Raw genomic sequence first — 72,089 nt, forward strand, 5'->3', positions numbered from 1 at the left:
TGTGACTGTGATCAGCTCCTCACACACAACTCCTCTCTCGACTCTTGTTCATGCACGCCTGCTCAAATTAGCAGCAACTGTTTGCGTAAATGTAAATGATGTTGAGAGTCAGGTTCGGTGAGGCCCGGTCGTGCCGTCTCACACCCCGGCCCGGGCCAATGTTGTTCCGCCACTGATGCTACTCTATGGAGCTATGGGTTTTTTTGGGCCCAATGACAGCGCCACAACAGGCCATTATATGAACTTTCAGGAAGTCCCGATTTCCTTAGTGGATTCACGAAATATCTGTCTGACTGCCCCCCTGATTTGAACAAATACTGTACACTGTTTTGAAAAGAAATCTTCCTCCTTATATAATAATAATACATGGTGATCATATTTTATGGTGGAAAAAGAAATCTTAAAAAATAAAGTAGGCTACTAATGGAAATATTTAAGGATCCATATAATAATGATAATTTAGAAAGGACTGTATAATTTAACTTCGATAGCCAGAGCTGAAACTCCGGAACTGCAAAAATACTTTTCAAGAAATACTCTGCACCAAAACCCTTAGGCAGAGAGCCTGTAACAATTTACAGAAATGGTTATAAACCTTTTAGACTATAAAATTAATACTTAGCTTTAACCAGAATACTTTAGGAGAATGATCAATATGAAAATGTTACCTTAAGCATGAAATACTTTTAGAAAAATACCTTTAAATACCCAAAGATGAATAAATTAGTCCATAGGAAGAATTGATTTCCAGTCAGAGCATTAGGTTTATAGCCACTTCATTTTGATTCAGAGAGACAGAATATGGATTCACATACAGCCAATATACAAAAAAGATTCTCCCATGTCCCACAGGACATGGTGGAAAAAGGTCTCTCCTTTCCCCAACGCAGGGAAACTGGAAGTACCCTCACTAAAAACGCCGGGACAACGCTCCACACGTCCCAAACTCTTCTCCCTTCTGGCTCCAAAACTGTGGAATGCACTTCCCATTGCAGTCAGAACTGCAGCATCACTCCCAATCTTCCGCCGTAGCCTGAAAACCCACCTTTTCAGACTCCATCATGGCCCATAGCACTTACCCTAACCCCTTAGATAGCATTTCTGTTGGCTTAGATAGCATTTGACACAGACTTATAGCATGTTATGTAGACAGCACTATAATTGTATTGTATATAGTCATAGCACGCCATAGTACATATGTATAGCATAGTAGTGAATATGTATAGTTTATTATGTATAGTGTATGTATAGCTTCATCATATAGATATTCCACTGTTACCTTCTTAGCTTACGCATGTTTCATGATAGATGCTTTTATGTGATGTATTCCCATGCTTTTGTTCTTGCTTAAATGTAAGTCGCTCTGGATTAAGAGCGTCTGCTAAATGCCTAAATTGTAAATTGTAAATTGTCTCTCAAAATGGAGACGGTATATATATCCTTTTAATCAAGATGGGAATACTGCACAAATCCACGTGTCAGACTCAGACACCCATGGGATAATTCACTGTCACTTCCTAGCAAACCAGGAAGCATAATGTAATGGGATATGTGGGATATGTAGTTTAAAGGTGAATTGTAGTTCATAAATCAACCAAGTCAATGACAAGCAGCTAACCAGTTAGTTGGAGCCTGGCTGTCTGCTCTGGGCAGAATAACATGTTGTTCACAGAGACGCTGGGTGTTATGAGAATCGGGGGAAAAAAACAATAATTTATCTACCCGCTGACTAGAGGAGAAGTGAGATGTGAACTCAGTGGGACATCGTGACCGGAGGCAATGAAAAATACATCACAGGGAACATAAAACTTCACTCACAAAATAACAGATCTACCGAAATACCCAACAGCTACTCCCAATGTCTTCTCCCACATGCGTGTGCACTGTGCACGTATTATTATTAAAATGATTATTTCCAAATGTTTACAGCCAGACGTAAAACAAAAAAAATTATCACTTACAAACCATATTTCAAAAATAGTCATGTAGCCGTTCTGCTATTCTCGCTGTTTTATATATTTGATTTGATTACAATATTCTTAATTTTAGAAAATGTTTTAAAAAATGCTCAATTTCATAGGCCTAAGCGTTTTCGTGAAACGTTACGTAAAATGAAAAGAGAAAAGAAAAAAAAAAAATTCAGGTAATTAATTATATTCTTGCGGTGTAGGAATGGTAGAAAGAAAACCGTTGGGTAACGCTGGTGTAGCAACCACATCTTCTCCAATACCTATCACCTCACCGGCACTGCTTTTCACCAATTCAATAGATAATATTTCTACTAATTCGATTTAAAGTAGGACAAATTTCCGTGACTGCAAAGGCAAAAACGAAGTACGAGGAAATGCGGAGACATCAACTTTACAGTCTGTGCCTTTTCAGAACTGTAAGGTAGGCCTATATGGCCGAAGCGTTTGTAAATTTAGCCACTTTTCCAGAGCAGTGGTTCTCAACCTTTTCTGGATTAGGGCCCCACTTGAAAATCTTGAAAGCATTCACTGCCCACCCATCAAATGAAATCTTCAAAAAATAGCATAATAGTCGATCTACAAGCTCCCAATGTAGTAGACCCATACAATATGTTGCTTGTATAACCACGTCCCTACCAGTACCAACATACAGCTGTTTAATTCTCACACCGTTTACAGTGGACATTGTCCCTTGGTGTGAATGTGCAGGTGCTTTTTCAGGTCTTGTAAATACGTGTAACTCTCGTGACACTCTTTACAGTAACATGTATGGTTTTTATCCCGTGTGGACACGCTGGTGTCTGGTCAGGGTACTTGACTGACTAAAACTCTTGTCACAGTGACGACACTGGAATGTTTTTTCTCCAGTGTGGACACGCTGGTGACCGTTCAGGTGGTTAACTGACTAAAACTCTTGTCACAGTGATTACACAGATAAGGTTTTTCTGCCGTGTGGACACGCTGGTGATTCTTCAGGTGGTGTTACCGACTAAAACTCTTGTCACAGTGAGGACACTGGAAAGGTTTTTCTCCAGTAAGGACACGCTGGTGACTGGTCAGGTTAGCTGACTCACTAAAACTCTTGTCACAGTGAGAACACTGGAAAGATTTTTCTCCAGTGTAGACACGCTGGTGTCTGGTCAGGTTAGCTGACAGACTAAAACTCTTGTCACAGTGAGAACACTGGAAAGGTTTTTCTCCTGTGTGGACACGCTGGTGTATGGTCAGGTTACCTAACTGACTAAAACTCTTGTCACAGTGAGAACACAGATAAGGTTTTTCTCCCGTGTGGACACACTGGTGTGTCTTCAAATGTTGTGACAGACTAAAACTCTTGTCACAGTGAGAACACTGGAAAGGTTTTTCTCCTGTGTGGACACGCTGGTGTCTGGTCAGGTTAGCTGACAGACTAAAACATTTCCCACAGCATTTGTAAATTTAGCCACTTTTCCAGAGCAGTGGTTCTCAACCTTTTCTGGATTAGGGCCCCACTTGAAAATCTTGAAAGCATTCACTGCCCACCCATCAAATGAAATCTTCAAAAAATAGCATAATAGTCGATCTACAAGCTCCCAATGTAGTAGACCTATACAATATGTTGCTTGTATAACCACGTCCCTACCAGTACCAACATACAGCTGTTTAATTATCACACCGTTTACAGTGGACATTGTCCCTTGGTGTGAATGTGCAGGTGCTTTTTCAGGTCTTGTAAATATGTGTAACTCTCGTGACACTCTTTACAGTAACATGTATGGTTTTTATCCCGTGTGGACACGCTGGTGTATGGTCAGGGTACTTGACTGACTAAAACTCTTGTCACAGTGACGACACTGGAATGTTTTTTCTCCAGTGTGGACACGCTGGTGACCATTCAGGTGGTTAACTGACTAAAACTCTTGTCACAGTGATTACACAGATAAGGTTTTTCTGCCGTGTGGACACGCTGGTGATTCTTCAGGTGGTGTTACCGACTAAAACTCTTGTCACAGTGAGAACACTGGAAAGATTTTTCTCCAGTGTGGACACGCTGGTGTCTGGTCAGGTTAGCTGACAGACTAAAACTCTTGTCACAGTGAGAACACTGGAAAGGTTTTTCTCCTGTGTGGACACGCTGGTGTCTGGTCAGGTTAGCTGACCGACTAAAACATTTCCCACAGTGAGTACACTGGAATGGTTTTTCTCGGGTGTGGACACGCTGGTGACTGGTCAGGTTACCTGACTCACTAAAACTCTTGTCACAGTGAGAACACTGGAAAGGTTTTTCTCTGGTATGGACACGGTGGTGTCTGTTCAGCTCCCATGACTGACTAAAACTCTTGCCACAGTGATTACATGGATATGGCTTTTCTCCAGTGTGGACACGCTGGTGATTCTTCAGGTTAGCTGACAGACTAAAACTCTTGTCACAGTGAGAACACTGGAAAGATTTTTCTCCAGTGTGGACACGCTGGTGTCTGGTCAGGTTAGCTGACAGACTAAAACTCTTGTCACAGTGAGAACACTGGAAAGGTTTTTCTCCTGTGTGGACACGCTGGTGTCTGGTCAGGTTAGCTGACCGACTAAAACATTTCCCACAGTGAGAACACTGGAATGGTTTTTCTCGGGTGTGGACACGCTGGTGACTGGTCAGGTTACCTGACTCACTAAAACTCTTGTCACAGTGAGAACACTGGAAAGGTTTTTCTCTGGTATGGACACGGTGGTGTCTGTTCAGCTCCCATGACTGACTAAAACTCTTGCCACAGTGATTACATGGATATGGCTTTTCTCCAGTGTGGACACGCTGGTGATTCTTCAGGTTAGCTGACAGACTAAAACTCTTGTCACAGTGAGGACACTGGAAAGGTTTTTCTCCAGTGTGGACACGCTGGTGTCTGATCAGGTTAGCTGACAGACTAAAACTCTTGTCACAGTGAGGACACTGGAAAGGTTTTTCTCTTGTATGGACACGCTGGTGTCTGGTCAGGGTACCTAACTGACTAAAACTCTTGCCACAGTGAGAACACTGGAAAGGTTTTTCCTCCTGTGTGGACACGCTGGTGACTGGTCAGGTTACCTGACTCACTAAAACTCTTGTCACAGTGAGAACACTGGAAAGGTTTTTCTCTGGTATGGACACGGTGGTGTCTGTTCAGCTCCCATGACTGACTAAAACTCTTGCCACAGTGATTACACTGGAAACTTTTTTCTCGAGTGTGGACACGCTGGTGGTCTGTGCCTCCTGGTTTCTGCCTGGTAACAGAGCCATGGCTTGGCTGAAGGGCTGCTGAGCTGATGTGTTCACTCCTCAGCGTTTGGCAGTAGACGTCGTTGTGGCTCCTCTTGATGTGTTTACTGAGGTAGACCTGAGACGTGAAGGCATATGGACACTCAGAACAGGAGAAGACCTCAGTCTGAGGCGATGCTCCTGAGAGAGAGAGAGAGAGAGAGAGAGAGAGAGGGGATAAAGGGAGAGCAGAAAGAGAGAGCAGGGGGATAAAATCTAACTAGACATTTTGTGTTCTGGACCACCGCAACCCTAGCATCGGAAACCCAGGCATTTTTATTTCCAGGGTGTTACAGAACAATTAGTCTAGGGGTAAAGGTACGCATAACATATACAATGGACAGGAAACCCACTGTAAATTTGAAAATGCTTTTACTTTCACTTAAAGATAAATGATTACAGAGTTACAAAAGTGTTTTTTTTTTTTTTACTTTCAAGTACATTGGCTATCATTTATAATAGAGATAACTATAGTAGGCAATTTGTAAGTAGGCTAGTAGACAAACAAAACAATAACTTCACCTAACCAAAACCCTAACCAATAACAGAGGGTCAAAACTATAACTTAGGCCTAACACTACTTTCCGAAGTGAGCTACAAATAAACCAAAGAATAAGCTAAAGTTAACTAACAAGATAGTAACGAACAGCTGCAGTTAGATAAGCAATGTTCAGGCGATATACATGTATGAATACAATAACCGCGCACCGTGCAGGTTGTTAATTAAGGCCGTGGCTGAACTCCGATGCAAAGGGATAGAATTACTTATATCCGTGACAATAACCAATCCTACAGTTAATAATAATATGGGGAAAACAAAATATGATTTATCATTATTATTTTTTTAACTTTCGACTTCTCCTAATTTGAATCGACTTGTGTTTATGAAGTCGGTGCATCGATGCATCGATTTTTTAATGAATGTCCTAATAGATATATACTGTAGATCAGACATTCCAGTTCCTTTGAACAGACAGAGAGATGGGCAGCATCCTACTACCTTTAGTTCCATTTAGCAGACCTCCTACCTTTAGCAGTGCTCTTGTTGTCCCACAGCTTGTCAAAGATGATTCCCAGTTCCTTTGCGTACTCGTCTCCGTACCAGACCAGCAGTTCTTTTCCAGGGGCCACAGGACGAAAGGTACGATACAAGACACGTCCTCCATGCTGGAACGCTATCAGGTTCTGCTCCTCCTCATTAAGAGCACAGTTCACATACCTGACGCACGCACGCACACACATTTCAATTTATAGTTAGTATAGTTAGTACGTATTTTAGGATACTACTCATATTACTGATAGTTGACAAGCCTGTGTGCATCTAGAGCATGGGGAGGGCAACTTTGACGATGGAGAAGGCCACTATATTTCCACACTCACTCCCTAAGGCCATATATTACTAACCTGACGCTGCCAGATGGGGGCGGTATTGGGTAACCATGTTCCCCAACACAGCACTCATCTGGGATCTCTCAGGGAGTTGAGCTGACACAAATCCGTTCCGTACCGAACCAATCAGCGTGAGCTAAGGGCGGGATATTTGCGAAACCGGATGTGAAGCTATATAGACACGTCAATATGATTGGTTGTGTTTGCACGCCCACACGGTGATAGACAGATGGTCCCATCCAATCATCTACCAAGTATCTTGAAAAAAGGAACAGCCCCGTCATCGAATTTGCTTCCGCGATCCCAGATCCCAATAAGCTGTGAAACAAATTTGTGTAGCAAGCTTCTTGGATCTGGCAGCGTCAGGTTAATATATTACTGTCGTAGCAAAAATAGCCGATGTAATCTTGTAGATCGGCTATTTTTGCTATATTCGAATTGAAATCCTGAAAATTAACATTTTGATGTCATTTCAAATACCTTTAATTATACTTGTGCTGAGCAATGAGCTACTAATTTGGACTGAAGTAATTAAAGCGGGTCATGTTTGCATGTTGTGGAATTGTAACAGCTGAAAACAATATATCAGTATTCTGACATTAACCTGCAGGGCCACATTAAGTGAAGGTGGGGGCCGCATGTGGCCCCCGGGCTGCCAGTTGCCCACCCCTGATCTAGAGGTAGCTCTACAATATGTGTAACTATAATCTAGAGGTCTACACACTGCATAAATATAATGTATAATGTATAGGCAAAAATTAGGTATGTAAACTAACAGTGTGTGTGAGAGAGCACTGATCTACAAGAGTTTCCAAACAGATAATGAATGATGTCCTGTACCTCATCCAGTTGGACCGAGTCTCGTCCTTAGCATCAATGTACTCGTAATGCTTTCTATTCTTGCGGATCTAAAGAAAAAGAAACTTGTGATTTATATTTACGGATACTGACACTGACATAGCAGCTCAGTGAGAAACAGGAGCCTCAACGCTATACTTACATGGCTTGGTTGAATGCTTGATTCTGATTGGTCAATCGCTGAATTCAGTGGTCTGTTATTTCTGGCTACGATCTTGAAGGTCTGCTATTTTTGTAAAATGTGGCGCAAATCTTTATATATATTCTTTCAGAGCAAACGTTTTTAACTCAAATATTTGCTTCTGGGGGGGTACCTGGAACAGCATATTTTCAGATGCGGGTCGGTGGCCAAATACAAAAAAAATGAGAACCACTGATATAGAAATAGGTATTTCAGAAAACGTTTAGGATTTAGAAGGCGTTTTTTAAATTTCAAAGTCAGGCCTAAATGGGATAAACTCAAGATGAGAAGGTGTTTAATGATCCTGAAGGGGATTCAGTCTTTAATTCGCTGAATTCAGTGATTGAATACAGCATAAAACCAAGCAGCGCAGCAGGTGGTGCTCTGTGTCTCTTATAGAGCTCATCGGTCACTATACACAAATAACGCAGCTAAATTAATGATTGACCAATCAGAATCAAACATCCAACCAGGCCGTGTGTAATAAACTGATATTATTATGTACTGTCAATCAATACACATAGTATGACATACAAATATATCATATACATACATACATACACATAGTATGACATACAAATATAACATAGCTGACCCAGTGGTGTTGCCTCAAATTTTACCGCACACACACACACACACACACACACACACACACACACACACACACACACACACACACACACACACACACACACACACACACACACACACACACACACACACACACCACACGCACCGCACACACACACGCACACGCACACGCACACGCACACGCACACGCACACACACACACACGCACACGCACACACACACACACTCGCCTGGAAAGGAGCCAGCTTAGGTGGTTTGGGCATCTGGTTAGGATGCCTCTCGGGCGTCTCCCTATAGGGAGGTGCTCGAGGGACGTCCCACTGGGAGCTGACCCCGGGGCAGACAAAGGCGCAGTTGGAGGAAACACATCGACTCACTGGCCTTGGAACGTCTCGGGATCCCCCAGGAGGAAGTCACTAATGTTGCTCTGGAGAGGGAAGTCTGGAGCTCTCTGCATGGTGGAGCTGTTGCCCCCGCGACCCGACTACGGATAAGCGGTTGAAGATGGATGGATGGATCATATAATTAATTATTCAAACTTTTTTTCTTCTTCACAGAATCAAAGGTGTTTCACCAGCATCCTGGATGGCTGGATTATATAGGCTTAGATTAATTCATAATCATATTTGTGTAAATATCTATGGGAAAAATGAATGGCAGATTTTTCAGTGGGTCTAGAAAACCACGCTCACTGTTACTCTCTGTAGTTCATGGTTTCTTGTGAATACATTTTTTTTTACCTCATCCATAACGCGTTTCACTCTGAAAACAATCGGCTCTCATCAGTTGAAATCAACTTATTCTCAAACACTTCCTGTACACTGTGTGTGTGTGTGTGTGTGTGTGTGTGTGTGTGCGTGAGTGTGTGCGTGGGCCCATGCTTCAAGGCCACTGCCAGGGCAGACAACAGTGGACATTATTATTAAAAGTTGTGAATGATCTAATATGTAGCTTTTTGTAGCGGCCTACAGCAGGTCTGAGCGGCAACAGCAGATAAGAACATGCCTACTGTTGCATGACTGTATTGTGTATTACATTGAACAACACATTTGGAGATGAGGGTCAGCAGTAAAATGAATATATATTCATGGTGGTCCAGGAGAACATTTTCCTGTCTTGACAGGAAAATGTTTGAGAATTAAGCACTAACTATTATTGCAACATAGATTTTTCAGAAAACAGATACCGGTAAGTAGCCTATAAAATAACCTGTACTCTCTCAGAGAGAGAGAGAGAGAGAGAGAGAGAGAGAGAGAAAGAGAGAATTTACAGAGATAAGAGAGTCAAGAGAGAGAGAGAGATGGTGTGTGTGTGTGTGTGTGTTTTTTGGATCCTAGCCCTGCTGTTTGCATGAAGTATTCATTCATGCTATTCCACTTAAACCCTATATTCTTTCGTCAAACGGTCCTTTAGACAACAGCAGACCAACAACAAGCTCACAACACGCGACGTGTTGTGAGCTTGTAGATCTGCTATTTCTGGCCAATGTAACCCACAGACACAATGTTACACCACTTTCAAAATGTTTCAACAATAGCCGATCTACAAGCTCTCAACTTAAGACATCACATAGTTAGTGGCACGCTGTGAGCTTGTAGATTGGCTATTGTTGTTCCTTTTGCCTGACAAAGTAAGGGATTCATGTACAGGTGGGGATACAAAATAACAATCACATGTCAAGGTTTGTGCCCAACAGCAACAGGTTCCATGTGTTTCTCCAGATGATTGGACTGTAGTGTATTGGCATATCCACCAGATGGCGGCATAACTTAATAAATGATGATGTGTAGACTAGAATACATTATGGACACGGTTTGCTCAGGCTATTTGAATGTATCCAATCACAGTAAGCGTACAGTATAGCCACAATGGGGTCTAAATGCTGGGTCTCCTGCATTGTGTACTGCATCTTCAAAAATATAAACAAACAGTATTCGTTGCTGTAATTAAGTCTATATGGCAGCAAATAAAACTAAAGGAGAATCGGGTACAAATGTGTTCTAAAATAATTGCAAAGTAATAATAATAATAATAATAATAATAAAACTTTATTTGTATAGCACCTTTCATGACATGAAATGCAGCTCAAAGTGCTTTACAGAACAATGTAGAATAAAAGAAAAGCAAGGCAACGACAGTAATGCAATACAGTGAGGACATGAATAACAAAAAATAAAATAAAAACAACTAAAAGATCAATTAAAAGCAATGTTGTAGAAGTGGGTCTTGAGCTGAGCTTTAAAAATGTCTACAGAGGCTGCCTGACGAAGGTACAGAGGGAGCTTGTTCCATGCCGACGGCCCGTAGAAGCAAAAAGCTGCTTCCCCGTATTTTTTAGTTGCCATTTTTTTAGGCAAAGCGAGCAGGCCGGCAGTGGAAGACCTTAGGGGGCGGTTTGGGACATATTTAGGCAGGCAGTCATGTAGGTAGGAAGGTGCGAGACCATTGAGGGCTTTATAGACAAGTAAAATAATTTTAAAATCAATCCTAAAAACAACCGGAAGCCAGTGCAGTGATGCCAAAACTGGAGTCATCTTAGTTCTAGTTAAAACTCTGGCTGCTGCATTTTGGACAAGTTGTAATCTTGGGCAGTCCTGAAAAAAGTGCATTGCAGTAATCAAGCCGAGAAAAAACAATGGCGTGGATTAGCGTTTTTGCATCGTCCAAGGACACATAGGCTCTGATTCGTGCAATATTTCTAAGGTGAAAAAAGGCAATCTTGGTAACATGATTAATGTGTGAATTCAAATTCAATTCGGAATCGATAATAACCCCCAGGTTCTTTACTGTACTGTTACTTTCTACAGTCAGGTTGCCAAGTCTGCTTAAAAGTGATGATGATGATGACCATCGGTGGTCATGTGGAGTTGGTGTGTGTTACTGTACTGTGATGATGACCATCGGTGGTCATGTGGAGTTGGTGTGTTACTGTACTGTGATGATGACCATCGGTGGTCATGTGGAGTTGGTGTGTTACTGTACTGTGATGATGACCATCGGTGGTCATGTGGAGTTGGTGTGTTACTGTACTGTGATGATGACCATCGGTGGTCATGTGGAGTTGGTGTGGTTCAGGTTCAGGTTCAGGTTTATTTGTCATTTGTATAGATACAGAGTATACATACAATGAAAATTATTTTGCTCAGAGCACTCTCAGTCTTACATACACAGGACATAAACAAACATCTATAGTGCAAGAAAAGACGAAAACAGGAAAAGAAAAGTGCAAGTGAAGTGCAATACAGTTCAAGGTCAGCTGTTCAGCAGCCTGACTGCACTGTACTGTGATGACCATCGGTGTCATGTGGAGTTGGTGTGCGTTACCGTACATTGGATAAAGAAAGATGTGTTGGGAAGTCAGTTTTGACCCCTGAGGACTGAACAATGTGTATGAGCTCATCACATTTGTGATGACGGCTATGGCCGTTTTAGCCCAAGGAGTGTTTTTTTGTGCAAAACTAATGCTTCAGAATCATGAAAACCACCTTGTTTGACCTGTCAAACAAGGTGACCTGTCAAACAAGGTGCTTACTTAAAGCATAAGGATATTTAGATTTTTTTTGCCTTCTATAGGTTGTTAATGGTATGGGTCACATATTATGCCAATTATGAAAATTGCTCAACATATGCAAGTTAGCATCCGGCAGTGGAGTAGGAGTAGAAGCAAAAGTATTGGAAATACAGTCAAGCACAAATAACCTCAAAATTGTACTTAAGTAAAGTACTTAATTACAGTACTGTGTAAATGCATGAGAAGTACCAGAACCAATGGGGCTGAGATAGTTCATCAAACTAATCCATTTAGTTGATTAATTTCGGTGAGCTTGCTATTTCTCTGTAGCAGTGGCCGGCAAACTGTGTTCTTCTGGATCGGACTAGTGAAGAAACACGGGGAAGGTTGCCCTATATTAGATCAGTCGATGGGTGGCTCTTCCAAGAGATATTTTGCTCTCATTGTAAGTGCCATCCTACCGTTTCTCTAGTTTCTTTGAAAGTGTCTCAGAGCCATAGAGTAGAATCGGCTCAACGGTTGTCCTAAACATTTTTTTACTTTAAACATCTTACTAAGCTGGGATGACCAGATCTTATGCATGTCATTGCAGGCTGACCAGACCATACCCTTCCCAGTTTGAAAGTCCTTTTGGGAAGAAGATATATTATGAACCCAAATACTTGTAGTCATCAACCTGTTTCAGAGGAGTGAGTGTTAAGTGTTTTTATAATGTGGCTATTGTTGGATTTGCATATATTTACGTATTCAGTTTTGGTCTCGTTGAGATAAAGACCAACACAGTTGGAGGCCTGCTCAAGAGACTGAAGGAGAGCCCGAGCGTATTCCAATGATTGACTGATAAGCGCGATGTCATCAGCGAAGTCAGTGTCGGTTAGGTATTTAGCAGGATGACGAGGGCTTCTCCTAGGGTTTAGTTGGTAGCCCTTATCATTGATAGTATCAACTGATATACGAAGAACATAATCAACAACAATAAGTAACAAACAAGGTTTAAAGTGATTCAATGATTTGTAAAATTCTCAACGGGTTACTTAGCACCCTCATCCCTTCACTGGGTTACTTAGCATCCTCATCCCTTGCAGAGTGCAGACCTCATCTCAGATTACAAGCCACCCCGAAGTCAATATCGGTAGTAGAGAGCGCTAGGTCCACAGGTCCATGTACTTTTTATTTGCATTGTAATCCCCATAGGGGGGATTTTTAGATCGCCTCATGTAAGTAACTGTGATTGGAAAATAAGCAAATCATCCAGGACGTTTCACTCGTACGGATATGAAAAATCAACTGACTGATATGAGAGAAAACGCTATTATTACTGCTGCTGAATTAGTTACATTTTCACTAGAAACAGACTGTAACAAATATGAGGGACTGACTGTCATAACAGACAATATAAAATGAAAAGAAAAAAAAGTTCGCTCTCAAATATATATTCAATGATTTGCGCCACATTTTTACGATTTTTCAAAAATAGCAGACCTACAAGCTACAAGCTCAAGCTATGAGATTGTAGATCTTCTATTTCTCAATAGCTAAAGCATAACATAATGCTAACACCAAAAGGGGTTCCCGCCCAGAATGGGTTAAGATCCACCTATCCTCCGTGGCCTTTAGTGTCAGCGGAGGTAGCCCTGTTCCCCTCTGCTTTGTTTAGTGTCAGTGGAGGTAGCCCTGTTCCCCTCTGCTTTGTTTAGTGTCAGCGGAGGTAGCCCTGTTCCCCTCTGCTTTGTTTAGTGTCAGTGGAGGTAGCCCTGTTCCCCTCTGCTTTGTTTAGTGTCAGCGGAGGTAGCCCTGTTCCCCTCTGCTTTGTTTAGTGTCAGTGGAGGTAGCCCTGTTCCCCTCTGCTTTGTTTAGTGTCAGCGGAGGTAGCCCTGTTCCCCTCTGCTTTGTTTAGTGTCAGCGGAGGTAGCCCTGTTCCCCTCTGCTTTGTTTAGTGTCAGTGGAGGTAGCCCTGTTCCCCTCTGCTTTGTTTAGTGTCAGTGGAGGTAGCCCTGTTCCCCTCTGCTTTGTTTAGTGTCAGCGGAGGTAGCCCTGTTCCCCTCTGCTTTGTTTAGTGTCAGTGGAGGTAGCCCTGTTCCCCTCTGCTTTGTTTAGTGTCAGTGGAGGTAGCCCTGTTCCCCTCTGCTTTGTTTAGTGTCAGTGGAGGTAGCCCTGTTCCCCTCTGCTTTGTTTGTGCCTGTTTATTTTTCATGTTTTTACTGTATTGTTTGTACTTTGCTTTCTTTTAACCTGTACAGCACTTTGGTTGACCTGGTCATGTCAAATGTGCTCTATGAATTAAGTTGAGTTGAGTAATTCTACAAAGGAGTAAAAATAAAGAAACATTGAACCTTGAACTGCATCTTTACTTCTTTTAAAACAAAGAAATACAGGCTGAAGTGTCCTTATTTGTTCCCTGCACACAAGAACCCACATGCACGCACGGACATACGCACATATACACACGCACATACGGTATGCACACACTTGACCCGGCATGAAAATGTCCCCAAGTATAAATAACAAAAATATGTTCAAAAGGGATTAGGGGTGCAAAGATTAACGTCGCATCATTTAACACCCTTAGCGCCCGGGGGTATTTGGAACCATTAAATCATTGCGCCCAGCGATTTGCTGCTTCAGAGGCTAATTCAAGGTTGCACCGCGCCATCTTGGAAGGTGCTAGATGTAGCCAAAACACCCCCGAGGTAATCGCCAGGTGTGATTAGACTTCTTCAAACGCAACAAGCGACGGGACCGCGATGGGCCGTCAAAAAACATAATCGTTGGTTAGAATTGGAATCGTTGATTTAGATCAAGAGTTATTCACGTTTTTTCAACCCATCCATTAAAATGGAGCGGTGACCACTTTGGATGATGTCCCAACCGGAAATGACATTGAATGTTGCCCAACAGGCGCTCCCAGCCTGTAGAGCGGTGCGCTCCCGGTTATGAAATAGTTAATGTTCCGTCTTTTGATTAATCTCCGTCCCTGGCGATGAGCGTTAACTATTTGATAGAGCGTAGATCTCCGTCTAGAGTGTTAATCTGCTTTCTTCTGCTGCGTTTTCCTGCGTGCGTATTGCTCCGCCCACTTCAGTGCCTCTGTGATGTCATCGCATGTGCCCGCCCCCTTGGCAACCAGCGCGGAGCCCCCGGCACTCCCGCCCAGGTGACGACACACGGCCAACGCCCAATCACTGGCCGAGAGAGACGTCCCGCCCTGGGAAACAAACAAAACACGCACGCACGCACAAACAGAAATGTCATGCTGCGTTTACCTTAGCAGCCTCAGAAGCTACAACATAAACAAGTTTAGAAAAAGTGCAATTCAAAGTTTTTTTCATGTGTTTATTAGAGCGGAACCACAAGGGTGTCAGTGTGTGTGTGTGCGTGCGTGTGCGCGCGTTTGTATTACCTTGGGTACCTGACAGGCACACAGAACCTTCCCAGAATGCCGCTGGTGAGCGAGCAGCATTACGAGGCAGCCTGGAACCCTGTCACTGAGCTGGTTCACCGTTTTCATCACCATCTGTTCATTAAACACACGATAATAATTATACTGTAATTAACACTGTTAACCATCTGTTCATTAAACACACATGATAATAATTATACTGTAATCAACACTGTTCACCATCTGTTCATTAAACACACATGATAATAATTATACTGTAATTAACACTGTTCACCATCTGTTCATTAAACACACGATAATAATTATACTGTAATTAACACTGTTCACCATCTGTTCATTAAACACACACGATAATACTTATACTGTAATTAACACGTCAAAATATTCAGGCAGAAACCTCCATATTTCAGCTTCTGTTATTCTTCTATAAATGAGTCCCACGAAAGCAGTGAAAACAGCAGATCTACAAGCCCCACCCCCCAGCAGGGATGTGGGACAGTCTGATCTACAAGCCCCACCCCCCCAGCAGGGATGTGGGACAGTCTGATCTACAAGCCCCACCCCCCCAGCAGGGATGTGGGACAGTCTGATCTACAAGCCCCACCCCCCCAGCAGGGATGTGGGACAGTCTGATCTACAAGCCCCACCCCCCCAGCAGGGATGTGGGACAGTCTGATCTACAAGCCCCACCCCCCCAGCAGGGATGTGGGACAGTCTGATCTACAAGCCCCACCCCCCCAGCAGGGATGTGGGACAGTCTGATCTACAAGCCCCACCCCCCCAGCAGGGATGTTGTGGGACAGTCTGATCTATAAGCCCCACCCCCTCAGCAGGGATGTGGGACAGTCTGATTGTGGGTCAAAGACATGAAACATTTCAGTGTGAAATATTTAAAAAAAAAACATTAAGTGAGACAAGAGTCAACTCACTGAGATGGAGTCAGCATCAACACAGTCCACCAACACTTCTCTGTCGCTGTGCTTCTGCAGCAAGAGCTGGGCTTTGTCTGCAGCCTGGAACACACACACACACACACACATACACACATGCACGCACAGTCGCACACACAACATTGTCAGAATTATCTCCATGTTGAACAGTGTAGCGCAACCTCTTTATTCTCCAAATATTTTTGGCTGTTATTTTCCACAGTTTAATATTATTAAGTACACACAGTAGCGTGGCATAGCATTGTGTTACCTCTTTATTGACAGCAGTGTTGTGTAGCGTAGCGTAGCATTGTGTTACCTCTTTATTGACAGCAGTGTTGTGTAGCATAGCGTAGCATTGTGTTACCTCTTTAATCTCCAGCTTCCTGATAGCGGTGTTGCAGCTCCTCTGGAGAGACTTGAGTTGTGTCTGGAGTTCTCTCTTCTGCCACTGGGGGGCAGCAGTGCTGCCCACCACCTGACAATAAAACCAACAGCAACATGTCAGGTTGATGACAGTATTAGTAGAGGTTCACAAACTTTTTCATGTCAAGGACCCCCAAATTCACACTAATTAGCCAGCGCACGCCCATTTGAAATGATATGCCAGCCTGCCAGGGACCCCCATAAGAGAAGATTTGACATGCATTAGTCTATGGACCACCATTTAATGGCATTTCTATCTCTGCGACCCCCAATTTATATTGTAAAATCGATATTAATGTAACTCTGAGAGTGTACTAATGGAACCAAATGGACCCGTTGGTCCATTTGGTTCCATTTGTACACTCTCCATTTGTACACTCTCAGAGTTACAGACCCACAAGTGTCCATTTGGTTCCATTTGTACACTCTCAGAGTTACAGACCCACAAGTGTCCATTTGGTTCCATTTTTACACTCAGTTACTGATAGGGGATTCACACTGAGACGGACTGAATCCGTTTCATTGGAACCGTTTCCGAATACGCACCCGGGTACACTTGCATAACACACTTTAATCCTCCAGATGGCGGTGTGCTTGATGGCTGGCGCGCACAGACACTGACCATCAACTCTGCGACATTGTCTCAAATAAATCCAGACACACTGCATTGCATTGCCTCTTTGGCTTTTTGCCGTTATACTACTTCACTGTCAGCCTGCCTGCTATTCACTGTCAGTCAGTTCTGTGCTCCAGTGTATTAGTTTACTATGGATTCTACTTCAGCATTATTATTATTTTGTTTTACTTTGGAAACTGTGCCAAGCAAAGCCCAAGAGCCATGTGTAGTCCGCAGAATAAGATCAGCGCGTACTGCGGTGCTGCGCATATACGCAGATTCAACAGGAGACGGGCGGCGTTGAGAAATGCGCTGGTGTTACGCGTCGTGCAGCGGTTGTGTTTTTTTTTGTTGAGGCTTGGCTCGTCGACTAGAGAATATGTCACGTTCTTTAAAAAAAACCAGTCCACTTCCTTCTTTAGGTACGCATTAATTCACATTGGAACGATCCGTATCTGAATACACTTCAACGGTCCAGAGACCCTCCCCCCATGCGGTCCCGGGGACGGTTGGGCGATCCGCTCCCGGGAACGGTACGCATCATTCACACTACCACAACATCTGCCAAGTGGTCCCGAGTACGCACCCGGGACCATAGTGTGAATCCCCTATTACAGACCCACAAGTGTCCATTTGGTTCCATTTGTACACTCTCAGAGTTACAGACCCACAAGTGTCCATTTGGTTCCATTTGTACACTCTCAGAGTTACAGACCCACAAGTGTCCATTTGTACACTCTCAGACCCCTTTTCCACCGGTTGGTTCCCAATGGGAACCGGTTCATTTCTTTTTGGTTTTTAGTCCATGAGCCAGAGCTCCAAAATTGGTGGGCAAACTAGACCTATATTAAATTATTTATAGGATCAATACAAGTAAATGAATACATGATAACCCTTCCACAGTAGTAGCTTTTTCATATTTTCGATTATTTAGCTTATTTTCCTACATAATGCCTCATTTGCATATTTAAAAATGTAAAATTTATAATACAACAAATCATTGTCTTCGTGTAAGTACTCAATTAGGGAAGTTTCATGGAGATAATCTAATATAGGTATGGTTTTGCCCACTCCAATTCATAATTAACGTTCCAATTTTGGAGCTTCTGGCTCATGGACTAAAAACCAAAAAGAACTGAACCGGTTCCCATTGGGAACCAACTGGTGGAAAAGGGGCCTCAGAGTTACAGACCCACAAGTGTCCATTTGTACACTCTCAGAGTACACTCTCCATTTGTACACTCTCAGAGTTACAGACCCACAAGTGTCCATTTGGATCCATTTGTACACTCTCAGAGTTACAGACCGACAGTCCATTTGGTTTCTAACTATCATTTAGCTGCATTGGGGACTCCCTGGAACTCCCCCAAGGACCCCTGGGGGTCCCCGGATCCCACTTTGGGAACCACTGACTCATACAGTATAAACCTACCAATTCACCCATCGTCAGCCTTCTGATTGGTCCCTGACTGACTAACCAGCAGGCTCTTTCTGCCTTGTTCCGACCTGTTTCCGCCATGTTTATGTTGAATTTGCTAAAACATCTTGTTTGGAAAAAACAAAAAAACAAAGTCACCATGCATGCTGCACCTGTGATGTGCCTTTTTACTGACACCAAGTTTAAAATAGAATTGAGTGCACAGAATATCAATATGAAGCAACTAAAAAAACCTGTTATTCCAATGGTATAGTGCAGGGGTCCTCAACTAGAAATGCTGAAGGTCCACCAATATCTTTTGAAAAAGACTAATTAATTAGTGACTGATTAATTAATTAATTAATTGTATTAATTAATTAATTATATTAATAAATTAAGTATTATTGTATTGTATTATTGCTCTATTGCTATTGGAGACACTGGGGAGACACTGGGGGGACACTGGGGAGGCACTGGGGGGGACACTGGGGATATAATAATGAACTGGGTGTCAGTTCGGGGTGCTTTCGTCAAATCTGCTACCATTTCAGGGCCCTCCGGTGTTGCCACTATAGAGCGTCGCAGTCCCGCCCCCTACGAGGGCCCAGGAAATTATTCCCCGTTCATTTTCATCATAGACATTTCAAAACGTATTTATTTAAATACCTTTTAAGCGTCGTACAAAGCCAACTCTTGTTGCGACAAATCATGACAACAAACACCATTTTTTGGGCCGAACAAATAATTAGAAAGAAGAAAAAAAACACTTTTGTTTTTGTTTTTCTTCTTTGTAATTATTTGTTTGGTCCAAAATATTGTGTTTATTGTCATGCTTTGTCAAAACTCGAGTTGGCTTAGTGCTTTGTCGTAACCGTCTTTAAATAAATACTTTTTGAAATGTCTATGGGAAAAATGCATTGGGAATCATTTCCTGGGCCTGGCGTCGTCATGAAAGGGGGAGGGACTGCGACGCTCTATAGTGATCGCTCCGATTATGAGTTAACCCATTAAAACCCGATTCTACTAAATGTCTCCTAAATCATGACAGTTTTCTGAAAACCCCTATGTTTGTATGTCAGTGGTGCTCAAACCTTTTCATGTCAAGGACCTCCCAAAAAGATCTGTATATTCGGCCCCCCGACCCCAATCTGAAAATGTTTTGTACCAGGGACACCCCCCCCCCCCGCCCCAGAAGCAAATATATGAGTACTCTCTGTGAAAGAATATATATTCAAAGATTTTCAAGATTAAAATAATGTTTAAAGTTCTCAGACTTTTTCGTGAGCCCTGAAATGCATATATGTGGGAAGATTTCACCTCCCAGTTTTGTGGGGAAATGAAAGGCGAGGGTTTTCAGAGTAAAATCTCCCTCATCTGCTTGACACTCTAGCGCCTTTATTCTGAAAAGATTCCTCGGCACCCAAATCGTTAAGAGTTTACGCACATCCGTCAGAAGCCCCGCCTCCTTGGAAAGGCTGTGTGCTGATTGGATGCAGGAAGGGGCGGAGCCAGACACTCTGGCCGACAGAGACTCCACATCCTGAGACAACGCCTCGCCCTCCTCCCTGGCCTGGAACAGGAACAGGAACAGGAACAGGAACAGGAACACACACACACACACACACACACACACACACACACACACACACAGAGAGTCAGGTACTTAAAACAAACACACCTGTCCTGTCAGGTACAAGCTACATGCACTGTGAACTGTGTACGGACGATATAACATTATTATTCTCCTCCTCCTCCAATAACTCGATTAACATCGAGTTATTGATTTTCTGAGCCATGCAAATAAACAACAACCAGCACTGACCGGAGACGGAGAGGTTCATGTGCGTAAAGCTTAACCAGAAACACGACAGTCATTGCGTCAGCACGGATGTAGCCTCGGAAACCCAGACGTTATATTTCCAGCACGGAGGTGAGGGGGATATCGTTTGGGGGTAACGTTTGCGTGCTTCTATCCGTTACTTCTCTGACACAGCGCAGTTCAAACAGACTTCTATCTGTTACTTCTGACACAGCGCAGTTCAAACTCCAAATTCAGCCAGTCAATAGTGGGACACCGCGCGCTGAGAGCCACATACACAGCTGCATTTGGTTTTTAATTAAGGGCGCGTTCTGAATGCATTGCAACCTAATAGGATTAAGAGCGTCTGCTAAATGCCTAAATGCCTAAATTGTAATTGTAAATTGTAATAGGCGAGTGCACTCCGGTGCATATGCAAAGGGAAAGAATGACTTCTGTCCGTGACAATAATCAATGCTACAGTTTGAATTATGTACACTACACACGCAGTGACGCACACAGAGCAAAAAATATGATAAATATGAAATATGAACTTTTTTTTTCTTCTTTCGACTTATCCTAATCCGAATCGACTCGTGATAATTTATCGATAAATCGAGAAATCTTTTTTGATGAATGCCCTAGTATGTGTGTGTGTGTGTGTGTATTACCTGTCTAGCTTGTTGTCCAGTAACAGCTACTATTCTGCTGATTCCTTTAATAATCTGTCTCTCTGACACAATCACCAGGTCCTCGATCGCCCCCGTGGACAGCAGATGACTACAGAGAGAGGGAGAGAGAGAGAGAGAGAGAGAGAGAGAGAGAGAGAGAGAGAGAGAGAGAGAGGTTAAACGTGGTCTTTCTTGTTGTTCAAAAAATACTTCTTTATATACTTGCTAAAAACACTTTAGCAGCATTGAACAATAAAATAATTAGAAAAATCAAGGACAAAAAAACACTGGAAATTGTACTGGAAAAAAATAACGATTCTGAAAACATTGCAGTTGCTTTTCCAAAAATAACGACGTTATAGGATCCTGCATCGCTTGTGTTGGAGCGGCACCTCTGTGGGTTTTGTTCAAAACGGAATTCTGGGAATTCAGCAGTTCTTTTACTCTTTTTTTTTTTAATCCCACGTTTTCCAACCCATGTCAATTATCTAATGTAAACCTGGCCTCTACACTCCCCTCTGCCAAACTGGGGAGAGCAACGGACTGACCTCATGCTTCCTTCTATGCATATGGAGTCCAAGCCGAATACCCCATACCAACCCCACCCCGGGTATGGGGTGGTATAACCCCATACCAACCCCACCCCGGGTATGGGGTGGTATAACCCCATACCAACCCCACCCCGGGTATGGGGTGGTATAACCCCATACCAACCCCACCCCGGGTATGGGGTGGTATAACCCCATACCAACCCCACCCCGGGTATGGGGTGGTATAACCCCATACCAACCCACCCCGGGTATGGCCGCTGATGACGCATGCGGAGGAGAGAATGAGACCACCTTTACACAAGAACTGCCGCCAGAGAAAACGGTAAAGTCCCGTTGCGGTCACATTTTTGAGGGGTGCAACCACTCCTATAGACAGCTATGTGTGTCCCTAGGTCTGTCTGTCCGAGCACGAAAATAGGCAGGCAGGCAGAGTGACACACAGGCTAGACAGGAAGTCCAGAAGCATGCAGGCAGAGCGCACCACGGGATGGTTATATATTTTATACATGCATTAGGCTACATAAACGCTTCTGCGGCCCACAGCAGTGATAAACTAAACCATCACGTACGTCCCACAGCAGAGTTAACCCATTTAGACCTGAGGACGATACTACAAATTCTGACAGTCGTTCTCAAACATTTTCATGTCAAGGACCCCCAAGATTATATAATTGGCTGCCGACCCCATCTCAAAATATGTAGTTCCAGGGACCCCCCAGAAGCAAAGATTTGAGTTAAAAACGTTCTCTGAAAGCGATCACGTACGTCCCACAGCAGAGTTAAACTAACTAAACCATCACGTACGTCCCACAGCAGAGTTAAACTAACTAAACCATCACGTACGTCCCACAGCAGAGTTCCACAGACGTCTGCCTGTCCGTCCGTCCGTTCAGCAGCTCCGGTACCTCCACACCCACGGACACCACCCGGACCGGGTCAGGGTAAACCTGCAGAGCGGGTCAAAACATCAAACATCCACAATATGAGGCCAGTTTGACCGCATTATATTAGTCTGGAACTTCAGACTATAGAGAGTCCCGCCCCCACGAGAGACCCGGAAAAGAAATCCCCGTTAATTTTCCTCATAGACTTTTCAGAAAGTATTTATTTAAAGACGTTTATGCCGCGGCCAACTCTTGTCGTGACAAATCATGACAATAAACACACTGTTTTGGGCCAAACAAAGAATTAGAAAGTAGAAGAAAACGGCAGGTTACAACACTTTTTTTTGTTGTTTTTTTGCTTTGAAATGATTTGTTTGTTCCAAAATATTGTGTTTGTTGTCATGATTTGTCACGACTCGAGTTGGCTTCGTACGACGCTTAAAAGGTCTTTAAATAAATACTTTTTGAAGTGTCTATATGGGAAAAATGCATTGGGAATTATTTACTGGGCCTGACGTCGTCATGAAAGGGGGAGGGACTGCGACGCTCTATTATCACTGCAGAAATATTCACGAGACACGGCCAAAGCATTTACGAGGTCCCCTGCCCAAAACGTTGAGAACCCCTGCTCTACTGTTCTGAGTCCTGATAAAATGTTCTGGTAGACTGGTACCTGTTCTACTGTAGTCCTGAGTCCTGGGACGGTCCTGGCCCGCTCCAGAGGGACCTCCATGGAGTGAACAGGCAGGTTGGACCTGATGATGTTCTGAACGGAACGCTCAAGGTCCTGTAGCTGGGACACACTCAGACCCCCCTGTGCACACACACGCATGCAAGCGCACCACCCACCCACAGAATCATACCCCATATTAGCAGAAAACAACAATCCACATACAACACACCGCATATTATGAAATGCATGACAAAACACGTGTGTGTGTGTATGTTAGGGCATTAAGCAACTAGTCGACTAGTAAATCCACTAGTCGACCTTGTTGGTACTACAAAAAGTTGGCTAAATCAAAAAAAAAAAAAAAAAAATCGTAGGCCTCAAGATCGGGTAGATTATAGTTTTAGTCACCAATGTACACAGTTTTGAAATGTACAAATATAAAAAAATATATATATTTTTTTCTTTTTTACATAATACGTAGTGAAACAACTAGTCGACTAGTAAACTAGGCAACTAGTCAACTAGTAAAAATTACTAGAAGTGAATGCCCTAGTGAGTGTGTGTGTGTGTGTGTGTGTGTGTGCGCGTGCGTGCGTGCGTGCGTGTTCAGTACCTTGACGGTGCAGTCGAAGCGCAGCCTGTCCGCGGTCACAGAGGACCCTCTCTGCTCCAGCCGGTCCCCCAGCAGCTGGCGGAGGGCCAGGTTCAGCAGGTGTGTGGCCGTGTGTTGGACCATGCAGGCCACGCGGTGAGCCTGGTCCAGCTGCAGGAGCACGCAGGAGCCCGTCCGCAGGGGAGCGGCGGCGGTGGGCGTCACCTGGTGCACCACGTAGCCCCCCGCCTGCTCCACGGACTCCACCGCAAACAGCACGTCCTGCAGAAGATGGGAAGGAGAGGAGGAGACTTCTTAAAGAGTACAAGAGGCTCTATGCAAAGCAGCCATAGGGTACCAAAGTCCTGACGTCACTCACTCATCCCATGGTTCTAAAGTCCTAACGTCACTCATTGTTCTAACGTCCTGACGTCACTCGCTCATCCCCTGGTTCTAAAGTCCTGATGTCACTCGCTCATCCCCTGGTTCTAAAGTCCTGATGTCACTCGCTCATCCCATGGTTCTAAAGTCCTAACGTCACTCATTGTTCTAACGTCCTGACGTCAATCGCTCATCCCCTGGTTCTAAAGTCCTGACGTCACTCGCTCATCCCCTGGTTCTAAAGTCCTGACGTCACTCGCTCATCCCCTGGTTCTAAAGTCCTGACGTCACTCGCTCATCCCCTGGTTCTAAAGTCCTGACGTCACTCGCTCATCCCCTGGTTCTAAAGTCCTGACGTCACTCGCTCATCCCCTGGTTCTAAAGTCCTGACATCACTCATTGTTCTAAAGTCCTGGCGTCACTCACTCATCCCCTGGTTCTAAAGTCCTGACGTCACTCATTGTTCTAAAGTCCTGACGTCACTCGCTCATCCCCTGGTTCTAAAGTCCTGACGTCACCACACTTTGAGGCCCACTGCGCTGGTGTAGCAGAAGTGTTTCTAATTCCTGTCCAAAGATGGGATGAGTACAGTAACTACAGTTAAACATTTATTTTGACAGTTCTGCGTCTGACCTGCAGTGCGTCTGCGGTGAAGTAGCCCTGGTCGTGCGTCTGCCCCCCCTGCTCCGAGTAGAAGATGGTACGATCCAGGATCACGCCGCACCTCTCGCCCTCCGTCACCTGATCCACTAGGCCACGCCCCCCGCTGTACAGAGCCAGCACCGTGGCCGTGCACGGCGCGAACACTGCAACACACACACACAAACACAAAATGACACACACACACATAAATAGGGACACGCCGAGCTGCACTGCCACAACGCATCTGTGTCACCTTAGCTTGACAACCACTTTAACCATCATTTTCAACATACTATACAAGAGTATATAGGGTCCCATTGACAAATAATGCACTTCCGGAAAGTTCGTCTGGCTGTCGCCCGCTGTTAAAACGTACTGTAAGATGGTTTGAACACGTACAGAGGAGGGATAGTGAGTATATATCGGTAGAAGGATGTTGAGGTTGGAACTCCAGCCAAGGAGGGAGGCCTAGAGGATGACCAAAGAGAAGATTTATGGATGTACTGAAGGACATGAAGTTAGTTGGTGTGAGAGAAGAGGAGGCAGAGGACAGGGTGAGATGGACGCAGATGATTGGCTGTGGCGACAGAGGACAGGGTGAGATGGACGCAGATGATTGGCTGTGGCGACAGAGGACAGGGTGAGATGGACACAGATGATTGGCTGTGGCGACAGAGGACAGGGTGAGATGGAGGCAGATGATTGGCTGTGGCGACAGAGGACAGGGTGAGATGGACGCAGATGATTCGCTGTGTCGACCCCTGAAGGGATAAGCCGAAAGGAAAAGAAGAATCTATTGAAAAATAGCAGATCTACAAGCTCGCAGCGAACATTTTAACTGGGGGGGGGGTCCCTGGAACAACATATTTCCAGATGGGGGTTGGCGGCCAATTCAATTAAATTGTGGTGGTCTTTGACATGAAATAGTTTGAGAACCACTGCTATAGAAATGTAGTCATTATAATCTTTTGTCTCCCCCAGGCCAAAGGCATGGGGAGAGAGTATGTTTTGCACTCTGTGCGTGCGTGCGTGCGTTACCAGATAATCTCCGGCACCGTTAACCCGATCAATGCCAAATTTTGCACACACACTCCCTGGATGCCAACGATGAACCCGTGCCCCAAATTATCCAGAAAAACGCCATTGACAATGAAGGGATAATTTACGTCAGTGTCCCTCATTACGTCATATTGTCTCTTTATAGTTAATGGCATTTCATGTTTGTGTTGGCACCGTTTGTTTTACATCACCATTACATCACCTAATCACCATGACTTAGACTTTAATATATTAGCGCCCCTCACTTCACACGGGTGTGATTCTTTTCTTTTTCCTGTGTTCAAGACATATCTGTCCGATATTTCATATTCCATCCCAATTGGCTAACATTAGCTTTCAAAGTTTGCAGGATTGGCCCGTTTTGGGGGAAAAAAGCCTCAAATCATGAACGCAGCATGCAATTTACATGAAATCTTTCACAGACTTTCCTAGTAGGCTGAGGAATATATCTTCACATTGGCCTGTTATAGCGCCACCAACAGGTGGATTTTCGCAAAACACATTTTTGGAATAAAATGCCTCAAATCATCCAATTGCCATCCAAGGCGTAAGACGAAATGACACCCTTTTCACATTGGCCTATTAGTCCAGGCAAAGTAGCATTTCCAGACAGACTAATTAAAATAGAATTTTTTTCACCATAGATCATCTCTATGAGGTGTCTAGAACAACATACTAAAAGTCCTAAGAAATCCTAGATGCGGAAATATGTTTAATTCTCATCAATTCAAGATGTGTGCTAATACCTCGAGAAAACTAAACACCCTAATGGGCTTTTTTTTTCTTTTGTCCTATCACAATGAAACTTTCCACAATGAATCTTAACATGAAAACTAAACTTTTTTGTATTACAAGTTTCTCTGAAACTTAATTTGAATATGCAAATTAGCTTAATATATATTGAATATGCCCACATTTGCATATCACGGAAATTACTTTTCCCCAAAATGTATAATATTTACATTGTTGTTTGTTAATGATATCAAACACACTGATCAGACTTTCATGAACCATTTCATCGAAATATTGTGACTTCATAGAATAACATCAAAAACACCATTCATATGTATGACAAATGTATAAATCCGTCAAATCTTCCTCCAACCATCCTACTGCTAATGGTTGATGGCAATGCTGCTTTTGGACTGGCCTTTAACCTGAAACCTGCCGAACCTGCCGGGCTTGGTTGTACCTACTGGGGGCATAACCCCCACCGGTATAGTCCTCAGGGTCACAGAGGCCAGGTGACCTACCTCTGGGAGGACATCCCCTGGCTGCAGCAGTGTCTCAGTCCATCCCAGTCTTCTTGTTCCTGTACTCTGCAGACGCACCTGAAGCTGTTGCAGGCCATCTCCCACCTCCAGGTAGACTCCATCACACAGCTCTGTCACCTCCAGGTAGACTCCATTACACAGCTCTGTCACCTCCAGGTAGACTCCATCACACAGCTCTCCCACCTCCAGGTAGACTCCATCACACAGCTCTCCCACCTCCAGGTAGACTCCATCACACAGCTCTGTCTCCTCCAGGTAGACTCCATCACACAGCTCTCCCACCTCCAGGTAGACTCCATCACACAGCTCTGTCACCTCCAGGTAGACTCCATCACACAGCTCTGTCTCCTCCAGGTAGACTCCATCACACAGCTCTGTCTCCTCCAGGTAGACTCCATCACACAGCTCTGTCTCCTCCAGGTAGACTCCATCACACAGCTCTGTCTCCTCCAGGTAGACTCCATCACACAGCTCTGTCTCCTCCAGGTAGACTCCATCACACAGCTCTCCCACCTCCAGGTAGACTCCATCACACAGCTCTGTCTCCTCAAGGTAGACTCCATCACACAGCTCTGTCTCCTCCAGGTAGACTCCATCACACAGCTCTGTCTCCTCCAGGTAGACTCCATCACACAGCTCTGTCTCCTCCAGGTAGACTCCATCACACAGCTCTGTCACCTCCAGGTAGACTCCATCACACAGCTCTGTCTCCTCCAGGTAGACTCCATCACACAGCTCTGTCTCCTCCAGGTAGACTCCATCACACAGCTCTGTCTCCTCCAGGTAGACTCCATCACACAGCTCTGTCTCCTCCAGGTAGACTCCATCACACAGCTCTGTCTCCTCCAGGTAGACTCCATCACACAGCTGTCGCTACAATTATGTTGTGTCTTTCTTACTCCTTAAAGGTTTCACATGTGACATTAATTCATTTATTTTTAATGTCACAATGACACAATCCCTTTAATGTTTTGCAAATTCATCCATCCATTCATCTTCATCCGCTCATCCGAAGTCGGGTTGCATAGAGTTCCAGACTTCTCTTTCCTGGGCCACGTTAGCAGGGGAACCTCCCCTGTTGTTGCTACCTTGTCGTGGTGGGGAGGCTTGTGTGCCTCTGTGACCCTGAGGACTATACCGGTGGGGGTTATGCCCCCGGTAGGTACAACCAAGCCCGGCAGGTTTCAGGTTAGAGGCCAGTCCAAAAGCAGCATTGCCATCAACCATTAGCAGTAGGATGGTTGGAGGAAGATTTGACGGATTTATGCATTTGTCATACATGTTTTTGATATTATTATATGAAGTCACAATATTTTTATGAAATGGTTCATGAAAGTCTGATCAGTGTGTTTGATATCATTAACAAACAACAATGTAAATATTATACATTTTGGGGAAAAGTAATTTTCGTGATATGCAAATGTGGGCATATTCAATATATATTAAGCTAATTTGCATATTCAAATTAAGTTTCAGAGAAACTTGTAATACAAAAAAGTTTAGTTTTCAGGTTAAGATTCATTGTGGAAAGTTTCATTGTGATAGAACAAAAGAAAAAAAAAAGCCCATTAGGGTGTTTAGTTTTCTCGAGGTATTTAATATCACACATCTTGAATTGATGAGAATTAAACATATTTCCGCATCTAGGATTTCTTAGGACTTTTAGTATGTTATTCTAGACACCTCATAGAAATGATATCTGTTGAAAAAAAAACTATTTTAATTAGTCTGTTTTTTGGGTCTAAAATGGGCTAGATTGCCTGGACTATATTATAGCGCCACCTGTGCCCCAAGGGGCAGTTTTTCTATTTTTATATATATTTTTCAGATAACTTCTATGATTTAGAAGACATTTTGTAGAATCTGGCCTCAGGTCTCAATGGGTTAGATAATTACCATATCGGCCCTGGGTGTCCTGGCTGTATTTTAAACATTACCATATCGGCCCTGGGCGTCCTGGCTGTATTTTAAACATTACCATATTGGCCCTGGGCATCCAGGCTGTATTTTAAACATTACCATATCAGCCCTGGGCATCCAGGCTGTATTTTAAACATTACCATATCGGCCCTGGGCATCCAGGCTGTATTTTAAACATTACTATATCTGCCCTGGGCATCCAGGCTGTATTTTAAACATTACCATATCGGCCCTGGGCATCCAGGCTGTATTTTAAACATTACCATATCGGCCCTGGGCATCCAGGCTGTATTTTAAACATTACCATATCGGCCCTGGGCATCCAGGCTGTATTTTAAACATTACCATATCGGCCCTGGGCATCCAGGCTGTATTTTAAACATTACCATATCAGCCCTGGGCATCCAGGCTGTATTTTAAACATTACCATATCGGCCCTGGGCATCCAGGCTGTATTTTAAACATTACCATATCGGCCCTGGGCATCCAGGCTGTATTTTAAACATTACCATATCGGCCCTGGGCATCCAGGCTGTATTTTAAACATTACCATATCAGCCCTGGGCATCCAGGCTGTATTTTAAACATTACCATATCAGCCCTGGGCGTCCTGGCTGTATTTTAAACATTACCATATCAGCCCTGGGCATCCAGGCTGTATTTTAAACATTACCATATCAGCCCTGGGCATCCAGGCTATATTTTAAACATTACCATATCGGCCCTGGGCATCCAGGCTGTATTTTAAACATTACCATATCAGCCCTGGGCATCCAGGCTGTATTTTAAACATTACCATATCGGCCCTGGGCATCCAGGCTGTATTTTAAACATTACCATATCAGCCCTGGGCGTCCTGGCTGTATTTTAAACATTACCATATCGGCCCTGGGCATCCAGGCTGTATTTTAAACATTACCATATCGGCCCTGGGCATCCAGGCTGTATTTTAAACATTACCATATCGGCCCTGGGCATCCAGGCTATATTTTAAACATTACCATATCGGCCCTGGGCATCCAGGCTGTATTTTAAACATTACCATATCGGCCCTGGGCATCCAGGCTGTATTTTAAACTTTACCATATCGGCCCTGGGCATCCAGGCTGTATTTTAAACATTACCATATCGGCCCTGGGCATCCAGGCTGTATTTTAAACTTTACCATATCAGCCCTGGGCGTCCTGGCTGTATTTTAAACATTACCATATCAGCCCTGGGCATCCAGGCTGTATTTTAAACTTTACCATATCAGCCCTGGGCGTCCTGGCTGTATTTTAAACATTACCATATCGGCCCTGGGCATCCAGGCTGTATTGGTATTTGGGGCTGTCGTCGGTGTGCGGGACCCCCCGGCTCTGCAGGAGAGCCAGGCTGTGGACGTCCATCTTCACCCCCCCAGCGGCGGCCGCGGCGTCCTCCTCTGGACCGTCCCGGGACAGACTCTGGGGATGTGTGTGTGTGTGAGTGAGTGAGTGAGTGAGTGAGTGAGTGAGTGAGTGAGTGAGTGAGAGAGAGGGAGAGAGAGAGAGACACACACACACACACACACACACACAGAGACAGAGAGAGAGAGAGAACATTGGGAACATTATGAACAGAATTAGAATTTTCGGCTTAGTTTAATCGGCACAGGGGAGATGACTTGACACAAATGGGGGTGCATGTCACTTATCCGACACATCAAAGGTACGACATGCGGGAATCACCCGTCGCTCCCAACATGCGTTGTCGGTCCGACATGCATTGCGCCGTGCGTGCAGTTAGGGCTTGGGGTAGGTTGTCGGTCTAATGACTGTCGGACTGATAGTAATAGTATGTGGGAAACTAAAGCCTCTACCCCACAAATTACTTGAATATACAAAGAATGAAGAGTAAAAATGTAAAAAACAATGTGGAAACGACCGACGACTATGCAAAAAAAAACTATCGCGATTATCTCACAATTGTGTCATAATTGTGACAGGGCGCGTCTTCTGACTGGACGGGGACCAATCGCGTCGTGGCTCTCTCCGACGCGACGACGGGGGCCAATCAATCACCTTCTCTCTCTCCGCCAGGCGCTCCATCTCCTGGTGGTCAAGCGAGGCTCCTCTCTCCTCCAGCATCAGATGGACCAGGTCCAGAGGGAAGCCCAGGTTACGGAACAGAGACCAGGCCACCGGCGCTGTGCACGCACACACACACACACACACGCACACACACGCACACGCACACACACACGCACACGAAAACCCAGACACACCCACGTTTGCATTACCCTACTTCAGTAGTTCCACAATTCTTTTTAATCAAGGACCCCCAAAATGTATTTGGTCACGTACGTAAACCACCGCAAAATAGCAGATCTACAAGCTTCCCTCTTCCCTATGATTCTTCCAATGCGTTACCTGGGAAGAACCCCCCCGGGGGGGTCTGCTCCTTGCTCAGGGTGCTGTCGATGACGCGGCGCCCCTGCTGGAGAGCGCTGAGGAACTGCAGCTCGCTGTCGTCGATGACCTCCATGACCCTGCGCTGCTCTCGCCGGAGCTCGGGATAGGCGTCGCCCAGGACGTCGGCCACCACGGGCACCAGGCTCGCCAGCGAGCCCTGCGGAGCCCGCAGCACCTCGGCGCAGAACCGCACCGCTCTCCTCAGAATCCTCCTGATAGGACAGGACAGGGATGGGCAATCGGTATTGGCCGATATCGGTAATAATCGGTAATATCATATAATAATAATAATAATAATAATATATATATTTTTTTGCACGAAAAATGTATTTAAAAAAAAGCCTGAAAAAGTATTTTGTGATGAGGAAGGCTGAAAATTCTATCAGTGTTCTATCAAGAGTCAACAAGTTGGAACATTTTTAAATAAAAAAAAATACTACATTCAAGCCGTTTATGTTTTGGATATGGGACAACATTTCAATAACGGTGCGTCCCTAGTTTTGGAATAAAGAGCCATTGCATTGTTTTTTTTTATTCCGAATTTTTGAGGGGGGCTAGCCCGTCCTATGTCCAGCTTTAAGGGTTTGTGTAGTAATAAGAAAAGCGCTATATAAGTCCCAGGTATTATTATTATTATCATTATCGCTACCTGAGAACCAGCTCCGCTCCCGACATTCCGGGGTAAACTCCGTCGGCGATGCAGACGGACAGCGTGCGAGCGTGGTCGGCGACCACGCGGTACGCCATGTCCACCCGGCCACGGTCCGCCGCGCCCGTCCTGCCCTGGTAGCGCCCCACGCCGGACACCTGGGGACGGGACGTGCACACATAAGACGTCAAAAGGGGGCTTCAGCCCCTGCCCCTTTTACCTCATCTGTAAAACAACTGCCATTTCACCAGACCACGAATGCAGCATTTACTGCACGGTGAAAGAAATGCAAAAACGCCAGTCCTTTCCATGCCGTACCGGAAGGCAGCATTCAGGAGAATTGCTTTTTTTTTTTCCTTTTTACGTCTCCTGAACTTGGAACGCTGAATTTTGCGTTGAACTAATTTGTTTCGAAATCCATGTCGTTACACCCAATCTCCACTAGTTAAAGAGTGCTGGGTTGTGCTCCAGCAATAGCCGATTTTACAAGCTATCTTGAGTTGAGAGCTTGTAGATCTGCTATTTTCGCTGTTTTTGTCCAAAAGTGCCCTCTTGCGGGATTTCAGCCCCTGCCTCTCTGACACTCTGCACCTGGGGACGGACGGACAGAGTAGGGACAGGACGATGGTCGGCGTTATTATAAGCCATGTAACGATATATCGTATATCGATAAATAAACTGGTGACAATTTCAATCGATTTAATAAAAAACATGTGTCGTGATGCAAGGATTTGAGGTTTTGCGTAAACAGTTTCCTGTCATTTGCAACACGGTATTGAAAAGAGGATAGTACAGTTGGCTCACCTTACCTCAGAATTGAAAAGAGTAATGTAACAAATGTTAAAAAACAGGATTGGATGAAAGAAATGTTTCCTGTCATTTGCTACAGAATTGAAAATAAAGAAAAAAATACTGATTTGTGTAAGAAAATAATCTTGTGTTTTAAAAAAAATGTGAAAATCCTATAGAGAACCTCATATCGAGATTTGAATCATATCGTGAGTTGAGTGAATAGTTACATGCCTAGTTATCGTGTATCCTTTATCGTGATAAAAAATACAATAATTGTTTCGTGGAGATTTCGAATTTATAGTGAAATTGTCGTCATACACTAGTTTAAACTGGCTTTTGTTGAGGTGCAAATTCAGTACTAGGCCTACTTAAACCCTAAAAAATAGCAGATCTACAAGCTCACAACGCGTTGCAACACGTGTTGTGAGCTTGTAGATCTGCTATTTTTTGACAAATGAATGTTCCTACCTAGCCCATAGTGTTCTGATGGGTGGTCCTACCTAGCCCAGCATTCTGATGGGTGGTCCTACCTGGCCCAGTTTTCTGATGGGTGGTCCTACCTGGCCCAGTTTTCTGATTGGTGGTCCTATCTGATGGGTGGTCCTATCTATATGAACCTTTATTGAGAAAGGATATCCCCTTGAGATGTATCATCTCGTTTTCGAGGTGGTCCAGCAACATACAGCAAATACAAGACAATACAAGTACATTCATACATAATCGAGGACAAAACAAACAACAAAGCTCTCCCAAAACAAGCCGCTCCCATCCCACCTATTCCCCGCAACATTGTATCAACTAGAACTGCACTCTGTCGAGTGCATACTTGCTTGTTGCACACTAGTAGGCCATAAATGGCCAACTAGTGCACAAGCAGAGCGCGCAAGTACTTTCGACCGCTGTAAACTGTCAAATCTCAGTATCTCTGTGAAGGAACGTTTGAAATGTATAATTATTAGATGTAACTATTTGCTACCTACCTACTTTATGCATATAAACACCTAGTATTATTAAGTATGGTTCAAGTTTCTATCTATATAAGAAATACACTTTTATCGATGTAGAAATATTCTGGAATCTGGATCCCTTTTTAGCTTTTTAAAGAAAAATAAATCATTGATATGTGATGAAAAATAAAGGTATATAAACTGAATTAAAATATACGTATACATATACTATATAGAGTATGTAGTTGTAAGTTGATTAGCGGTATACTGTGGTTACTTTGCGCCAAAAACCGTGACAGCCAACCCGCCATTTGATGCGTATGAAAATAAAACAGCAGATTTGTGCCTGGTTTGCTGGGACCAGATTACATAAATGACCATTTTTCTTACGTCATCATTGAGAGCTAGTCATACATATACACACCACGTACTCTGGTCCCAGCAGATCAGGCACAATTTGCTATTTCATTTTACTGATTATGTATATAGTATACGTATGACTAGCTCTAAATGATGACGTAAGACATATGGTCATTTATGTGATCTGGTCCCAGCAAACCAAGCACAGATTTGCTGTTTTTTTTGCATACACATCAAATGGCGGGTTGGCTGTCACGGTGAACGAAGACCGGGCGAAAGTATTACTTGCGCGCTCTGCTTGCGCAAGTAATAAGTCAATATAGTAATGATACAAATATACAAGATGATGAACATACACCGGAAGAACAACAGGCCGAGCATCATGACAGACATTAACAACATTGTCAATACATCATGACCAAAGTACAAACATGCACTTGAGAATAGTAAATAGTAAATAGTAGAATAAGTAGTAGATAGTAAGTAGTAAATAGTAAATTTGCCGCATGATGTAAGGAAAGAGAGAACAATCAGAACAATCGAAGGCAGTTAGAAACAGGAGCATGGTGTTTGGAGATGAGTAATGATAGACACTTATTGAAGGAGTTAATGGATCTGAGGGAACTGGGGAGATTGTTCCAGTCGACAGGATATTTAAATTTAAAAGCACGCCGACCAACTACTTGGTAATGTTGGTGGGGACTATAAGGTAAAGATGGAATCTGATGGGTGGTCCTACCTGGCCCATGGCGTTCATCAGGGGAGTGAACAGGGTTCCGATTGGTGGTCCTACCTGATGGGTGGTCCTATCTGATGGGTGGTCCTACATGTCCCATGGCATTCATCAGGGGAGTGAACAGGGTTCCGATTGGTGGTCCTACCTGATGGGTGGTCCTATCTGATGGGTGGTCCTACATGTCCCATGGCATTCATCAGGGGAGTGAACAGGGTTCCGATTGGTGGTCCTACCTGATGGGTGTTCCTACCTGATGGGTGGTCCTATCTCATGGGTGGTCCTGCCTGATGGGTGGTTCCATCTGATGGGTGGTCCTACCTGATGGGTGGTCCTACCTGATGGGTGGTCCTATCTGATGGGTGGTCCTACCTGGCTCATGGCGTCCATCAGGGGAGTGAACAAGTCTGTGTCGTAATTGGATCGTCGTCCCTGCAGGATGGCCACCAGCCTCTCCAGCCCCATCCCCGTGTCCACGCTGACCTGGGGCAGAGTTCGCAGGCTCCGGTCCCATTCCCTGAGAGGACACAAGCGTTAGGGTTAGTGTCCCATTCCCTGAGAGGACACAAGCGGCCAACAGCACACACACCAAGGCCCACCCCCGCTCGATCGTGATTAGCAGAAGGCCCCTCTCTATCCTGATTGGATGAAGGCTTGGCCACCCAGCCAAAAATGAAACCTAAGGTTTTTTGACCCCCAGGGGTTAACTGGGGACAGGGAGGAACTCCTTATATGGTCAGCACACTTTATAGTAGGGAGGATTATCACAAGAAAACAATAAAATAAATGATATTTGAATTAAGCAAAATCACTGAATATACCTTTAAATATAATAACCTGGACTCTGACAAGGCCCAGACCTCATTTAGGACTATTAGTTAGTAGTAGTATAATATTTGGTAGTAGCAGTACTATAGCAGTATATACACATACCTGTTGTACTGCATGAACACAAGGTTCCAGATCTCCACCACATCGGGGTCGTCAGCGTTAACGAGCGCGGCGGCGTGGCGTCCCCCTCCGATGTGGTCAAAGTGGATCTCGGTGCAGGGGCCGCAGGGGCCCGTGTCCCCCATCTCCCAGAAGTTCTCCTTTAACCCAAACGGCAGAATGCGCTCCGACGGAACTCTGGGAAATGACAACACAAATACTAGCTTTATTTATCTATTTATTTATCGTCTCTGTGTGCGTGCGTGCGTGTCTGCATGTGTGTACGGTTGTAATGTACGTAACTCGAGAACCGTTTGCCCCACCGACTTCATATTCGACACACGCGTTCCACACCCCCACAGGGAGTGGAGCAGTGCCCGGTATCGAGTCAGGCGGACCCACGGTTCTTCAGAACCACCACAAAGCTCTGCTGTTGGAAAATGTTGGAATTGTGTTCTCAAATCTTGTGGAGGAAAATCGAGATTCACATGAGCAAGAATGGTGCAGCACTACCGCTTTCTTCGGTCCATTTTAGATTTTGCCACTTTTTGGTGAATGTTCCACCCAGAATAGGAATACTTGGGGTTCAAGAAGTTTACCGTATACACGCAAATAGAGGGTAATATGAGTATGCATGAAGTGAGTGGCAAAATTAATTGAACGTATTTTTGCAATCAGATAGGACCTTTCTGTGTCGATGTATGGGCTGTCAATCAGATAGGACCTTTCTGCGTGGATGTATGGGCTGTCAATCAGATAGGACCTTTCTGTGTGGATGTATGGGCTGTCAATCAGATAGGACCTTTCTGGGTGGATATGGGCTGTCAATCAGATAGGACCTTTCTGGGTGGATATGGGCTGTCAATCAGATAGGACCTTTCTGTGTGGATGTATGGGCTGTCAAGGCCAGAAAGTAGGGTCTTAGGTGCCTCCAGGTGTCCCTTATGCATATCACATACATTGGTATTCGAGATGTCCCGATACCGTATTGGTATCGGAAAAGTATCGGATCGGCCCTTATTTGGTCATATCGGTATCTGCAAATATGCCAGTCTAACCACAGATCCGACACAGGGGTAAGGGGTTGACACTATAGCAGGTAATTTAAAATGTTGGGGCGAGTGGAGTTTGCTTTGGAGTTGCCCAAACTGCAAGTGCACATTTGAATGAGGAGTCTGCACGAGATACTGTATAATAGCTAGATAGCTATAAACACTATTCCCGGTCGGTGTACTTCAAAATAAGATCTTTTTTCTTTTTGTATCATTATAAATATTATTCTCCGGTATCGGTATTCGGTATCGGCTAACACAGGAATTGTGGTATCGAAAAAAACGAAAAAAGTGCTATCGGCACATCACTAGTTGGTATACACAGATCTACAGGCTTGCATGGTGTCACTACATGCTGAGTTCTTGTACACCTGCTAATTTTGAAAATTTCTGAACAATATCGAAAATGCTTGGGAGCTGATTGAGTTCTTTTTTTATTTTGTTTTCCCAACATAAGTAAAGTCAGTGACGTTATCACGGCCACAAAGCACAGACCTGAACCGCACGTCCACATCCCCCCCCCCCCCCCAATGTGAAAATATATTCCAGGGACGCCCCATAAGAGAAGATTTTCACGGCTCTAGCAGTGATTCTCAACCCGTTAGGGGTCCATTTGGTTCCATTTGTACACTCTCAGAGTTACAGACCCACAAGTGTCCATTTGGTTCCAAACTGTCATTTAGCTGGGGACCTCCCTGGACCACTATGGGGTCCGCGGACCCCACTTTGGGAACCACTGGTCTATGAACTTGCCCACCAGAACCGGCGCACAACGTTGTGCGCTCCATGGGCACAAATATGTGGCCGTGGAGTTCTCCCCAATCTAATATAATAGATGCGACGGAACCGATTCCGCTTTCTCCCAGTTCTGCATCCCAACCGGTACGGTACGGTTCGGTTCTAAGGCGGTACGGTACGCACCCGATGTCCAACCAGATGCGTCTGGTCTGCTCGTCCGCTGGGAGCCCGGCCGCGACATCTCCGCCGAAATAGGACACGTAGAGTCTGTCTGCAGGGATCCCGAAATGCACCGTGAGCAGAGCCCACGCCATGGAGCACGCCTCCTCCTGTTCACACACACACACACACACACACACACACACACACACACACACACACACACACACACACACAAGCAGACAGATAGACAGTGTGTAAGTGTAAGAGATACACAGTAGGAAAGCTGAGAGAGAGACAGCAGCAGAGCCATAGAGACAGGCGGACCTTAAAGTACTCTCCGCTGAAGGCCCAGCTCCCCAGCATCTCAAAGAAGAGACAGAACGACAGACAGACAGACAGACAGACAGACAGCACAGACAGACAGACAGACAGAAAGCACAGACAGACAGACAGCACAGACAGACAGACAGACAGAAAGCACAGACAGACAGACAGCACAGACAGGACAGACAGACCTTAAAGTACTCTCCGCTGAAGGCCCAGCTCCCCAGCATCTCGAAGAAGGTGTGGTGGTATAGGTCTCTGCCGACGTCGTCCAGGTCGTTGTGCTTCCCACCGGCCCTCACACACTTCTGGCTGTTGACCACGCGGCGGTATCCCGCCATGGCACTGCGGGGGTCCGCCGTGCCCAGCAGGAGGGGCTTGAACTGCACCAGATCACATTAATGTCAGTGGAAATGACACGATTCCCTTAAACCAGTGCGTGCGTGCGTGTGTGCGTGTGTGCGTGCGTGCCGTGCATCACCTGGTTCATGCCGGCGTTGACGAACAGCAGGCTGGGGTCTCCTCGGGGTCTCACCGGTGACGAGGGGACGAAGGTGTGCTGATGCTCCCGCTGGTAGAACTCCATGAAGGTCCTCCGGACCCTCTGGGACCCCCACGCCTCGCCCGGGACCCCCGGGACACCCCCCGGGACCTCCTGACACAAGCAAGGAACCAAGTACATGATCAAATGTCTACGTATTTGTACTTTACTAGTAAAGTAATTCCAATTTCCAATACTTTTACTCTCAGAGGGAAATATTGTACTTTTACTCCATTACTGTACTGGTTAGTGGTGCATTCAATTAATCGATATGGCAATATATCGATCGACAATCCGGACGATCCGAATCCGAATCGATCCGAGAGGCTGCTGTATCGATACGGCAATAAACGGCATGAATTATCTGGGTGACGCAGAGTTGCCAAACGTACCTCAGCTTAACGTTATCAAAGCACGCCTTGGGACTCGGGAGTTGCAATGCACTCCCTTCCCAGAGCCCTTGTTAGGATATATCGATATATATATTGTATTGTGGCCTCTGTATCGTGATACATATCTATTGTGAGATTGCAGGCAATATCCACCACAAATACCGGTAGTTACTTTGTAGATTTAGATTGTTATTATTACAAAACATACGTTAACCACTTCAGCCCTATATACATTTCGGCCATTTGATCTAATAGCCGATCTACAAGCTCTCAATGTGACGCATTGTGGGCTTGTAGATCTGCTATTTTTAAATGGGACAGAATGTTTTAGTGTTAGTCTAGTTTTAGTCGACTAAATTAGTGATGGGCGTCTGATACTGAAGCTCCGACACAAGCTTCAAACCCCGCCTTCATTTGCATATGAACCACTGCTTCGAAGCTCAAGGAAAAAGTCACGTGACCAATGACGTCCATTGCTTGCGCAACCATGATAAAACCTACAGGGACCCCCTAACAGTAAATTACTTCCGTGGCATGTCCGTTGCGTGCTGGACTTGTAAGCGGAGGGTCGTTGGTTCAAACCTGGGGTGGGGTACTGCAGTTAATTTGATGCAATACAGTAGACGAAAGTGGCACATCTATATTTGTAACTAAATGTTATTTAATCAATACGTTTAATAAACATTGCGATGTGCATCTGTGCAATACAAAGTATTAAATTAAATCTGACATGAACGTATTAATTGGCCATAAGCAATACATTAGATGTGTCAAATATTTCCCCATCCTACAAACATATCACACTGCTCCATATACATAACACTATTGTGTGTTTGTTTATTTTTCTTTTATTTCAATGTTTAATTACAGTTTAGGCATTTAGACACACTCAATCCAGGTCCATGAATTAGAGGATAAAGCTCACATGTTGCCCAAATAGTTGAATACACAAATGACTAAATCAACTTCAAGTGTTTATTTGTGGTCCGGAGTACATTCCTTCTAAGATTTCACAACAAAAAAATATCTGATAATATAGGCCTATTTAAGTGTTGCTGTGTCCTGTAGTAGCCTAAGTGTTTCACTGTCTCTGCTGCCTAAATTAAATGCAGTCTAGCATTTCGCCATGTCACAGATGTGACTGTCACTGGAGCTAAACATCTAAAGTTGATTTAGTCGACTAAAATGTATTTTGGTGGGCCTTGATGCCGTCACTGATTTTACACTTGCTGAAACTTTTCAGCATGCAACAAAGAAGTGTAAACTGACTTATACTGAATCTCTTGTCCACTAGTAGCCCCATATGTTCCCTCTCCCTACGCTCATTCTGAGCTACAGAATGAGCGTAGGGAGAGGGAACATATGGGGCTAGTCCACTCCACTAGTAGTCCCTTCCTAACATTTTAGTCTAGTTTTTATTTGTTGACGACATTGTTTGTTTAAGTCATCATAGCTTAGTTTTCATTTATAGTTGCCATTTAGTTTTCGTCAGTGAAAAAGGGTAGTCAACGAACATTTTTCGTCTTAGATTTAGTCAACGAAAACAACACTGGGAAGCACTGACCTTCTGTGAGGAGCAGCGTGCGGGCTGCAGTGGGACAACATGGTGCTGACACCGCCGGGGGGTCCGCCTGCACCACCACACGGTGGTCCCTGGGGGGGTCCGCAGGGGTCCGGCTGCCGCCAACAGTCTCAGCAACATCACAGATAGAGAGATAGATGAATGATCCTACTGCTGCTGCTCTGATGTTGTTATCATCTTCTCCGCCATGTTTACACCACGCGCATGCGCGCTCTGTCTCCAGTGTTGCCAGATTGTGTGTGAGAAACAAGCAACCAGGTAACGCCAGGGCTCCACTGGGCGCGTTGCGTCACGCGTGCGTCACGCGTGCGTCAAAAAACGAACCGGTTCAATTTTATGGTGACGGAGACGCGACGCAACGGCTCCGTCTAATGAGCAAATTTAAGACTTCCGCTCTGAGAGCTAGCAGATTTAAGACATCCGGTTGCCTTCAGAATAAAATAATATTTTAATTCGTTAATTAAATAACTATTACGTTACATTATTAGTGTAAAAGTGTGTTCTTTTCGTTAAGAATCACCCAACAAGGATTGTAGTTTAGCCCAGCCGGGCAATAGTTTATTATAAAGTCCCGTGCTAAGAGTAGTAATAAACAACCTGTCAGCTCAGTCTAGTGCAACCAACAACAGGTACCGTGCGAGAGGTGCAACCAACAACAGGCACCGTGCGTACCGTGCGTCACGCACTTGTATAAGCAAGGTTCCTATCCAAACAATAAAGGTTTACAACAAGGTTAACAATTAGTATTATTATTACATTACAGTTATTGTAAAGACACACATTATGTTTCTGTGTAAAAATAAGTAATTAAATTACTAATAAGTAATTAAATAATAATAAAAGTTATCTAAATGGATAAATGCTATTCACTGGAGTGCATGGACTTTATAAAGTGGACACTGGACAAAAGAGGCCTCCGCGAGGCAACTATCTGGACATACCCACGCGTTCGGGGAGATGTCCTCTACCACACTCCACTCTCCGCTAAGCGGGAGAGGTGTAAAATTCACAGCAGCAGACCGTCTACTGTGGTCAATGCTGAAAAAAGTACCGTTTCCGGACCCAGAATGGACACTGGACAAAGAGGCCTCCGCGAGGCAACTATCTGGACATACCCACACGTTCGGGGAGATGTCCGGCCTCTTTGGCCAGTGTCCATTCTGGGTCCGGAAACGGTACTTTTTTCAGCATTGACCACAGTAGAAGGGCTGCTGCTGTGAATTTTACACCTCTCCCGCTTAGCGGAGAGTGTGGTGTGGTAGAGGACATCTCCCCGAACGTGTGGGTATGTCCAGATAGTTGCCTCGCGGAGCCGTCTTTTGTCCAGTGTCCATTCTGGGTCCGGAAACGGTACTTTTTTCAGCATTGACCACAGTAGAAGGGCTGCTGCTGTGAATTTTACACCTCTCCCGCTTAGCGGAGAGTGGGGTGTGGTAGAGGACATCTCCCCGAACGTGTGGGTATGTCCAGATAGTTGCCTCGCGGAGCCGTCTTTTGTCCAGTGTCCATTCTGGGTCCGGAAACGGTACTTTTTGTCAGCCTTGACCCCAGTAGAAGGTCTGCTGCTGTGAATTTTACACCTCTCCCGCTTAGCGGAGAGTGTGGTGTGGTAGAGGACATCTCCCCGAACGTGTGGGTATGTCCAGATAGTTGCCTCGCGGAGCCGTCTTTTGTCCAGTGTCCATTCTGGGTCCGGAAACGGTACTTTTTTCAGCATTGACCACAGTAGAAGGGCTGCTGCTGTGAATTTTACACCTCTCCCGCTTAGCGGAGAGTGGGGTGTGGTAGAGGACATCTCCCCGAACACGTGGGTATGTCCAGATAGTTGCCTCGCGGAGCCGTCTTTTGTCCAGTGTCCATTCTGGGTCCGGAAACGGTACTTTTTGTCAGCCTTGACCCCAGTAGAAGGTCTGCTGCTGTGAATTTTACACCTCTCCCGCTTAGCGGAGAGTGGGGTGTGGTACAGGACATCTCCCCGAACGCGTGGGTATGTCCAGATAGTTGCCTCGCGGAGCCGTCTTTTGTCCAGTGTCCACTTTATAAAGTCCATGCACTCCAGTGAATAGCATTTATCCATTTAGATAACTTTATTATTATTATTATAATGATTTAATTACTTATTTTTACATAGAAACATAATGTGTGTCTTATAGCATCATATAGCATCATTTAAATGCTTAATTTGTAGTTTTAATGTGCAAATTAAACTTTTTTTCAATACTCTAGAGGGTGCTCTTATTTTGAAGAGATCGTCCACCGGAAGCCTTAAATCTGTTCATTAGATCTGTTCACTAGACGCTGCCCGACGCAACGCGGGCAGTGGAGCTACCCTCCATTGATTAAAAGGGCACATTCCCGACGCTGACGGAGACGCGACGTAGACGCGACGCAGACGCGCCCAGTGGAGCCCGACAATGTACCACAATGTATTATGGACTGCACATTATGTTTGATTGATTGATTGATTGAAATATTTATTAACAGTTTGTAGAATTTACAGTACATTTTAAGCACAAACTCAATACAAAGACTGTTAACTGTGAGTGGACGACCCAATTAAGCATTACACTTGTTTACAACAGGGTCCACATTGTTCAATTCATTTGAGCTGTAGCTCGACCACTTTAACTGTTGGTTCTGACCTGAAATCCTAAGCAGTGCATTTAAGTTGTGTTTATTGATTATTTAATATGATGAAATGTTTATCCTGCTTAAATATAGTTTCTCACATTTAATCCTGAGTAAGTCTGATTTATACTTATGTCATCTTATTTGATGCTTTAACTGACACGAAAACGCGTCATCAGAGCGTCAGCTGCGACTCCGCGGCTCCGCCCACCCCCCAGGGTAAGTACTAAGTTGTGATTTGCTCTCGTTCACTGCAATGCAATTTGCGGCATTTTCAAAACAGAATATTGAACAGAGTAGCGATTATTAAATGTATTGCAATGCCATAAATTAAATAGCATCGGCATAGATGTTTGTCCGTATGTGATTAAGGATTGGACAGATGATCCAACACAATGGCCGCCCCTGTTGCATTTCAGGATACATAGTTATCTGGTTGAGTCGCCAGGTAAGAAACACCATTAGACTACATTTTCTACATCTATGATTAATTAAACTTACCATAATATAAAACACCAAGAGCCAACTACTGACTTAAAGGTATATTCAGTGATTTCACTCAAAAAACCTTAGGTTTCGTTTTTGGCTGTGGGACCCAGCCTTTCGACCAATCAGGATAGAGAGTCAAAAACGAAACCTAAGGTTTTTTGACCCCCAGGGGTTAACTGGGGACAGGGAGGAACTCCTTATATGGTCAGCACACTCTATAGTAGGGAGGATTATCACAACAAAACAAAAAAATAAGTGGTATTTGAATTAAGTGAAATCACTGAATATACCTTTAATTATATTTATGGAGCTCATTTAGTAAGTTACAGGTAGCCATGTTTTGAGCGACACATGTGTTTGACATCTGTGTTGCATACAGTGTCAAACACTGTAGGCTACTGCTGTGTTGACGATTTAAATGTAATTTTTATTTGCAGCTTTTATAGGCCTATTTATTGTATTTAACCATATGGCTTTGCTTGTGTTGTTATGTCCTTGGGTAATACTGTTCTGCCCCCACTGTGTAGTGGTCATGTTTAGTTGTTATTGTGTGAAACAGCACCACCCTGTGGTAGCTCAGGGTTTCTTATTTTCTGGTTGCCATGTGCTTGCAATTAGACTTATATATTTCAGCTGCGCTACCTGCAGTCAGTCAGATCTCTTCAGCTCCAGTGTACTGCTGTCCGTGGCTCCTCTTGGGCTAAAAGCAATGTTGTGAGTAATACGTTTATGATGGCAGGTTATTTTATGTTGTTTCTTGTTATTTGACACATGCTTTCTGACTGTATTGTAACAGTAATTTGGAAATGTTTTATTTTGTTGTTACAGTTTCACAAATTGACCAGTAAAACTTCATAAAGACAACGCCTTCTCTGTGGAGTTTGTTGGGAGATGTTTAGCTGGTGGGATAGCTGGCATCCTCTGCTAGTGAGGCCTGCACATATACTGTACTTGTCTTTCTTGTGATCCTGGACCTGTGTATATAACCACCTCTTTGCTATTTATTACTACCATCTCGAAGTTTCTTTTACTTTATCAAGAGCTAGATCTGATCCACAGACTGAACTCAGTGAACTGATTAATGTTTTAATGACTCCTTTTTGTTTTATATTCATACTTACATTCATGCATGACCTTTTAATATGCACCCAGAATTGTCATTATGCAATTTATGCTCATCTCTATATCCTTTTAACTGCAATGATGAGCCAGCACAACCAGGTTTTTCACCCACCTTACTTGTAATGTGATGTGACAATAAAGATTGATTCTGATCTTGTAAAAGACTCATATCTCAATTAGTTTTACTGGTTAAATAACTGTTATAATAATGAATATGTATATGTGCCATGGTATCATGCAGGTGTTTATTCAAAAGGCACTATGAAGGACTGGAGGTCCCTGGATGCCCGAAAGTTCTTCGAGAGTGGCTATGTGGGGGTTGTTCTCCACAAACAAATACCAGGCACTGAAAACATTTTACTAAGCTGTGATGTGAAACCATCTTGGAGAACCACTGGAAGCCCCCACCACACCTGGGTCGCTGTGCAGAGAGATGGTGTTATCCTTACTGTACATTGTGACTGCAAGGCAGGGTAAGTGATGGATGCAGTTAATACATTTCATGATTTGTATTTTTAAAAACTATGTTTATCATTTCTTTATCCTTTCATTTTTTTAGTCTTGGTGAATCGTGCTCCCATGCAGCTGCAGTACTATTCAAAGTAGAGACTTGTGTTAGACTGGAAGTGAACAAGGTAGCATGCACAAGCCAGGCCTGCGAGTGGAACAGAGTGTGCGTCAAAAACATCGAGCCTGCCCGGGTAGCTGAGACTTCTTTTTACAAGTCGTCTTCTTCACAAACTAGGAAGAGAAAAGCCCTGATGCCCAAAGCCAGTGCTTCACAGCAGCAGATCTTCCTCCAGATGCTGGCTGGCAAATCCCCTGATGCTGTAGAACAGCTTCAGAGAATTTGCCAGACCAGCTAAGAAGCCCTGGTTCTTTGGCCAGTGTGCAGTGACAGCAGATGAGGTGGAGGAGGTGGAGAGGGAAACCATCCTGCAGGCATCATGTGACCGGTGGCATGATGAGCGAGTTGGTCGCATTACAGCCTCCATAGCACACCGTCTCATACGATGTTCTGCAGCCCCTAGCACACGTTTTGTCCACGAACTATGCGAGCGCAGGCACAGGCCACTGGACAAGCCATGGCTTCACTGGGGGACAAACCATGAAAGCGATGCCATCGACACCTATCGCTACACTGTTGGAGGTGGAGATTCGACAGCCAACCTACCCCCCACCATAGTAATCACTGCTGATGTCAACAGGGCACATGTTAACCTGGTCATCAGCAAGGCTGGTTTCAGGATTTGCCAGCCTATGCCTTTCATGGGCGTTTGTGATGGCCATGTGGCATGTGGTGAGGGGGTGCTAGAGGCCAAATGTCCCTACAAATGGGCAACGACACCTGTCGAGTACCAGCAGTGGCCTGACCAGAAAGGTGGACACCTGCAGAATCTCACCTGTTTGAAGCATAACCATGCTTACTACACACAGGCAAGTGTTTATTTCCCCTACATGATAGTGTTGTAAATGTATTTTTCAAGAGGCTTGCATTGCATGTAATTGTATATGTACCAAATACTACACTAACCATGCATTATGTGGGTAACATATGGAGGCCAAATTGAAAGGAATCCCTGTTAATTACAGAAACATTACTTATTGCATGTACAATTTGTATTTGTTAGGTCCAGATGCAGATGTTTGTCACCCAGCGGAAATATGCTGACTTCATCACATGGACTCCCCAGGCCTGTGTGATATTCAGGGTCCCAAGAGATGAGGAGTTCATCTGCAAAGCTGTCAGTGTGATACAATCATTTTGGTCACAGCATATTCAGCCAAAACTTCTGGAGTTAAATTACCTTAATTATTAGTACTGCGACAATGGCCCCCAGAAGTCGGCATACCCCTACCGGAGTTAGGACCAAACACAACATAGTTTTTCCTCATCTCTAAGGCCTCCCATACATGAAATGGATTCTTGTATAAAAATATTTTACTGCAAAAGTGGTGAAATTGTTATTTAAAGTTATACACTTCAAACTAAAAATAAAGCCTGTCCGTCTGGTGGTTGAGGCACTTAAAGGCATGTAGATTCACAATGGAAGCTCTGAGAGGTTCAAAACTTGGCATACTTGAAGCCAGAACATACCTCTACATTCTAGAAAAGACTGAATGTCGATATCTGAATGTCAATATGAGATATAGTCATTTGAACACATACTTACAGTAGGCGGAATTGTACATCTATGTAGATGTCTTCTCTACTTTGAAGTGACTCTGGAATGGATTGTCATAGCAACACATATGATGGCTTGTAGGAAAGGTGAGGTTCTACTGAATCCAGCAATACCAATTGTGTAAATGTAGCTTGCATAATCGTGGAGTTATGCCACAAAACGTATATGGTGTCCCAAACGGGGGGAAATAAAACTAATGAAATCTACAGTATCACATTCGTTTTATTTTTACTTCACTTATCAAGGGTGGGAAAACATAAACAAATCACTTGAGTAGAAGTCCCTAAAATGTATGAAATGTCTCAAACTTGAGAAATGAGAAATTGTGAACAAATAGATGCCGCTTCAATAGAGAAATATGCAAGCCTAGATTGGAACTACTAACTATTATTATGTTGCAGCACATGACCTGGATCAAGCTCAAATCTCAATATTATCCTCCTAAATATAGATAATCAAGTTATTCATTTCTGTTATTTGAGTTATTTGGTTACAGTCAAGTTATACTACAGTATGTGGCTCCACCTGCATCTTATTGCCTACAGTATGTGGCTTTCTTCATAAAATGACCGGTAAAATCATTTCACATATTTTGGAATGTGAAAAGATGAGATGAACCTTGTCAAATCAAGTAGCTATTTAGCTGACTGGAGTGGAGAGTGACCTAGCATTTAGTTCTCTTTAGTGTAACAGAGCCTACTGCCTGTCCAGTCTACACTGACAATAGCAGAACCCTGCCCTGACACTGTTTCACCAGAATGGAAAATAGACTTAATTAGTATCACTTAATAATCACGTAATATGGTTACTGCACATATACTATAGCCTAAAAATAGTGCGCGTAATGCACAACATAGATACTGTACAAATTCTGAAGTGTGTCTTTAAAATGTTACCAAAATGGAATATTGGATCCAAATCTTTGTATCATCTTTGCTAAACAGTTGGAAAAAAGCACGAAACAAGACCCATAATGTATAAAGCCCACGGCAGAAGACCTTCAACACATACTAACTGTTGTTCAACAGAGAGATGATGTTCATAAAACCCTGGCAAACCCAAATTCAATACTCTCCTCTCCTCATCATATACTGTATCATGTTGAGAAAACTACTCCAGTAAGACCAGAGTGAGAGCATGCCGTCTCGTCAAGAAGACTGAATAGGGTACAACATTGTTGAATAGGATACAACACTGTTTAACATACAAATATATTGTTTCATTTGTGGGAAGGCCAGCACAATTGATTGATTGATTGATTGATGGATTTAATAGTTTATTAGACATAAATGTAAAAACAGCAACAGAGTACAGTCATACAATCAGTCCAAAAGGGATGGCACAAAAAAGTCATTGCGGTCTTGTGCAATCAGTTCATAGACAAAACCAGGACTACTGGTCAGAGTACCAGAGACAGGGCCTTCACATGGTCACTGGTCAGAGTACCAGAGACAGGGCCTTCACATGGTCACTGGTCAGAGTACCAGAGACAGGGCCTTCACATGGTCACTGGTCAGAGTACCAGAGACAGGGCCTTCACATGGTCACTGGTCAGAGTACCAGAGACAGGGCCTTCACATGGTCACTGGTCAGAGTACCAGAGACAGGGCCTTCACATGGTCACTGGTCAGAGTACCAGAGACAGGGCCTTCACATGCAGCATCAGAAAGATTGATGAAGTTGTACATCGGCTGCTCTCGTACCCAGATCTCTTTGCATATGATGACAAATATCATAAATGCTACCTAAAACACTAAATATCTAAACGAAATATAGCAGCTATAAAACAAAGAATTAGAACAGCAGACCAGTATCTATGTCAAAGGTTTTATTAATCTCACTGAAGTAGTTAACATCTTTCTTTAAATAAATGAAAGTGATGACAAGTCATCACTTTCAATAAATAAGAGTTATGACATAGCCTACTGAAGACACTGGTCCATGGTTTTCTTCATCGATATATCTGCAGGTCTATGTAGTAGTTCTGGATTTTCTTGGAGATTTGCATCTTCTCTCATTGTGCCCATTTCCCATGGGCACACTTTTAGAGCATGCAACATCAGACTTTCCATGTTCTACAAATTATAATGCTGTATGTTTCCAGGGTTTGTATTTAGACAATATCATCTTCTTCCTCAGAGTCAGTGTCTTCTGTATGTCATCATAACAGTCAAGGAGTTTATATACCGTAAATGGAAATTGGTGCATTTACAGTATATAGAGCTTTTATCCAAAGCACTTTACATAGATTGTGCATTACATTCACACATTCAGTCACACACCGATGGCAGAGGAAACCATACAAGACACCGACCTGCACATCGGGATCAATTAGGGGTTCAGAGTCTAACTCTGGGGGAGCCCTGGATCGAACTGAGAATATGGTATGATATAGTACTACCGGTATATTGTTAGTTCACACTGAATTTTGTCTTGCGAACCTCACGGTTCTCCATCCAGCCGCTCTATTGGCCACTCTATCCCTGAGGCACTGCCGCCTCGGCATATTACCGGTATTATACTGTATATTGTATATTTGTCATCATACACAAACAGATCTGGGTACGAGAGGAGCAGATGATGTACAACTTCATCAACCTTTCTGATGCTGCATGAAGGACCTTAAGTCTCTGGTACACATACCAGTACCAGCCATAATGGCTGTCAGATGTTCTGGTCTTGTACTGGTCTTCACACAAATTAAAAATATCTTTGTATGTTAAACAATGTTGTATCAACCCTATTCAGTCTTCTTGATGAGACTGGTGCAGGCATGCTCTCACTCAACATTTGCAACTTGCTCATTACTGCAGCATATTGTCTGTATATAGAGCCACGGTTTTATGAACATCATCATCTCTCTGTTGCGCAACATTTAGTAAGATCATTTTAATTTTGAGTATCTGCCGATACCGATTTTTCCCCATCTGAAAATTATATTTTTATTCAACTCCTCCAATATCACAATAGTACAATATCCCAAATCACGGACAATATACAGTCTAATATCATGATATGGATATCATATTGATACTAGGGATGTCCCAATCACATTTTTGTGCTCCTGATCTGATCATTTAAAAATGTCATGATCGGCCCCGATTTCCGATACACTTCACATTATAAGATCACATAAGATGCACATAGGTGGAGCCAAATACTGTAGTATAAATTGACTGTAACCAAATAACTCAAATAACAGAAATTAATAACTTGATTATTTATATTTATGAGGATAATATTGAGATTTGAGCTTGATGAGGGAACAGGCTTTCGCCTTTGCTGCCCCAACCCTGTGGAATGCCCTCCCTAAGGCACTCAGAGATGCCCCTACCCTTCAAATCCACCCTCAAAACCCAAAATTGCCTTCCCTTTTCACGGTCTTTTAATGTCCTTTTTCTATTAAAGTTGTTTTTAATTTGTTGTTACCTCTGTAAACCCCCCCCCCCCCCCCCCCCATGTAAAGCGTCTTTGGGTACTCAGAAAAGCGCTATATAAGTTTGAGATATTATATTATTATTATTTAACATCCAGGTCATGTGCTGCAACAATAATAGTTAGTAGTTCCACTGTAGGCTTGCATATTTCTCTATTGAAGCGGCATCTATTTCTTCACAATTTCTCATTTCTCAAGTTTGAGACATTTTAGGGACTTCTACTCAAGTGATTTGTTTATGTTTTCCCACCCTTGATAAGTGAAGTAAAAATAAAACTAATGTGATACTGTAGATTTCATTAGTTTTATTTCCCCCCGTTTGGGACACCATATACGTTTTGTGGCATAACTCCACGATTATGCAAGCTACATTTACACAATTGGTATTGCTGGATTCAGTAGAACCTCACCTTTCCTACAAGCAATCATATGTGTTGCTATGACAATCCATTCCAGAGTCACTACAAAGTAGAGAAGACATCTACATAGATGTACAATTCCGCCTACTGTAAGTATGTGTTCAAATGACTATATCTCATATTGACATTCAGATATTGACATTCAGTCTTTTCTAGAATGTAGAGGTATGTTCTGGCTTCAAGTATGCCAAGTTTTGAACCTCTCAGAGATTCCATTGTGAATCTACATGCCTTTAAGTGCCTCAACCACCAGACGGACAGGCTTTATTTTTTGTTTGAGGTGTATAACTTTAAATAACAATTTCACCACTTTTGCAGTAAAATATTTTTATACAAGAATCCATTTCATGTATGGGAGGCCTTAGAGATGAGGAAAAACTATGTTGTGTTTGGTCCTAACTCCGGTAGGGGTATCTCGAAAACTAAAGCACTTTTTGACTGTTTGTTGCAGGACTATATGTCTCATTTACTGTATACTTACATTAAGCCTTAATCAGTGTACATGATGCTGCCAGACATGTTGACTAATGCTCCACAGACATGTACAATGCGGTCAATTAAAGCTTCCCCTCTCTCCTGTCTCTCATCTGTCAGTCTCTTCACCATTCGCAGTGGAAGTGGGCCATCCAGTATGTGGTACCGAGTCTTCAAGCAACCGATCACCCTCTCTGCAAATAACAAGCCTTACTGCATTTATAAGCCTTTATTGCAATGTTATGCACATTTATGTTATCGTGTGTGTTTGTGTTTTTCACATGTACTGTATAAGCCTCATTGCACTTTGCTGTACACACTGTTAAATGTGTTTACAATAAAACTATTGACATCTAATGTCATTCCTTAAACATACTGTACAAGTGTACTGACCAATGTGAATCCTGACGTTTGAAGTCAAGCGAGAATGTGCCACATCTTCAGCTGAGTTGTTTTCGTCCGTGTGAAAGATGGAGTTATTAGTTCTGCACCAAGAACTGCAAATTCATCCTTAAAAGTGAATCCTCTGTCTGCAAGAATCTTAAACACAAAGTACACAACACATGTTACTGTTACTACATTACACAAACTCATTTTTATTTTTACATCACAGGTTTACAGGTGTAAAACAGTGGTTGCAATTTGTTTATGTGCCGACAAAAGGTAATCCAAAGAAAAAACTAGAAAAAGTGCCCTTCTGGGCACAGGTCTCCACCAGGTTATCCACAGATCCGTGCAGTTAGAGGTAAAAACACTTTTCGGCCAGTTATAGCGCCACCTTGAGGCTGAGTTGAAATTGTTCATGTGGCATTTCGTCCTCGGCCTAGTGGGAATGTGGGTGCACAATTTCACGGAAATCACGCGATGTGTTCATGATTTGCAGCATTTTGTTTGAAACTGAGCACTCCTGTGAACTTTGGAAGCCAATCTTAACCAATCAGGATGGAGTCTGATAAATGTGAAAGACCCGTTTCGTTGAATGGCTCTAGAGAGACTGTGTACCAATTTGCGTGATGTTTGGACAAAATCTGTAGGTGTACTGTGCAAAAACTTGTTTTGCACAAAGCGGCCTCCTGGTGGCGCTATAACAGGCCGTTCTGGAAAGTTTGGGGCAGAGGTTCATCGTTGGCATCCAGGGAGTGTGTGTGCAAAATATGGCATCGACCGCGTTAACGGTGGCCGAGATTAGCTGTTCACGGACACACGGACACACGGACACACGGACACACGGACACACGGACGGACACACGGACGGACGGAGTGCAAAACATACTCTCCCCACATGCCTTCGGCCTGGTGGAGACAATAAGTATCTACATATTTCCCCATCCGTGCTGTGGCATGGGGTGCATGAGCATACCGGCTAGCTGCTAGTATATACTGTTGATGATATAGAGTGACATTCAGGTGCAATGTCTGTATCATGATCACACAGTATACTGAACATCAACAACAAGTGTACATGAGATGAACAACATAGAAAGTAAAATTCTTACCTGGTCTCCTGCATAGTGGTAGTTCCTGGACAAAAAGCCTGAGTTCCTTACAATGTGAACATCTGATGTTCTCCCACCCCAGCCTTTGGAGATGTAAGTGATCTGACCAGCAGGATGACACGCAATCAAATACTTGACTGTTGTCCAGCTCTTGTAATTGGAGTAAGTTGTTGCTCTGTGAGGATAGAGGTTTTGAAACAATAAATCAATACATTAGTAGTGATATGTATGTGCATATCTGTATACTGTGTGGCTCCACTTTAACACATTATGCAAGATAAATATTACTCAAAAGGAATATATTAAAAATATTTGACCTTGTTTTCAGGTTCTTCGAGTGTTCAATTCGAATCTCAAAGCAGTCAATGATTGAAGTCAGTCTAGGGTACTGCAGAAGAACTTGAGCTGGTATTGTGTTCCGGATGCACTGTACAGCGTACATTACATCCAGCCATCGGGAGAACATGTTGAGGTATGTCATTTCTGCCAGGGCCAATACACGACACATCACACTGTTTGAAGGGTTCTGACTCAGTTTCACCGAAGTTAAAAAGAGCTGGTCTTCTGTTGGCAGCTTGAATTTTGCAAGAGCCCTTGGCTTGAAGAATTGAACCAGGAATTGATGCAGGGACTCAAACAGTGTCCATGATAGACCTGTCATCATTTTACATGCAGTCATCATCTCTCACACAGTTTGCAGAGAATCTTTGTCTGATCAATTCATCCCTCTCCTTCCTGGCCTCATCCCGCTCTCTCCTTAGATTGTAGATCTCCTCATGAAGTTGTTCCTCCAAATTGTGTGCACCGTGATCATCTTGAAGAGGGACTGGGGCTTCTGAAAGGGCTCTGGAGAAGGCACTGGTGTTGCGTGATGCTCTGGAGAAGGCACTGGTGTTGCGTGATGCTCTGGAGAAGGCACTGGTGTTGCGTGATGCTCTGGAGAAGGCACTGGTGTTGCGTGATGCTCTGGAGAAGGCACTGGTGTTGCGTGATGCTCTGGAGAAGGCACTGGTGTTGCGTGATGCTCTGGAGAAGGCACTGGTGTTGCGTGATGCTCTGGAGAAGGCACTGGTGTTGCTTGATGCTCTGGAGAAGGCACTGGTGTTGCTTGATGCTCTGGAGAAGGCACTGGTGTTGCTTGATGCTCTGGAGAAGGCACTGGTGTTGTTTGCTGGCCTATGGGAGTGACAGCTTTAGACTGAGACATAAACACATTCTCACGTTTCTTCCTGCGGTTCGCCCGGTTTGCCCTTTTAAGCTTTGATGCTGCAGATGATTGTGATTTTGGTCTATCGGGGAACAGCGAGGGTATGTAGTCTGGATGCGTTTAATCTTCATGTTTCAAACCTACGGGAAGACAATTTTAAAACATGGTAATGAATACAGAAATTGCTGCTACTTGTTTCAAAAAAGCTTTATACCATGTACTTTATCTCTGTTTACACAATGCTGTACCCTCCAACTGCATACTTTCCCCATTTTTAACAGTTTTTATTATATCGTGACACTAGCTTGGGCAATATAAACGTATTCTCAAGCCTATAAAACTCATTTGAATTGAATACAGAGTTTAAGCAATATGTTTAGGGAGGGAGCTGCACAGTACTATAGCCGCAATTAACTTGGACGCTATCACTAAGTAGCGTACGGCTATCTACACAGAAAAATTAGCACTGCTCATTTAACCATGTATAATCAAATGTTCATTTGTGTTATTTGTAAACTACTGCTTATACAATTAAAGATATTGTAACTGTTATGTTCTCTGTTGTAGGCTACAGCCATGCTGTGTGTTGTGAGGAAAGCTAAGCTAAATATAAATAAACAGCACTTTACATAATCGACATCGTACGTATCAATAATCAAGAGATCAATAACGTTCTATTTGTCAGAAGTGTCACTCATAAGGTACAATAACTTAGCAAACTACAACATTTGTGTTAAACTTACCGGTGTTGCAGTTTGACTTGTGCCTGGTTTGTCTGGTTCCCTGGGGGGGCTTTGCGCGTGCATGAGCCGTCTATCACAGCTGTTTCATGAAGGGGGCGGAGCTATCTTCTATCTTCTCGGAGCGGAGCTATCTTCTATTCTCATTAAATATCCATCCGATTGTTTGTGGAATCTCACTTGTATGAAACAGTGACAACATGCACTTATAAAACACAGTTAGAATGATGAAAATAAAAAATAAATGAAAATATCTGTGGGAAGTGGGATTCGAACCGTCTTTGGAGTGAACCAAAATAACCTTGGAAGCTGTGCGCAACCCATTACACTATGATGCGCTGACAGCTGCTGTAGGAAACTATCTATTTGATCCTATGTGTGTCTGTCCAGGCGTGAACTTGGTCAAGTCAGTCAATTTGGCTTGTTTGGAGGGGGGGCTAAGCCTCCACCAGAGGGGGCTAAAGCCCCCCTTTGCCCCCCCCCCCCCCCTGGAGCCGTCCCTGCTGTTTCATACAAGTGAGATTCCACAAACAATCGGATGGATATTTAATGAGAAGATAGCTCCGCTCCGAGAAGATAGAAGATAGCTCCGCCCCCTTCATGAAACAGCTGTGATAGACGGCTCATACACGCGCAAAGCCAGCCCAGGGAACCAGACAAACCAGGCACAAGTCAAACTGCAACACCGGTAACAAAGTGGAGACCGCAGACGTAAACATATTCTGTAGTAGGGTTCCACAGCCGGCCTAATTCATCCACTCGGCGGATGGCTTGCAGCCATTTTGTCCTTCTAACGGGTTGTGTTAATTTCGATGGCAAAAGTATAAATTTTAATTCAGGGTTTTTAACTATATTAGTTTTGCAAAAAGTAACACAGCAGCCCTTCGGCATTGTCGCTCATTGCTTTCTAATGGAGCCAAAGAAAATTCTTAGGCCCAATCCCAATCCACTCCCTTGCTGACTCAATGAGCCCTCACTGACTTAGCTGCGCGTTCATGTGAAGTCTGCGAAATCGGTAAATCGGTAAATTGATTGATTGAAATATTTATTAACAGTTTGTAGAATTAACAGTACATTTTAAGCACAAACTCAATACAAAGACTGTTAACTGTGAGTGGACGACCCAATTAAGCATTACACTTGTTTACAACAGGGTCCACATTGTTCAATTCATCAAGACATTTAGAGACATACAAATAGACACTTCTATGTAGCTAAAGAACAGAACAGGAATTCATCATATAGGAAGCAAAAAGGGAAAAGATACATATACAGTGAGGGGAAATGGGGTGGGGGGGGGGGGATTCAGATTTTACAGAGGCCAGTTTCGAATTGCAGCCATCCGTAGGTGCCCTTTGAGAGCGGTTTTGAAGGAGTCAAGGGATTCACATGTCTTAATGACTGTTGGTAGGGCGTTCCACATTTTGGTGGCATAGGAGCGAAAATAATTTAGTCCCTTGTTTGTGCCGAATCTGGGTTGTACATGGTTTGTTGTACTGCCTCTGGTGTTGTGGGTGTGGACTTCGTTTACACTAAGGAAGTATTTAGACAGGTACATGGGTATCTTGGTGGTGTATCGAATCTTGTGGACCAGACCCATTGCAAGATGCTGTACTCTGTCGTCGACCCTAAGCCATCCCAGCCTGTCAAAGTGGGCAGGGGTGAGGTGGGTTCGGGGGGTGAGGCCAAGTAGGAGCCTGACCAGTTTGTTTTGGGAGGTCTGGAGCCTTGTTTTAAGGGCCTTTGAGGTGCTGTGGTAACCAAGAGGTGGATGCATAGTCAAAGAAACCTTGTACGAGGGCTCCTGTTAAGGTCTTCAAGGTGTTTTTGCTGACCAGTGAGGAGATCCTGTAAAGGAATCTTGTTCTTTGATTGACTTTTTTGATTACGTTGGTGGCCATCTTATCACCGGAAAGATTGGCCTCCAGGATGGAACCTAGGTAGGTAATTTGATCTTTTCGTGTGATAATATTGTCACCCACTCTAACCAAGAAGCCATCTGCCTTGCTGAGATTACTATTTGATCCGAAGAGGATGGATTCAGTTTTTCCCAGGTGTAAGGATAGTTTGTTATCAGCGAGCCAGGTGCAGATTCTACCGAGTTCAGAGCTGAGGGTCTTTTCAACCTGCAGTTTGTTCCTGTCCGAGACCAGCAGTGCTGAGTCATCTGCGAACAGGAACAAGTTGCAGTCACAAGCTGAAGTCATTAGGAACATATTAGGAACAGTAAAGGCCCTAGTATGCTTCCTTGTGGGACGCCACAGCTCACTGGGAGGGGAGGGGACAGTGTTCCGTTCACCTCCACCATCTGTTCTCTCCCCTCCAGGTAGGATTGCATCCAGCTCACTGATGTGCTATCAAAACCAATAGCTTTAAGCTTGTTAACCAGTATGGAGTGGTTCACGGTGTCAAAAGCCTTTTGGAGGTCCAGCATGACCATGCCGCAGTATTTTCCAGCGTCCACCTCGTGTTTGATGTGGTCGCTCAAATAGAGGAGGCATGTGTCAGTGGAGTGGGATGTTCTGAAACCAGATTGGAACTCGTACAGCAATTTATTAGTGGCAAGATACTTTTCAACCTGTTCATAGACTATTTTTTCCATCACTTTCGAGATGGAGCTTAGAATAGAAATAGGGCGGTAGTTGCCGGGTTCTAATTTACTCCCTTTTTTGTACAAGGGGGTTACTTTGGCCAGTTTAAAATCTTGGGGGACCTGTCCCTGTTTGATGGAGAGGTTAACTATGTGGGTGATGACTGGAGCTATGGAAAAGGCTGAGTCTCTGAGAAATTTGGAGGGGATATTGTCATGGCCAGTGGCCTTGTGGGGTTGGAGGGCACTCAGTTTTTTAAGTACCTCCTCGGTTGTTACCATTGCCATTTTGAAATCATCTTTACAAACACCAAGGTTTTTGTAGAAGGCTTTGATGTGCTCTACACCAAAACGCCCAGAGTGGGAGGGCAGTTTGCTAACCAGCTTTGTTGCAATGTTTGTAAAGAAGATGTTCAGGTGGTTGGCTACATCAAGCTTGTCAGTGATGAGGTGTTATTCGATTTGATGTTTATGTTAGTAAACCTGGTTTTTAGTTTCTGACCACAGCCTAGTTGGTTGTTTAGTAACTTCCAGAGTTCCCGAGGATTGTTTTTGATTTCCTCGGCTTTATCATTGATAAAGTTACATTTGGCAGATTTGGTCATGGCAATTACACCGTTTCTTAGCTTGTTACACTGGGTTTTTAGGTTGCACAGTTTGGTTTCAGTGAGGGCTCAGCCCCGCCCCTTTATGTGCCCTTTGCCAAAGTCAGCGTCGATGCTGACTTTAGGCTGACTTTGGCAAATAAATTACCCACAGTTCATAGCGTTACCAGTGGAATGAGGGGGATCCTCCGAACGTCAATCATTTAGGTATGCAAATTAGTTATGTATCGCGATTAGAATGTCAACAAACACAATATAGTGCTCTCTCACTTTTCTCAAAAGGAGACGGAATGGAAGGATATAGGCTGTATATTTAATAACAATAATAATATTAAGGGAAATATGATGAGAAATGACTAATGAGCAAAGTAAAAGAATATGGAAATGAATGTATAATGCATATTATTATATATGAATATTACAACTCATATCACACAGGAAAGTGTATTTATTAAACTAATAATAAAACGATCATCTTAAATACTAAAATAGACATGATATACATGTATAAATAGGCCAAGCATGTAGGTAGGCACTGGCTGTGAATGAGGACAGTTTGTATAAAGTGATGCAAAGTGTCATGAATGGCGGACTCATCTTCAAAGTGCTGTCCCATTTATTTCACAACAATTTGGAGCCCTTGCAGCCTCTCACCCTCAAGCACTTACAGCTGACGTCATTAAAGCCAATGAGGGTCCAGGGCTCAGGGCTTGAGGGAGGCAATTGGGATTGGGCCTTACCCTGGGCTAAAACCGGATGTGACGTTTTTGGGCGACGATGGGCGTTCCTGTTTGTTTCGTGTCAGTGTATTGGTGTCAGCTGTGCGTCTCCAAGGGCACTGTTCTTTTAGCAAAGCAACGCTAGCAAATTAAAGACGATCTCTTCAAAATAAGATTATCCTCTAGAGTATTGAAAAAAAGTTTCATTACATTAAAACTAAAAATTTAATGATGCTATAAGACACACATTATGTTCCTGTGTAAAATTATAAATTAAAAAATTATAATAATAATAATAAAGTTATCTAAATGGATAAATGCTATTCACTGGAGTGAATCTAAGCTAGCAAATATAAGACTTCCGTTGGACGAACTCTTCAAAATAAGAGTATACTTCAGTTTGGGGCTAAACTGAATCTATTGAAAAACTGTTCATTTGCACATTCAATACTATAACTTAAGCGTAAGGGAACCTTTGGCCATTTTGTGAACACCCCAGACAGTTTTTAAGTTTTGCTCGATTCACTATTTAGATATTTGATTTTCATTTTAGCTGCCCCACCCTTTTCCTATACACAAACTCCATTTATACAGGTTTAATGTTTGTCTTTATTTCAATATTTTTTTAATAAACGCCATTGACAATGAAGGGGAAACGTACGTCCTTTTGTAACTCATTACGTCATTGTCTCTTTATTTAATGTTTGTTTTACATCACCATTACATCACTTAAGTGGACACATAACAAATTCAATTCATTGTTGTCTGTGTCATTGATATTCATCACTGGCTCTGAACACTAGAGCGCTTCTGATACTACTCCAGTTATTGACATACACACTATTGATCACTACTTCGTAATTAGTTTGTTACAATTAGATCATATAATTAAACCGAAACGGATCAATCTGTTCTGTGGTGATTCAGCCTCAGGAGGGAAATTGTCTGAAATGTCTTTATTAGGAACAATCCCTTGAGATGAACCATCTCGTTTTCAAGGGGGTCAAAGGGCAATTCACAAAATACACTTCATACGTAAAGACATTTCTTTACAAACAATTCAACCAGACAAAACAAGACAAAACAATACAATTCCTAGATAAACAAGAAACAAACAACAAAACAACAAAGCAATGTCTAAGTTGATGTGTAGAAGTGTATGGTGTCATAAGCTGTTTCAGATACTGTGGATAATTGAAATGAATACATTTAAAGATGAACTGCAGCCAGTGCTGCTGTCTTCTTGAGGTGGGAGATGGTAAGTTGAGATTTTCGTATAAGGTACAGTGGTGGGTCAAATATGGGCAGTCAAGGACAAATCTGCATAAACGGTTGTATACTGAATTCAAGGGAAGAAGGTTTGTTTTAGGGGCAGTCTGATAAATTACATCTGCATAATCAAGAATTGGTAGTATGAGTTGTTGAACTAGTTTCTTTCTTACTGTAAAAGTAAAACAGTTTCTGTTGCGGTATAGAACACCAGTGCTGAAGTTGATTTTCCGGCTAGGCCTATGTTATCTATATGACATTTAAATGATAGATTTGAGTCGAGCCAGAGACCAAGATATTTGAATTGTGGAAATCTGTGGCATCCTAAGGTATGAGACAGTTATCCATGCAGCACTATAATGTGTTTGGACCAAAACTAACAACCATAAAAGTGCTAAATAAACCTTAAAGTATCACAAGATATCCACAAGTCAAACCTTAGATTTGGTTAATTCAATACAATCTTTTAAGTTATTATTTATGTGACCATGAGGCACCAGGGCACTAAGGCCCGGACACAGAACACCAGACTACGCCACCCTGGGAGTTTCACCCAGAGAATATATGAGAATACATCATATATGCACTTGAATACCCAACAGCTTTACATGGAGCAGAGACGTGTTTCCAGTACAAAAATGTAATAATTTATTTAGGCTCAAGGCAGAATACTTTAATCACTTAAAACTACAAGGAAGGGTGATCAGGTTAGAAATATAATTATTTATTTGAACAAGGCCAACCAGGGAAACTCCCCCCTGTCGGGTGTAAAGGAGCAACCTGGACACTCATGCATGATTCCATGAAGGATATTATATGAAGGGTCATCAGGTTAGAAATAGAATTATTTATTTGAACAACCTATTTAGAAGGGATGACTACAAAATCCATCCCGGAGGACTCGTCCACCAGTGCATGGCTGGCGGCATCTTGGAAGCAGGAGTGGGAGTCTGCTGGGCCCTCCCCTATGCACCACTACATCTTTGACCCGGGTGATGGTGTTGAAGGAGAGGACCTACCACGCCGGCACTGGACCCTATACTGAACCGCCTGCACACTGGAGTCGGCTGCTTCAGATCAGCAATGAAGAGGTGGGTCTTGGCGGACAGTGCAGCATGCGAGTGCAACGAGCCTGAGCAATCTGCCGAGCACATGATTAACACCTGCCCCAACTATAGCCTACATTTCATTTTAAGATATGAGGTAACATTTAGCTTGCTATTACATTACATTTCAACACTGCTATTATTATTTGGTTGCTAATACATTCTCTGTGTGTAGTGTGTTTGAATTGGGCGGCGGTATAGGCCGAATGGTAACCGCAAGGTTGCCAGTTCGAACCCTGTGGGCTCCCCCAGAGTTAGTGACGAAGCGTCCTTGAGCAAGACACTGAACCCCCTAATTGCTCCCGATGTGCTGGTTGGTGCCTTGCATGGTTTCTGCCGCCATCGGTGTATGAATGTGTGTGTGTGAATGGGTGAATGTAATGCACAATCTATGTAAAGCGCCTTGGATAAAGGCGCTATATAAATGCACCATTTACCAATATTGGTCAAACTATAGAATGCATGTTGCAGAAGCATCTAACATAAACACGAATGGTCTTGGATATTTCATAAAAGCAATGGTTAAAGCCTCAGTATGCAATTTATTATATAGTTGAGAAAAAATGTGTATAAAACATCTACATATTGATATTGTGCCAATTGTTTAGGAGACACTCAGTTGAGATTGTATGTTTTTATATGCTATAAATCAGGCTACCACATGGGGGCAGTCATGTACTGTCTGTCGTTTCTCCAGTCTCCATTACTTTAGTGGTGCAGTCTCCATCACTTTAGTGGCACAGTCTCCATCACTTTTGCTCAGTGGCGTTTTGAAGCACCAAGGTTAATTAAAAGAGGATAGGAAGTGAAGAAGACCGTTTGGTGTACTCCATGTTGCTCCCTGGAAGGAAAGAAACATACGCAATTGAGACCAAGGAAGCTGAACGCGGAAGTGTTGCCCATTGCATGTTTCTTTCCTTCCAGGGAGCAACATGGAGTCCACCGTACGGTCTTCGCTTCCTGTCCTCTTTTAATAGTCCTTGTGAAGCACCGGGACTATTAAAAGAGGTTACTGTCGACGACACCATGATTAAGCATTACACTTGTTTACAACAGGGTCCACCATTTTCAATTCATCAGAACATTTAGAGACTATACAAATAAAGACTCTGATAGGAGGACCCTGAAGTAAACAAGTCTTAGTGCTTATCGGTTTCATCCTCGTAGGTTAAGACATAAGTTATGTCGACATGTGGTGGCAATGTTTATGCCATAAATACTAACACTTTAGTTAGATTGTGACAGTAGACATGCTATAGCTATGACAGATTGTAAACTAGAAAAGGTCCAAAGTCTGCACAGTCCAAAGCAGTGTTGTTTTTGGCAGAAAATTTCTATTTTAGTTTAGTCATAGTCTTTGGACTGAAACTTCATTTAGTTTTAGTCACATTTTAGTCACCTGGAATGTCTTAGTGTTAGTCTAGTTTTAGTCGACTAAATGTCATAAGATTTTAGTCGACTAAATCTACAGTTGATTTAGTCGACTAAAATGTATTTTGGTTGGGTCTTGATGCCGTCGTAATGAGTGTTTTTACTCTTGCTGAAAATAGCTGATCTACAAGCTCACAACGCTGTGAGCTTGTAGATCGGCTATTTGCAGCATGCAACCAAGTGTAAAATGACTTATACTGGATCTCTTGTCCACTAGTCCCTTCCTAACATTTTAATCTAGTTTTTATTTGTCGACGAAATTGTCAGTATATTTAGTCTTAGTTTTAATCATCATAGCTTAGTTTTCAATATAGTTTCCATTTGTTTTTGTCAGTGAAAAAAGGTAGTCGACGAACATCTTTCATCTTAGTTTTAGTCGACGAAAACAACACTGGTCCAAAGCAAACTGTGGCTCTCCTAAGAGTGCCGAGGTGTCACGGCTGCACTGACTCTCTCCCACAGGAGGACTGTGCTTTGCTACAATGCACTGACTCTCTCCCACAGGAGGACTGTGCTTTGCTACAATGCACTGACTCTCTCCCACAGGAGGACTGTGCTTTGCTACAATGCACTGACTCTCTCCCACAGGAGGACTGTGCTTTGCTACAATGCACTGACTCTCTCCCACAGGAGGACTGTGCTTTGCTACAATGCACTGACTCTCTCCCACAGGAGGACTGTGCTTTGCTACAATGCACTGACTCTCTCCCACAGGAGGACTGTGCTTTGCTACAATGCACTGACTCTCTCCCACAGGAGGACTGTGCTTTGCTACAATGCACTGACTCTCTCCCACAGGAGGACTGTGCTTTGCTACAATGCACTGACTCTCTCCCACAGGAGGACTGTGCTTTGCTACAATGCACTGACTCTCTCCCACAGGAGGACTGTGCTTTGCTACAATGCACTGACTCTCTCCCACAGGAGGACTGTGCTTTGCTACAATAGTCATCCTCCTGTCAAAGCTCACTGGATTCACTTTGACACACTGCTGACAGAGAGCTTTGTGTGGGGAGGGAGGTGCTTATAAAACAGTGTTTCCCAAACAACTGATCAACTGATGAAGATTTCTATAGTAAATATCTTCCTTTAAAAGAAAAGAAAATAAGGTATTTATTGATTTAAAGGTGATATAGACAAGTTTTCAGCCAAAATTTAAAATATATATAAATGTATTATTTTGGCCTTTTCCCCCTGTATCTTTCCCTATATTATTATGCTGAGGTGTTCTCCTGCAACAGCACACTCCCCCTTTTCCCCCCTGTGGCTGAATGCGCTGTTTATATCCACTACTGTTTACTACTCGGGACGTCGGAGGTGATTTAAACTTTTAGCCAATTGCAGCGCGAGGCTGTGACGGTGTGTTCAACCCAGCACTGCAGTATTATAATGATGCGATGCGATTTCAATTGCAAAACTGAACAACACCAGCAGCAATAAGCACCCCACAGAACTCAGGATCCTTAGTCACAGAACAACTCCACAATAAAATCTCCTGTTTAGGCCTACATCAATATCGTTCTCGTTCATGTGGAGTGGGTTGTATGTGCTTTTGTTGAAATGGTGGAAGTGGAAGTGAGTAATAGTATTTCACCCTGCACCGCCGCGGCGACTGCCTGCCGGCCGGCCGGCTTGAAACATGCATTCAACCCGTGCTCGCCAACGGTGACAGGCCGTCGCGGATCATCATAGCGATTTTTCTTCATTGCAATGAATAACCGTGGACAGAGTAGTTCACATGAATGAACGATGCTGTAGTGGCATGGGGCATTTGAGGGGCAATATGTTTTATATGCACGATTACAAATGAAAGATAATTGAATTGAGAGCCAGTGAGTCTCCTCTACTTCCTACTTCCTCATTTGCGGGACTCGGTGTGATATTACGATTATGCTACAGTTACCCTTAAAAAAACATGTCAACTCAATGTCATTGTTGTAACTAAGATATCGATAGAAATTCATAATTTTGTAATGTCATATTTAGCCATACGAGCGCAATATCCATAGCGTCCCTCCCAGCAGCAACAACAATCCCATGAAGTGACCTTGCTCAGCCAATAGAATGAGGGGGGGAGGGGGGTGGAGCTAGATAGGCATTTGTTTGGAAACACTTCTCCTTATCTACCCCCCAGTTTGAACGTGGTTTCTTGCACATATTTTGAGCTAATTGAATTGAATCTTGACCATCAGGTCATTCAATGTGTGTCAGATCCTGTGCTTATAGGTGAGACATGATCTTTGACGCAATCTAAGGTCACATTCTCACCTAATACTTCGGTAGACTCAGAACCGTATGGGCGGGGAAAGGGGATTCTTGCATATTTAATTGGCTGCGGTTTGCCTTCACACTGTCATTCGCAGCAATTGGAAACGCAGCAGGGGGGACCTTTATCAATGTGTTCCGTTCATAAACTATAGCCTACACAGTGAAATCTATGGTGATAAAATTACACTCATAACGTGCATGTGTCGTGCCGCCTGGGACCCCCCCCCCCCCTCTCTCTCTCTCTCTCTCTCTCTACGCACGCAGCCGCCACACACTGTTCTTTTGGGCATGGAGGCACAGCGCTGCATGAGCGCACTGATATAACTCCCCAGTCCCACACAGTGACAGCACTCCATGTTTACGGCACGCACAGACAGACAGAATATTATGTAGGCTATAATACACTGCAGTGTTTTTATGTGTTTTCTTAAGCAATTGATTAATGTAGCCTACACGTCCTCATTTCGATCAGGGCTTCAGTCTCCTTATTCGACCACGTCTATCCACAGTAACGGGACATCTTTGCGCTGCGTAAAATATGCCTTAACCGTCTCCAACTGTGTTCAGCTCCTCACCCGCCACATTATGTTTGCTTCATTTCCTTTATTTACCGCGGATTGCATTCACACCTGCACCGAATCGTAGTCAAGTGCGATTCGAAGCGAAGCGAAACCCACGTTTTTGGACGGAGTAAAATGCGGTTATTTGCTGCGCATTAGGATTCGAATGAGCCTTCACACCTGCCAAACGAAGCGCACTTTCTGACAATGCGCAGCAGGATTCGTTTTAATCGCAGCAAAGCTCTCTGGTATGAATGCGACCTAAGTGTCTCAATAGAAGCGCAGGGAGAGAAAGTGGGTCACAGTGGTGCAGTCGGTAGTCAGAGCTAGAAAGTCCTAGCCTCGCTTAGCCAGACGAATCCGTCTTTGCAATTACAGTAAGGCTAAGAAAGTCCCGGGTGAGTGCTATGGGTGTGTCATCAGCGCCCATACCCTAGGCCTAGGTAGTTTGCATATTCTCTCCGTGTCCCCTATAGGGTAGGTACCCTCACAAAAAACATGCAGTAATCCTGGTCTCTATACTGCCTCCCCCTGGTCAGCTGGGGCGCCTGATGGAGGGGAAAGGAACCGGTTGGAATAATGTGTTCCTTCCACGCTTGTATATTAACATACAATTGTGTGATGATGCAATCATGAACTCAGGTTGATCTGACTCCACAGCACTCCCTCGGGTATAGCCTACTTGAAGAAAGAGACAGACAGACAGACAGACAGACAGACAGACAGACAGACAGACAGACAGACGTGTCAGAGTATCCTTAGGATCCTAGTCCCAATGTACCCTTCATCCCTCCTTTTGACTCCAAATCATCTCTCTTGCTTTATCCCTATTGCTGCGTTATGGGAATGCATTTTTTAGTATTCTAAATGCATTGTGTATTTTATGTATGATGTTTCTATTGTTGTATTACTGACTGCCAGTGTGCCAAATGAGAGGCACATTTCCATTTAATGTTACATTTAATGGACAACAAAGTTTTCTTTATCTTTATCCCAAAACCTTATAGCATTTCTAGCTATTCCTTCCTTCCTTCCGCACTCCCCCTATAGTGATTAATTGTCTGTGCTCATATCTGTACCAGTGAAATGAAATACCTTTAATTAAACATGCCCGTGTGCGTGCGTGCGAGCGTGTGTCGTGCGTGTGTGCGAGCCAAGTTCCTATAATGAACAACTATAGTCCAAAATCTCTAATGGGCTCATGCTGTGACTATATGCTGTCTTGGAGGAAAGTAGGACGCAGTCATTGTCTAAATGTAGTTTGGTTCTCAGCCACTCTAAAGAATGAGAAGGTGTAAAAGTGCATGTGGCCTTAATGAATGTAATGATGAGTTTGTTCCAAATACTTCCAAGCTGCTTCATGATGCAGATTGTTTATCGTGTTCTGCCCCGGGCCACCGGCACTGTTTGTTTTTAGCTGATTGGATGGATAAAAACTACACACTATTTCACGAGGAATGCGCTTTGTCGCTGACTAGAATAATATGCACTGTAGTGAGAGTAATTACTTTTTTCTCACAATAGCTCATGCAGGCCTCGAGGCACGCATGCACGCACAAACACACACACACACACACACACACACACACACACACACACACACACACACACACACACACACACACACACACACACACACACACACACACACACACACACACACACACACAAATTCACATCAACATTTTGTGAGCATCTCATATGTTATTATAATGTGTATATTCCCATGTGTTGATCTGTCTTTTTGAATGAGTGAGGAGTGACTGAGAGAGAACCAGCTGGGGTGAATGAGTGATGAGTAGTGATTGAGTGAGTGGTTGGCAGCTTGTGTGAGTAGACTGAGTGGTGTATGAATGTGAGTTAATTGTCAGTTGCTTTGTCATTTGTTTTGTTAGGTCAGATATTTGTATTTTGGTTTCCCTTTTGCTATAGTTAAGAGTATGTTATGAACTTATGATTATGGTTCTGTGATCTGGAAACTATGGTCCCCACCCTGAGGTATTGTACACTGCAATGCATTTTATCTTGAATAAATCCTACAGCCATAGGATTTTAACCATGTGTGGCCTGACTGAATTGCAGGAACTGGGTAGGAGGGAGTCCATTTCAATGTTGCGACCCAAGGTTGCCCTAGACTGGGTTGTAATATCATATCATGTTGAATTCATTTGGGGTTGACCGCTGTGCTAGTGGTCAGTAAATTATGTGAAGTTATTAACGACACAAAAAGCAACCTGTTCTATAGTCTTGTTCCAGGTGGGTTTTCGCTTGTTAGTGGAAATGGATGGAGGACGATAGGTCGAGGTCATTTGTTAGATGTTCTATAATACGTATAAGTAATAGCTGTATGTATGGTGTTAGGGTTGGTATCCTTGTATAGATCTACTGTGAGCTTGTAGATCCCATGTTCACTACTTTTGTGTGACGCTCTTGTATGATAAAGTAGGGCATTAATTCATTAAAACAAATACATTTGAAAGATGGAGAGAGACAAGGTTTTTCAGTATATAAAACAAGTATAGGGTTTGTCACTGCTCTCGGATAAAGAAAACACATCTCTGACATGTCAGAAGCTGTGCGCAGCTTCTTTTTCCGGGTGTTTAGACAGCTGGTGGATGGAAAAGAAGCTCCACCTCCACGGACGACTGACGTGGAGGAGAGCGTTTCCGGGAATCATAACAGGTTATTAATATAGGGCAGATATAATATTGGTTCCAGCTGTTTACAATTCCACAACATGCAAACATGACCTGCTTTAATTACTTCAGTCTAAATTAGTAGCTCAATGCTCAACACACGTATAATTAAAGGCATTTGAAATTACATAAAAATGTAAATTTTCAGGATGCCAATTCGAATCTAGCAAAAAATATATATTTTCTACGACAGCAATATATGGCCCTACAGGGAGTGAGTGTTGAAATATAGTGGCCCTCTCCATCGTCAAAGTTGCCCTCCCCTGCTCCAGATACTCTCCATTGTCGTATTCGTACTACAAGCTCATAATGGTTGAATCGATTCGTGAGGTGTCTTCTCAGTGGCGTGCACAGATAGACACTAGGGGGTGCTAGAGCACCCCCTGCCCTTTTGGCAATTTTGCTCTTAAAAAAAAGAAAAAGAAAAAAATTGTACTGTGTGGACCATGGTGACATTGATCAAATCTTGATAAAAAAACGCTTCTACTATATTATTTAGGCCCCCACAATTCTAAAGCTATGTTACTATGTCAGTGGTTCTTCGATTAAAGAAAAATAGCAGACCTACAAGCTCGTAGCGCGCCACTCGGTGGCGCGCTATGAGCTTGTAGATCTGCTATTCATAGCTTCATAAAACATCCAGAATAAAATAAACCATTCGTTCGTTCATTCATTCGTTCGTTCGTTCGTTCGTTCGTTCGTTCGTTCGTTCGTTCGTTCGTTCGTTCGTTCGTTCGTTCGTTCGTTCGTTCGTTCAACTAACCAACCAACCAACCAACCAACCAACCAACCAACCAACCAACCAACCAACCAACTAACTATGTCAGTGGTTCTTCGATTAAAGAAAAATAGCAGACCTACAAGCTAGGCCTCCACAATCTAAAGCTATGTTTCTATGTCAGTGGTTCTTCGATTAAAGAAAAATAGCAGACCTACAAGCTCGTAGCGCGCCACTCGGTGGCGTGCTATGAGCTTGTAGATCTGCTATTCATAGCTTCATAAAACATTTCAGAATAAAATAAACAATTCGTTCGTTCGTTCGTTCGTTCGTTCGTAATAGTCGACTAGTAAACTAATTTTCTTTAATTCTGGACCATATAGACACATGACATCGACTAGTAAACTAGTCGACTAGTTGCTTAATGCCCTACCGTCCGTTCACACACACACACACACACACACACACACACACACACACACACACACACACACACACACACACACACACACACTGCTCTGGTCTGCTCTGAACTATAGACGGCTGTCTGGTTCTCCTCTCTCTATATATATATATACTCTCACTGATGGATTCACGTGTATGTGTGTGTGTGCGTGCGTGCGTGCGAGAGAGAGAAAAGTCAGAATATATTAGGTGAAATAAGTTCATTATAATAACGGAATGGGAAAGGGGTAGCGGGAACAAAGAGAGAGAGAGAGATGTTAACAAATTGTTTTCTTCTCGACTCGACTCGCCACAACTTTTAATAAGGTCTCTGAACACTCCCGCAAAAGTATTTAATTAATTGAGTCTTACATATTGCAAAGGGTATAGGATTACACTGACACACTTTGCCATAACAGAGACTGTGCTGTTTGCACCCAGGTGACACATCCTACTCCTACAGTAATAGAGCACTATTTTTGGAACATGCAGGTTCCAAAGGGGTGCTGCCCCGTGGGAGGTTAGGTTGGACCTTGGTTAGGTACATTTTACCATTGGGTTTTAGAGTATGGTCTAGTCTAACTTGGACTCAGGGGGGTGGACGCCTCTGCCTTGCATAGTCTCCAGTGAATAGGACTCAGGGGGGTGGACGCCTCTGCCTTGCATAGTCCCCAGTGAATAGGACTCAGGGGGGTGGACGCCTCTGCCTTGCATAGTCCCCAGTGAATAGGCAGTTTGCCCTTCACTGGTAACCCTGCATTTTTGAATTATTTTTAAATATATGAAGGTATTGTGGGCAGGGATTTTTACAAAAAAGCCCCCCTTTTAAAATACATACACACATACATACCTACATATACATACATTTCAGAAGTTTTAGCAGTTTTTAAGGACCCACTTTTAGGCCAGTGCACCAGAGCAAGCTCTTGCCTTTTTTTAAACCCTACCCATTTTAACCAAATACATACATACATACATAAATACATACATACATACATACATACATACATACATACATACATACATTTAAATATTTATTGACACTGTTTGTCACCTGTCTCCCCTCTTATCTGCAGTGCTGGCACTCCTCTCTAGATTGGAGGGTGCCAAGTACTGTGGAGGAGGAGGGGTGTTTTTTCCCTTTATGTTGCATTTTCATTGTATTATGTTTATTGTCTTCAACTGCAAATGAAGTGTGTGTGAAATATAGTTTGTATATTTAATATCCCTTTAAATGTATAGTATAATGTGGAAGATTACTCGTGTAGGCTTAGTTAGCCGTGTGGTGATGATTGGAGGATGGTTTGCCCCACCTGTATAAAAGCAGGCTTGCTGCAGGTGGAGGTTCAGTCTGATTTGAGACATCAGGAGAGAGAGCTGCCTGTGAGCCAGCTGGGCCTTGTTGAAGGTGAAGAAGCCTTTAACAGTTACTTTTTGTTTTATAGTTTTCAAGTGTTGTTTGGAAGGTTTACTTTATTTGGCCAGCATTTATTGTTGTATTTTGTAGTCAGCCCTGCACTGTCAGCCCTGTTTGGAGGTAAATAAAATGTCTAAAATGTGCTTGTGGACCTGTCTACTTTCAACACATTTCAACAACTCGCACGCGTCGCACAAACAGCGCAGTTTAAAGAAAGGAAAGAAAGAAAATTACTTTATTTGTTTATTGAACCCTGCGCTCGTCTGTTTTTTTAGACCTTTATTTAGTTTATGTCTGGACTCTGGAGCCTGTTCTTGTTTTGTTTGCCCCGTTTCATTTTGAAACCATTACACTCACACAACACAAACTCCTGCCATAATATCAACCTGTTGCAGTCATCATCAATCACCATCGACAAACGACTACAAGTGAGTAAACAACAAGACGCCCAAGTCCCAAAGTTGTTAAACCGTATATCTCTGGTGATAAAAGAAAGAAAGGCATATTGGCCCTAGCTACACATACATACAAACATACATACATACAAACATCCCGGTACATACAGACACAATGTTTAGTTTGGGCTGTCAAAGTCCTATCAACTTGCATTCTTAACTGTTCACCAATGATGATTTAATTGAAAGTCATATTGACCCGAGTGTTACTTACAACGTGAATTTTGGACTTTGGACTTGCCTGCAGGACTAGTTTATGTCCAGGCATATCCAAAGTCCCCACAGTTTTCTTCCTAAAATGTATCATGTATCCGATATAAAACTAACATTACATATATATACGTACACTTATACCATATATGAGTACATATACAGGCTATATACGTATATTAGGCTGTGTATATGTCGTGACTGGATATGCTATGTAATGTATACTACTAAGGCTTGTGACAGCATTATACGTACAGTATACAGGCTGTGTACATTATGTCTGCTGTTGCTAGTGTGAGTTGTGACAGGGTAGTGTACAGTATGTGGCTCATGGTCAGCGGGGTTCTTTCTTTCTACCTTATTTATACTCAAAGCTTATGGTGTATCTCTCAATCTGCTCCACAGGTACACGCCAGGGTCAAGACCCCATCAGACCCCCAGGGTCAAGACCCCATCAGACCCCCAGGGTGAGGACCCCATCGGACCCCCAGGGTGAGGACCCCATCGGACCCCCAGGGTGAGGACCCCATCGGACCCCCAGGGTGAGGACCCCATCAGACCCCCAGGGTGAGGACCCCATCAGACCCCCAGGGTGAGGACCCCATCAGACCCCCAGGGTGAGGACCCCATCAGACCCCCAGGGTGAGGACCCCATCAGACCCCCAGGGTGAGGACCCCATCAGACCCCCAGGGTGAGGACCCCATCAGACCCCCAGGGTGAGGACCCCATCAGACCCCCAGGGTGAGGACCCCATCAGACCCCCAGGGT

At 43.5% G+C, this 72,089-nt stretch overlaps 1 protein-coding gene across 2 annotated transcripts; it reads right to left on the reverse strand.

Annotated features, from left to right (window-relative positions):
* Positions 1-14,156: 14,156 nt before the first annotated feature.
* On the reverse strand, positions 14,157-40,813 carry aars2 (alanyl-tRNA synthetase 2, mitochondrial (putative)). 2 transcript variants are annotated; one of them, XM_083776235.1, is made up of 20 exons: positions 40,618-40,813; positions 38,602-38,775; positions 38,312-38,503; positions 37,818-37,963; positions 35,848-36,042; positions 35,287-35,431; positions 32,083-32,240; positions 31,392-31,645; positions 31,044-31,168; positions 30,290-30,446; positions 24,740-24,912; positions 23,747-24,007; positions 23,134-23,274; positions 22,420-22,523; positions 21,026-21,134; positions 20,001-20,126; positions 16,465-16,575; positions 16,098-16,181; positions 15,169-15,282; positions 14,157-14,973 (listed from the first exon to the last, which is right to left on the reverse strand). In XM_083776235.1, exons 1-20 carry the CDS (start codon positions 40,753-40,755, stop codon positions 14,794-14,796), a joined length of 3,087 nt encoding a protein of 1,028 aa, XP_083632361.1. In that variant the 5' UTR covers positions 40,756-40,813; the 3' UTR covers positions 14,157-14,793. The 2 variants fall into 2 exon arrangements, with proteins under 2 accessions (XP_083632361.1, XP_083632362.1); XM_083776236.1 differs by lacking the exons at positions 38,312-38,503; positions 38,602-38,775; positions 40,618-40,813 and adding an exon at positions 38,121-38,161.
* Positions 40,814-72,089: the final 31,276 nt, after the last annotated feature.

Source organism: Protomyctophum parallelum, assembly GCF_964188405.1.
Source record: "Protomyctophum parallelum genome assembly, chromosome: 11".
Lineage (NCBI taxonomy): Eukaryota > Metazoa > Chordata > Actinopteri > Myctophiformes > Myctophidae > Protomyctophum > Protomyctophum parallelum.

Coding starts and splice junctions, on each gene's coding strand:
- aars2 (XM_083776235.1), bottom strand. CDS start 40,755: ATGTTGCTGAGACTGTTGGCGGCAGCCGGACCCCTGCGGACCCCCCCA. Junction 37,964..38,311: donor TCAGCGGAGAGTACTTTAAG/GTCTGTCTGTCC, acceptor GTGTGTGAACAG/GAGGAGGCGTGCTCCATGGC. Junction 35,432..35,847: donor GTGTTCATGCAGTACAACAG/GTATGTGTATAT, acceptor GTGTCCTCTCAG/GGAATGGGACCGGAGCCTGC.